This window comes from Pygocentrus nattereri, chromosome 4, assembly GCF_015220715.1.
Source record: "Pygocentrus nattereri isolate fPygNat1 chromosome 4, fPygNat1.pri, whole genome shotgun sequence".
Lineage (NCBI taxonomy): Eukaryota > Metazoa > Chordata > Actinopteri > Characiformes > Serrasalmidae > Pygocentrus > Pygocentrus nattereri.
The window spans coordinates 16083583-16155671 of NC_051214.1; the positions used below are offsets into that span (position 1 = coordinate 16083583).

Sequence of the window (72089 nt, forward strand, 5' to 3'; positions counted from 1 at the left end):
CTCCGGTGGACGAGAGGGTAGCTTCCCTATGCCTTTGGGTTGGGGAACAGGTCCTGACTGTTGTCTGTGCTTATGCACCGAACAGTTCAGAGTACCCAGCCTTCCTAGAGTCCTTGGGAAGGGTGCTTGAAAGTGCTCCTCCTGGAGACTCTACTGTCCTACTGAGGGACTTCAACGCTCACGTGGGCAATGACAGTGAGACCTGGAGTGGTGTGATTGGGAGGAATGGCCTCTCTGATCTGAACCCGAGTGCTCAGTTTTTGGACTTCTGTGCAAACCACAGTTTGTCCATAACGAATACCATGTTTGAACACAAGGATGTCCATAAGTGCACATGGCACCAGGACACCCTAGGCCGCAGTTCAATGATTGACATCGGACATTGTGTCATCGGACATGCAGCCATGTGTTTTGGACACTCGGGTAAAGAGAGGAGCTGAGCTGTCAACTGATCACCACCTGGTGGTGAGTTGGTGGTAGGGGAAGATGCCGGTCAGACCAGGCAAGCCCAAACGTATAGTGAGGGTTTGCTGGGAAAGAACCTGTCAGATTGATCTTCAACTCACACCTCTGTCAGAACTTTGACCAGATATCAGGGGAGGTGAGGGACATTGACTCAGAATGGTCCATGTTCTGCTCCTCCATTGTTGAAGCGGCTGACTGTAGCTGTGGTCGCAAGGTAGTTGGTGCCTGTCGGGGCAGTAATCCTCGAACCCGGTGGTGGACACCCCAGGTGAGAGATGCCGTCAAGCTGAAGAAAGAGTCCTACCGGGCATGGTTGGCCTGTAGGACACCAGAGGCAGCTGGCTGTTATCGACAGGCCAAGTGATCTGCGGCTTCAGTCCTTGCCAAGGCAAAAACCCGGGTGTGGGAAGAGTTTGGTGAGGCCTTGGAAAATGACTTTAAGTCAGCTCCAAAAAGATTCTAGCAAACCGTCAGGTGACTCAGAAGGGAAAGCAGTGTGCCACTAGCACTGTATATAGTGGAGATGGTGTGCTGCTGACTTCGACTGAAGACGTCATTGGGTGGAAGGAATATTTTGAAGACCTTCTCAATCCCACCAACACATTCTCCAGTGAGGAGGCAGAGTCTGGGGACACAGGAATAGGCTTGTCCCATGCTGAGGCCAAAGTCGCTAAGGTAGTTAAAAAGCTCCTTGGTGGCAGGGCTCCAGGGGTGGATGAGATCCGTCCCGTCCTCAAGGCTCTGGATGTTGTGGGGCTGTCTTGGCTGACACGCCTTTTCAACATTGCGTGGACATCGGGGGTGGTGCCACTGGATTAGCAGACTGGGGTGGTGGTGCCTCTTTTTAAAAAGGGGGACCGGAGGGTGTGTTCCAACTACAGGGGAATCACACTCCTCAGCCTCCCTGGTAAGGTGTATGCAGGGGTACTGGTGAAGAGAGTCCAGCTTATAGTCGAACCTCAGATTCAGGAGGAGCAGTGTGGGTTCCGCCCTGGTCGAAAACACTGGACCAACTCTTTACCCTCTCCAGGATTCTGGAGGGTTCATGTTAGTTTGCCTAACCAGTCCACATGTGCTTTGTGGATTTGGAGAAGGCATTCGACTGTGGGTATTCTGTGGGAGGTGTTCGGGAGTATGGGGTACATGGCTCTTTGCTACGAGCCATTCAGGCCCTGTACAAACAAAGCAGGAGTTTGGTTCGCATGGCCGGCAGTAAGCCAGACTCGTTCCCAGTGAGAGTTGGACTCTGTCAGGGCTGCCCTTTATCACAGATTCTATTCATAATTTCTATGGATAGAATTTCTAGGCGCAGTCAGGGGATGAAGGGTGTCGGGTTTGGTGACCTCAAGGTCACATCGCTGTCTGTTGTGGTAAAGAAAGAGCTGAGCCATAAGGCAAGGCTCTTGATTTATTGGTCGATCTACATTCCCACCCTCACCTATGGTCATGAGCTTTGGGTAATGACCGAAAGAACGAGATCGCGAATACAAGCGGCCGAAATGAGTTTTCTCCGCAGGGTGTCTGGACTCTCCCTTAGAGATAGGGTGAGAAGTTCGGTCATCCGGGAGGGACTCGGAGTAGAGCCGCTGCTTCTCCACGTCGAGAGGAGCCAGCTGAGGTTGTTCGGGCATCTTGTTAGGATGCCTCCTGGACGCCTCCCTTGGGAGGTGTCACAGGCAAATACACCCGGGGAAGACCCAGGACACGCTGGCATGACTATATCCCCCCCAGGGAGCTAGTGAAAGTGGCTGGGGAAAGGGAGGTCTGGGCCTCATTGCTGGATGGATGGATGGATGGATGGATGGATGGATGGACTTTCTCATAAACACTATTATCATCCTGGGAAAATTTTTCATCCACAAAGCCAAATATTTTAAAGTTAAGCGAAAGTTCTGTGTTTTTCCCAATTACTTTATTTTGTATTGTAAAGCTGTTAGACCAATGCATAATAGGTACGCCCGCCAACTCTGTTCTTCAATTGAAGATTATGAATTAGAGTCTAAACCCTAGCTCTCTGTTACTTCTAAAGTCTATTTATTTATTTTCTTCTTTGGTTGCACCCATCCTTTTTTCTTCTCCTTTGCTTGAAGTAGTCTTTTAAATTGCACATTTTTGTATGTACGCATGTTCTGTGGACAATTAAGTTTAAAAAAAAAACATGAGGAAGACATGAGTTCTTGTTCTGAAAGTAGGCTCCTAGTCTCGTGAAGCATCAAAGACGCAATATCTTAATTTCTAGCAGTAAACATATTGCACTTCATATATCAGCAATGGTAATGTTAAAAACTATGTTTGTTAAGTTAGTTACAAAAAACTGTTTACAGTTGTGTATGAGCTAATAGATATATTAGCAGCCATGGTAACTTGTTCCTGCCATTCAGAACAGGAATGTATATGGCAATGTTCTCAACTATGCAGAATGTATAATTAAAATCACAGATGCTGAATGAGTTTTGTATTGTTTATTTACAGTTTTCACCTGCATGCCAATGAGAGTGACAGTAAATGGTTAACCTTACTCCAACTCTGTCTTCATTGGATTTGGTTTAGCTTGGTGTTTAGTCAGAGTTTCGACACACTGCACGAGAACACTACAGACATAGTGTTTAAAAACTCCAGGAGCACTGTTGTGACTGATCCACTAGTAGCAGCGCAACACACACTAGCACACCACCACCACATCAGTGTTACTGCAGTGCTGAGAATGATCTACCAGCGAAATAGTACCTACTCTGTGAGGGTTCAAGAGGGTCCTGACCACTGAAGAACAGGGTAAAAGGGGGCTAATCAGAATCAAAATTAGAATCCTTTATTGATCCCAGAGGGAAATTGCAGTTATTACAGTTGCAACCATTTATGTAAAAGAATAAACGCTTTATTTAAAACAAGAGAAAGAGAAATTTGCAATAGGTACATGAGATTTAAGTTCTTATGAACACAGTAAAGTGTCAGTAACTGTCATAATAAATATGAAACATCTTAAATAAAACAGTTAAAATTATTGCACCTCTGAGTTATTGCACACAATTATTATTACTATTACACATATGAACAGTACAGTTTGGTATTGAGTATCGCACTGATGAACCATAGTATCACACATTGAGTGGCCACAGGTAAGAATGAATTCCTGTGCCGCTCTGTGGCACATTTTGGTAGAATGAGTCTTGCACTGAATGTGCTCCTATATCTCATCAGAGCATGCAGAGAAACAGATGGACTATAGTCTAGTCTGTAATTGTAGAATTATAAAGTACACCTCTACAGTAAGTGGAGCTGATAAAATGGACAATGAGCGTAGAAACTAGGAGGTGGTCATAAGGTTATGCCTGATCGGTGTACCATCTATGTAAGTGATCACGAACTGACTAATCATGTCACAGAGTACATCGCTGATGAACAACTGAAAGACAGAAGGAGTTATGAACAGGCCAGACAGCATCACTTGGTGTTCATAGTGCCCCCTAGTGGTGATGAAAGCTGCCCCCCCCCCCCCCCCCCCCCAGCCCCCACACTCCCTCTTTGATGCAGATTAAACTGTAGTCATTTTGGAGATCTCAATTAGTGAAAAACCTTGCCCCACAAAGTTGTTCCAAGGCTACAGGTGTGAGAGGCAGTGGGTAAGCAAATTTATTAGTGATGTTATTGAGAGCTCTATAATTAAAACAAGCTTCAGACCGCTGTCCTTCTTTTTCACAAAGAAAAATTTGGATGCAATTGGGGAAATTGAGGGGCAAATAAAGCCTTGAGTTAGGGCTTCATAAATGTATTCCTCCATAGCTTTCTCCTCCTCTTCAGTCTAGAGACACATAGAACAGTAGATTTAGGGTGAGCTGAACCTTCTTTGATTTCAATTGAGTGATCATATGGGTGATGAGGAGGTTTGGAGGCATTCTTTTTGCTAAACCCTTCAAGCAAATCAGATGTTTCAGAGGTAATTTCAGTGTCTTCTCTGGGTTGGGTTTTAGGTTTTCTGGGTTGGGTTTTGGGTTTTCTACATGGATGGATCTGACTTTAAGTATTGGGGTAGTGAGATAATATGTAAAACAATATTCTGAACATACTATGATGTCTTTTTAGTCTATGTTTTTTAGCCAAGGCAGTCCTAACAAAGTTAATGACTCATCTGAATTTTATCAATGAAAATTGTTGTTTATGAAGAAAGCTGGCCTCTAGCTAAACTGGTTTGGTGACAAAAATGATGGGATCCATGCCAACAGGTCCTCCATCCAGTGCAACAACTTTAAGGGGTGTCTGAAGAGACTCCACAGGGATCTAAAATTCAGTCATTACATTGGAATGCAGGAAAATTTCCTTGTGTTTGAAATTTCCTTCCTGTGTAACACCTGCTAATACTGGTTGGTGATGTCCCTAAAGCTGACCTTGCTTGCTCAAGGCCTTCTGAACAGTGCCAGCGTCTGCCGTCTGCATGCTGACAAAGTCATAGATATACATACCTAGGTGCCGCGGTGTCTGTTGTTCTCTATCTGCGCGCCCCCCATGTTGAAGGGGTCAAGATCCGCTTATGAACAAATTCACTTGTAATGAGAGACGATGAGTTTTCAGGATTAAATTGGCCACAACTTCCTTATTATGCAACTGATTTACTGATTTTAATTTAGGTTGCATGGAATGCTCTCGGTAGCTTTCTATTTTTTCAATAACTTTGGAGCTAATTAGCCATTCAGACCAGCAGAAAAGCAATAAGTCTGCACCTGACATTAAAAACTTAGTTGGGCATGAACTTAGGTAGAAGCACAATCTCACACATATTAGCAAATCCATCAATGTGTGAATCACTTCCAATGTTAATACACATAAAATAAAACTACTTCTATGATTCCAATTGAATGATCCTACAGGTGATGAAGAGGAAGTTTGGTGGCATTCTTTTTGCTAAACCCTTTAAGCAAAACATAAAACTAACCCTCTAAAACACAGTAAGGACAAAGGTAAAGTTGACTTCCTATTCACCAGCTTCTGTTACAAATTATCCTTTTCTACCTTAAATGGTGCAACAGTCACTTTCTGAAGCTGCACCATTTAAGGAATGGGAGAATTTGAACAAGAAGCTGGCCGATGCACCATTTAAGGTGGAATGGAAAAATTTGAGTAAGAAGATGGCAAATAAGAAGCTAAATTCAGGTTTGTATAAGAAGGTGCTAAAATGAACTTCCCTTAATCTATTGAGAATGTCTACACTGCTATAACTTAACTAGCTACAAAGCATTAACCATCATTGTAAATAAATAACAACTACATAAAGTTAAGATCCTCTGAATAAACTATTAAATGAAATAAAACCAGAGGAAAAACATCAACAGGTTCTTTGTGCAGCACTAAGTGTTCCCTCTGCTACATAATCCTATCTTGCTTACTGAGTGCAATATTTTTTAAATAGTATACTTTTGAACAGTAATCTTTCTTAACCTGCCACCCTGTAACGGTACTGAATGCAGTCCTGCAGCAGCATTGACCACCCCAAAATGGTTGCACCATTGGCATACCTGACTGGACCAAGCATGGCATCTAAGTATGTATATCAGTGTGCAAAATATACTATAACATTTTCAAACTGAACCAGATGCTCACAGAGAGCTGAACGGTGACAGGTGGACCTTGGTGGGTCCTGAGTCATGTGAGGAAGCGAGGGCTTCTGCGAAATGCAGTTTGAGGAAGCCAAGTTGGCTATAATCTCTCGCTGTGACCTTTAGGAATGACATCTTGGAATTCTAACCCAGCCCACATCCAACCCGGCCCTCTTATTACAGCAGAGGCCACACACCTATCTCCCATAAGTCATTACTACCATGACATATACGAAACTTCATGGAAGAAGAAGTTTATGGGAGCGAGCAGAAGAAGTTATGTCAGTGCGTAAAAAATATTTAATTTGTATCACAGTATAATTACAAAAAGTTGTTTGTGATATTGTTGTCAGTGTTTTGCTAGATACACAAATGTCCCTCAAAAATACACAAAGATTGTACAGTGGCAACATGTTGTATGTGGTTGTTTTGCTGCTAGTCAAATGCTTCTGTCTAACGTTAGCTAGTTAGTTAGCTAACAATTATTGTTATATCTCGCCTGATAAACTTAGAACCTGAATGTCTGTTGCTTCTGCATGCATCCTATGCATCCACCCTGAAAGTAACATTAAGCTCACATTATATTTTATTTGCTTTATGTTTTACAGCATCCAGCGCACTTTCAGGCCAATCATGAGGCAACAAGGTTTTGCCAGGATAGTGTTTAGGGATATAAAAGAATGTAGCAGCTGTGGTGTTGCACATGTGAATTGGAATATTTCTATTTACAAATGCAGTTTAATAGTAAATAATAAATATAAAGTGTAAAAAAGGACATGAGGTCTGAGCAAAAAACAAGATGAGAGCTGGACATCTACAGAATTAATGCAGAGTTTGCAGAGAGATCAAACATCTATCCTTTTGAGTAATTTAATAATGGGTGAAACAAAATTCAGTGTCATGAAATGCAAGGGTGCCAAAATCAGGGATGTGTTTGTACTGGAGTGAAAAAAATAAAATAAAGATTTAAGAGATCATTTTTGTCTTTGTTTTATGGACTACTTGTTCTTTTTACAAATGTTGTCAATGATTCTGAAGGATAGTATAAAAATAACACAAATAAGTGTAAGATTAGATATGAGAATATTTGTATCTGTATGCTAGAAACAGCATAAAATTAAAGCACTAGAATTACGAATAGTTCACCAGACACAAAATTGACAACCAATCTCTTTTTTATTTTATTAGTAAATTTGAAATGCATTTACAAAATCAAATTTCCACAATCTTTTAACAATACTGTGCAACCGGCGTTTGTCTAGTGCGCATTTTAACTATACAGTCTTCCAACAATCTAAAATGACCTAAACCAAAGACACTGCATACAATTAAAACTTTTTATACAAATAAACATTTGAATAAATCAACCATTTATTAATTTATTTATTACACATTATTTAGTACATACAGTGTCAGACCAAGTAAAGTCTCAGATTCTTTATGGAAATGTTACAAATGTTACAAAAATATACAAGAATGTAGGCTATACTTTGTTGTTTCGTTACAGTAAACAATTTGTCAATTTTAACAGTGTTCTTCATTCATCTTTTGAAAGTCTATCCATTTAAAAACAATTTGGCAGTCATTTTTTCTTTAGTTTCATTTTCAAAGGTGAAGCACCTGAGAATGTAAATCACATTAAGACACACACTAAATACTTCTTCACTCCTTTTCAGACAGACACCGCAAATATGCAAAGTATTGCCTGTAGGTTTCCATGTTAAATTGTATACCTCATTACAAGAGGGATCACATTCTGTACATGTGTAGATCACATAAGAATTAAGCATGGCATGGCAGAGTGTTTCTTGAAACCATTCCAGTCATTCCGATGCAGGGTAAATCGATCTGACGCATCCATGAAACTCTCTGTTGGACTGCTGAAGAGGGTAACAGTGCCATTTTGTTCAGCAAAAATGAACCCAAAGTATATCCTATTCGATAGTCGCCATACATGAAACTTGTCCAACTCATTGATTTGAAAAGTTGATCTAGACAAAGCTGTTGCCATCTTTTTTGGTGCATCTGGGATGTTCACCATTGCTTCTTAGCTTCTTATAGCTTCATCTACATTTCTTAAAAACAATAACTCTTAAATACTCTTACTCACAATGCCATGGATAAAGGGGAGGAATTTGTTAAGAATACAATCACCTGATTGGTCGGCATCTTTTACATTTTGGCGGGAAAATTTTAATATAAACATCATAGCATATGTGTCAGAAAACACTACTTTCTAATTTCTGTGGTATGGAAGGAACCTAGCTCAACACCCCTGTGCTAAGGAGAAGGTTTTTCATTGGTTGTTGAATTCATTCCCTTTCTGTTTTTTCGCAATGTGGCCACTGGGTAAAACGTTTATTCTTTTCAATATTTCTTCTCAGGTGAACGCTAATGTTCGGAAAACCATTCAGAGCAATCATAAGATCATTTTGTGAAATTAGTATGTGTATTATTTTGTGCAATTCCTTTTGTTCATATAATATGAAAGCCTGATTTTCATAACTGACTAGCACATTTTAGACCTAGCGTGCACAACTCCAGTTCTGGATGGGTCCAGCACAGTTTGGTGATTTATCTGCTCAAATATACCTGAATAGACTTATGTCTTGCCAGTTTGAGTGGGAAAACCTCAAAACTGTGCTGGACACCACCCCCCAAGGCTGGAGTTGTGCACCCCTGTTGTACACTATTAAAATAACTATGGCAAAGAGTTTAAAAACACTAATTATGCCTTTTCCATCTTATTGCCACAATACATATATATAACAATTCTACAGAAAAAAAACATTTTCCAGAATGTAATTTTATGTCTAATCAAGGGAATTAATAAGAGCTTGTCAGAGTTCTCTTGAATCTCGATTCCGGTGTGCCGCTGTTACGGTAAATTCAATCCCCCTGATTTAATCACCGTACATGCAGACACGCTCTGTTGTTCAGACTTCGGTGATTTTTAAGGTGTATTCATGGCCCATATCCTCATCAGTCTTGCTAAGTTGTGCAAAAAGATTTGAAACATTTGTTGCTGAAATAAATAAACTGCGTTACACAGCACAATAACTAGTCTGTGTTATTATTGTTAGTCTACTCATCTCAGTGCACCTAGGAAGTTAGATTACCTGTAGTCTATAAGGCTGAAGTCTTAAAGCTGTGGTACTGATGTGACTTGTCTTTACAGTAGCATTTATTCATATTATACCACCTTTAGACCTGAGAATACAGGGGGAACATCTTTAACCAGAGGCTGGGAAAAATGGTTTCCTCTTGTATATTCCAGCTGGAGTGGACTTAAACTACAACAATGATGCTGATAATCTTTATCTGTACATGATCGTTTCACTCAGTAACTTTTATTCATAATGTACCACCTTTAGACCCGAGAATACAGGGGTAACAGTAAAAAACAAAATAGTAGATAATTATTTCTAAATTTTGAGATACAGTTCAGACATAATCTGATCATATTGAATTAGTGCAGTAAATGATGCTTTGAGTAGTATAGTAGACTTGGCAGTGGAACCAAAAACTAAATATTTCATGAGTCTCAGAATAGTTATTTCTGACCCACAAAAACATTACATGTATATGACACTGGGCTAGCATATAGAATGTATGTAATAAGTGTAATATGTTTAAAATTACACAAATAATTGGAAACCATTTTCCCAGCCTCTGGTTAAAGATGTTCCCCCTGTATTCTCAGGTCTAAAGGTGGTATAATATGAATAAAAGCTACTGTAAAGACAAGTCACATCAGTACCACAGCAGTAAGACTTCAGCCTTAAACACTACAGGTAATCTAACTTCCTAGGTGCACTGAGATGAGTAGACTAACAATAATAACACAGACTAGTTATTGTGCTGTGTAACACAGTTTATTTATTTCAGCAACAAATGTTTCAAATCTATTCGCACAACTTAGCGAGACTGATGAGGATATGGGCCATGAATACACCTTAAAAATCACTGAAGTCTGAACAACAGACCGTGTCTGCATGTACGGTGATTAAATCAGAAACGGCGCATTAAATCTTATGTTACTGAGAGGAGCTGAAAACGGAGTCAGAGCTAGCACTAGCAAGAAAGCCCACGTAGTGTTTAAGCATTAAAACATCTGCTAACAGCACATTTCATACTTTAAAACGTGTTTAATTACAAGTCCATTTACCAATAACGTGATAATCGCTTACCGCGAGAAACAGGACCAAATCACGGTACAAACACAAACTAATTAAGCCGATATAAGCCCCACAGCGCAACAGCAACTGAAGACGTCATGATTTCGACATGCGCAATGGGAGGGGGATCAGGGGGAACAGGGGGAACTGAATTTGCCGTAACACCGGTGCCCCACAGAAGTTCGCTTGCTCCCGAGGAGTGAGCTGAGACTCCTCCAGGCTGAGACTCTGCTCGCGCCTGTGACTTCACAGATAGCAGTGAACTATCAGATATGGCCTGTATGGAAGGCTTTTGGGCTCAAAACATGTTCAGACATGCACGTTGACACAATAATAGAAATGATGCGCATTAACACGTAAAATTTTGTCGTGATAACGTAACAATAAAAACACGTTTACATGTTCTAAGTATGGAAAGCCATATTTAAGGTCTCTGCCAATGGGATGCCTCAGTTCCCCACACAGATGCATATACGTAGCCCCTTCATTTCATTTGGGTTATTCATGATTTAGTGAGCTATAGGCTCCAGCACCCCCCCGCGACCCTGACGGAGAAGCGGCTTAGAAAATGGATGGATGGATGGATGATTTAGTGAGCTGAATGTTTAACTATGGCTGTGCTAAGCCTACCTCATCAGACAGGGGGAATGAGACAAGAGGAACGTCCCCTTTAAGGAGGAGCCGATAAACTTAAACCATTAGAGGGAGTGAGCCAGACATTCCTATCATCATCTACAATGTCTGTCATGTGATTTTCTAACAAAACGCTGTCTTTATCAGAGGCTGAGACATGCAAGACAAGAAATGATAACAAAAAATAGATAGGTAGGGCATAAGGTTAGAATGTGCAGAAAGTGTTGAAGTGAGGAAATTTTGAGTACGACTAGACTGGAAATTCCAAAAATGAATAAACAGGGAAAACACCTGAAGGTGGCAGTGATGCAACATATGGCTGCCAACTGCTGCAAAAATCACAGAAGAAGATTTGGGGGCGCACACCATCTTCTGTAAGTATTTCAGTTTAAGATTATGCCTGTTTATACTTGTCTTTACGTGTAGTGTACACGTTAACGTTATGCACGTTTTTCTAATGAGTTTCTATCAAATACTCTCTGCCAAGCGTTAGCAAGGCAAACGTTAATTTGATTGACTTTAGTCTTGTGCATAAAAGCACAAGAAAACTCAAACTATAAATATTACAACCCAATGTATATCGCGTTAACCAAAATGTTAAACCAGCGCCCCCACCTTGTGCTGTGTAGCCCCGGTTTGCTACCGCGGTCACGCCATCTGCACTTGGGAAAAGCTCGGTCGCACTACGCTAAAGGTTTAGGTGCGCGTTTAAACCGTGTTTTACGGTAGCAGCTCGCACTTTCAGTACAGATATTTAAAATGGGGAAAAAAACTTGTCTTACAGCCTGATAAACACAATTAACCAAGTCTAACACACATGTACCAGAAATAAAACATGTGGAGCAGTGAAACACGTTAGAAATGAACGCATTATCTGTTATTAGACAGTCTGTACATTGTATATTTGGTGCTATATAGACCACAATTTGAAGTCCTATAAAACAGACAAATCAGAGTGTTATCAAATCATACCACCGCATTCCTGAAGTGCAGATGGCGTGACCGCGGTGGTTTTGTAACGTTAACTCGTACAGGGGATAGCTATTAGATGAAGTTAACGTTATCTTCCCATCCCACCTTAAATGACGTAGTACTTGCAGGTCCCTTTTGGGCACTATCTTGTTACTTCTGCGCTATTTAAGGTGGAACGGAAATTCCAACAGAAAGCTATAATCTCCCAACGCAGCAAACACAAATCACTGTCACAACGTTGTCAAAGGTCGTGTCGTGTACGTGGTCTAAACAAGATTATCACAGCTTTGTCATAATCTTATTGTTAAGTAACGTTGCCATACGTTGCTACCTGTTGGTAATTTAGCAAAATTCCATGGCGTTCCCTGCACAACATAACGGAACCTATGAGGATTCTAGGAGGTTGTGACAACATACTGACAGCATTGCCAACAGGGCCCTGCAACGTTATCAGTACCTCCTAGAATCCTAATCTGTTCCATTATGTTGTGCATGGAACTTAATGGAATTTTGTAAAGTTGCCAACAGATAGTCATATTACCACCCAGAATCATAGCATTTGCTTCACCTGCTTTGCCCCTTTTCTGTTCTTTAATGTTTTATACTAATAGTGAAATCTTCTTCTCTGTTCTTATTGCTCTTGTGGTATTGTCTTGCTATCTTATGTTGACCAGAGGAGAATGGGTTCCGCTCAAGGTTTCTTCCTTTTGCTCTTAGGTTGTTTTCATTGCCACCATTGCCATTGGCTTGCTCATGAAGGCTTGGACCTGGATTTTCCTGCAAAGCTGATTTGGGATGACACCTGTTATAAAAAGTGATATTTAAATAAAACTTGCACTGGCAATAAAAATATATTTTTGAACAAAACATTAAAAAGTGAATAGATCATGTGTATAGTCTTTCTATATTGATAGTGCCTTTCCAGATGTGTAAGCTGCCCACACCATAGGCACTGATGCAACCATATACCATCAGTGATGCAGGCTTTTGAACTGTGTGCTGATAATAAGCTGGATGGTCCTTCTCCTCTTGAGACCGCAGGAAGCAACGCCCGTGGTTTCCAAAAAAATGTTTAAATTTTAATTAATCTGACCACAACAGTTTTTCCTTTTGCCTCCATTTTAATTAACCCAGAGAAGATGGCAGCGTTTCTGGATCATGTTGACATATGGCTTCTTCTTTGCATGATACAGCTTTAACTTGCATTTGTTGATTGCACAGCAAACTTTTTTTTCCACAGATCATGAATTCTGGAAGTGTTCCTGAGCCCATGCAGTGATTTCCAGTACAGAATCTTACCTGTTTTAAATGCAAAGTATCACAAGCAACCAGTATTGATCGGTGGGCTTGTCCCTTGCGTACAGGGGTTTCTCCAGATTCTCTGAATCTTTTGAGGGTATTATGTGCTGTAGATGGTCAGATATCCAAAGCCTTTGCAATTTTACGTTTAACTTTTTTTTCTGAAATTGTTCCACAATTTTGAGATGCAGTTTTTCACAGATTAGTGAACCTCTGTCCATCATAACTTCTGAGAGGCTTTGCCTCCATAAAATGCTCTTTTTATACCCAGTCATGTGAGTTAGTTGCAAATTGCTCTTCCAGCTATTTTTTTATATACTTACTTTTGCAGCTGTTTGTTACCCCTGCCCCAACTTTATCAAGATGCATTGTTGCCATCAAGTTCTAAATGAGTTCGTTTTTTATGAAATGGTAAAATGTCTCACTTTCAACATCTGTTATGTGTTCTAAGTTATATTGTAAATAAAATATAGGTCCACGAGATCTGCAAATCGCTGCATTCTGTTTTTATTTACTTTTTACACAGTGTCCTGACTTTTTTGGAATTGGGGCTGTGTTTACATTTAAAACAGCTGTTTTGTGTGACTTTGTCTTTTTTAGACCAAAGTCTCTTGAAGATGGGCCAGTCAGAGCCCTGCAGATCAGATGTGCACTTTTTGGCAATTTCCTCAGTACAGCCACACTGCCTTGTCAATATCCAAACCATGGCCTTATGTTGTGGAAGATGCAGCTCTACAAGATGGGAAAAGTTATCCCTCTACATTAAAGCCACTGAAATGGTGGGAAAAATGAGCATCTTTACTCACATTTCTTCAAGCTTTTCAAATGTAGTCTTGCTATACAGGCAACAAGTATGGCAAGTGAGAGAGTGCATTTAATGGCAGGAAACTTTGTGACAGCGTTCATTCCTCAATTAGTGGATGATGGTTCTATGCTGTAACCTGATAAAAAATGAGTGCTGAAAGATTTTTAAGAAAATGTATTAAAAGTAAGAAAGTGTTCTTAACGGCAGGGTTCATTGTGACAACTCAAGGAGTAGCCCTCTCTTCAGTAAATTTGTGCATAGTCACATTAGTAGCTCTTTTTTGTGTTGAACAGTTTGTTCCCAATTGACTGGTAAAATGTTTTTGTTGTTACATTTTAAATATATATTTTTTAGTTTTAACCACCCACCCTTAGTGTGGTGCATAAAAAAGTGGTTGATATTATAGCATCTATTTAAAGAAGATGTAAATGACTTGTCTGAGCATAAAGCCAATGCTCTGTTGATCTTTACAAATAGTCTAAGAATGCCATGGCTGTCAGTGTTGAAAAACATGTTTAATACATAAGTCAAATCGAATTAAGGATTTAGAGGAACGTGACACCCTTACTGAATTTATTAGTAACTTATCTGCCAATTCCCAGTTACAAACATTTATGTCTCACCTGTTTACTCCTTGATTTTATATCATACATATATCATACAGTTGTGTGAGCACAGTTGTATGTTCTTGTTGCATTTTATTTGCCTTTACACATTATGGATGTAAATCATGTCATTTAGGGCAGTCAGTTCTACATGTAACCTGAACTCTCCTGTTCTTTGCATCTGAGGAAAGGGTTTAAAGGGAGGAGATGACAAGGGAAGTGGTAAGAAATGAACATTTTAAGCCATTCTGGCGTGGTCTGAGTGAGATGTGATGGCTGCCATTTGCTCTATTTCACAGAAGAGCTGTAGAGGTATGAAACTACTTGAAGGAACAATTGTTGCTGTTGTTATTTGTTATTTATGGGTGTAAGGTGTGATTGTGTTGTGTGACTGAGGGAAAGTTACTGTGGGTTATGTCTTAACCATATAGAGGCTGCCTGTTATTCTAGGTCCTTTGTGCTTTTTTTCTTTGGTGTTAATAAAGAGCCCTTCTCCTAATTGAAATCTTGTCCTCTCCCGTATCTCCTGCCAAGATGCCACATTATTATTATTATTATTATTATTATTATAAATCATATCATGTTTGCATCTTATGTTAGATGGTCAGTTAAATAAGCTGGGTTGTAATTAATTGCTCTTTTTCTTAGGGTTTCCTCTAATTGACCCTGTACCTGAGCACTGAATGAGAGGTTGATGGGTACAGAACAAGACAAGTGATGTTGCCACCACGTTATAATAATTTATTTATGTACTCTTTATTGCTTTATTTTGTATTTAGTCCAAAACGCAGTGATGAACCTGCCTGGAACAGGATACATATATTTTGCATCCTTGTTTGCATAATTTCTTTGACATTTGCTGGTTGTCTCATAAACAGAGAATGACACGTGCGACTTTTATATCGCCCGCCTGTCTGCGCAGATACATTTTTTTGTATGAATTGCTACGCTGTGGTACGTGGTATATATATGTGAAATAGAGCAAATGGCAGCCATCACATCTCACTCAGACCACGCCAGAATGGCTTAAAATGTTCATTTCTTACCACTTCCCTTGTCATCTCCTCCCTTTAAACCCTTTCCTGGTTTTATGTTTGCTGCACATGGCTCTTTTGTAGTGGTAAGTAGTCGTTTTTGGTATATATATATATATATATATATATATATATATATATATATATATATATATATATATATATATATATATATGTGTGTGTGTGTGTGTGTGTGTGTGTATGTGTCTATAGATAGATAGATAGATAGATAGATAGATAGATAGATAGATAGATAGATAGATTCATCCATTCGTTCATCCATCCTTTAAAAAGTGTCTTTTAATATTTTAACTGCTTTCAGTGTGGATGATTATATATATATAATATTGTGTGTGTGTGTTTGTGTGTAGATAGATAGATAGATAGATAGATAGATAGATAGATAGATAGATAGATAGATTCATCCATTCGTTCATCCATCCAACAACACTTTATTTCAGAGTATGATAATCCGAAGAAAGGAACCATATTACTTATTTTTGTGGCACTGCCAACCTGCACACCCCCACAACTATGACCAATTCCGTCATGTCATTGTGCCTTTCCTCCACCAGCTTCAAAGTCGTCATGAAATCTAAACTAAACTGCGATCTCAGACTGCAACAGGTACTAGCCTAAACCGATTCGTTCAAATGTGAGTACTGTCTGTTCCTGTTGGTTGAGAAGTACACGTCAGCAGCCAAGTTGCACGTCAGGTCAACCTACTTGATGTACTATCGTTTTCCTCTTCCTGGTTTTATGTTTGCTGCACATGGCTCTTTTGTAGTGGTAAGTAGTCGTTTTTGGTAAATTACTCATTTCTAGTAATGGCAGGCCTGCTGCACTAACTACTGGTGCTTATTGCTAACTACTGGTCTTGTGAGATAATTTGTCCCTTTTGTTTTCTCGCTCTCAGGTGTCATTCTAAACACATGTAAACTGAAAAGCAAGTTGCCTTGACAGATTTGAGTGTCAGCAAAACACTTGTCGAGCGACCTGCCTGAACTGCAGTAGAAATAATGCATGACGACTGTGTAAAGGCCGCAGTTTAAGATGAATCAAGTCTACATTTCCCCACGACCAGTTTGACGGAGACTATTATACCACATAGACTCGGCGTTTTAGGCTGCAGAAAGCACAAACTGCAGCTCAGCGCTACTCTCACCTAAGCAAAATGAGACTGAGACTTCTGAAGAAAAATGTGGCTGCTTTGCTAATTATCTCAGTAATTCTGTTTGTATTGTTTTATTCGAAGTTTGTAATAACAAATGAGAGGGTTGTTGGGGAGAATGTTCCCCGCGAAGGGACGCAGGCTGTTGCCATAAATACATTTCAGTACGGGACTTTTTTAAATATGAGGAAGTCCGTATACGACAGCAACTACAGGCAGTTCGTTCAGAACGGGGATAAGTTTCCAGACGAGCCAGAAGTTGTGATTGTTGTACAGGTTCATAACAGACCTGCTTACCTAAAAATGCTAATACAGTCCTTAGAAAAAGCAGCTGAAATACACAAGTTCTTTGTGGTTTTCAGTCATGATTATTTCTCAGAGGAAATTAGTGATCTTGTAAAAGGGATAACATTCTGCAAGGTGCTTCAGATACAATTCCCCTACAGCAAGCAATTATATCCCAACGAATTTCCTGGGCAGGATCCACAAGACTGTCCTAGAGATATATCAAAGGAAAATGCCAAAAAGAGAGGATGCATCAATGCAGAATATCCTGACACTTATGGCCATTATAGGGAGGCCTCCATCACACAAACCAAACACCACTGGTGGTGGAAGCTGCATTTTGTGTTTGAGCGAGTGAAGGTGCTTCAGGGATACAAAGACTTTGCAGTCTTCATTGAAGAAGACAACTACATACTCCCTGACTTCTATCAGTTCTTCAAATCTATGACCAATCATAGAAAAAGCCACTGTGAAGACTGTGATCTCCTTGCGCTTGGCAATCATGATGGTGTGTCTCGTTTTGTAGAACGGTCTGCCAAAACTGAAACTTCAGGGTGGATGTCCACCAAGCACAACATAGGCATGGGCATCTCCAGGGACGTTTACTACAAGTTAATGGGATGTAATAGTGAGTTCTGCACCTATGATGATTACAACTGGGACTGGACACTACAGAACCTTTCTGGCACTTGTATACAAAAACCCTTGAAAGTTCTTGTAGCCTGTGGAACCCGTGTTCTCCACACGGGCGACTGTGGCCTGCATCAGAAGGACACGTGTCATCCCGATTTGGCCCTTCAAAAAGTAGAGACAGACCTAAGGGAGGTAACATCTGCCTTATTCCCACAGACTCTAACCCTGACTGGCCATGGACCAGTGGAGCACAAACCCCATATGAAAAATGGAGGGTGGGGGGATGTACGTGACCACACCCTGTGCATCAACTACGCTGCACGACTCTGAAACAAATGTTTTAATTGTTGTGTTTAGCCAGCACATGCCACCCAAAGTTTAAAGTTCAAGGCAAATGTGAGTGCTAATTTTATATTCCTTTCTTAAAAAAGGAAGACATAAAATCCATCAATATTTGCTTCATCTGGGTTAATGCCACTTGGAAAGCTTAAACATTGTAATTACAATAGTAATTTTATATGGCCATTTTTGTCATGTTTTCATGTTATCCATTATTTACTTGCTTTTAAAAGAAAAAAATATGTTCTTGCCTTAAACATAATATCGTTTGTTTCTGAATATACTGCCCAAACAGGTATATGAAAAGTAAACATGGGAACATGTCATGAAATTCTGCATTTGTGCTGGCATTATCTAGCTAAGGACACTGAGCTATTGCTGTTGTAATTATGCTTTCTATTAATACAAATGCTTTGGCTTTTGTCTTGTCTTGTGTGTCATGGTTCTAATGCATTGTCCATCTGCTTTAAAAGGAAAGATTCCACTTTTATGATATTTGTACCATATTGCTGCTGTCGGAAGGAAACCTTGTATCTCCATTTTTGTCATTTTCCAATTTTTGACATAATTTCAAAGGAACTCTTGCCCTTTACATTGTGTGTAATTTGATGAATAGACCAAAAGAAATGACCCTAAATTACTTGGAAAGGCATCTGGTTCCACTGACTTACATTAAATTTACAGTATGCTTATTCTTTCTCCTGTAAAGTTACCATTTTGGAGATATGAGGTTTTGTTCCGACAACAGCGATATAGTGCATTTAACAGTACAGTAGTACATTTTTGTGTGCTTCTTGTTAATGTTTATGTATCCAAATAGAGCTCAGCCATGCATGTTCCTAGCCATACAGTTTTCAGATGTACTGCTCTTTTGTAGTAGGCACAGAAGTGGCCATGCACTGTCCTACTGTAGCAAAGGTAGAATATTTTTGTTCTTTGTTTTAGGCGCATTGGAAAATGTAACATGCTGCAAAATGCTGCTGTTGTGAGAAAATCTAGGAATCAGTAATCACTCAGATTTTTTGAACCAAATATTAAAGGTTGCATTTTTTACTCAGAAAATATTGAGGTTGCACACTAATTAGGCCAGTGGTGGAAAAATGGAATTTATTTTCCAGATGTCTTCTCTTGTGAATAATTCCGTACATTGTGACTTTATTGTGTACACACTGTTATCTTTACAATATTTCAGTCTTGTAAGAGAGATTTTCTGTTTGTTCATGAAAAAGAAGTGGTGTACTTACAAAAGTAGACATTTTGCTTTTTTCTGGACCTTTGCTCTACAGGAAAGGATGTGTTTCCTCTCTTTTACCATGTTTCCAGACAACATATGTGAAGCAATTGTACTGTTCAGAGGAGCTGTCAAGTATATTGTATCAGAGACTTGTGTATTTGTGTTTATGTATGTCTTGATTCAGGTGATTTTCTATATTACGGGTATGATGTGTAAAAAAACTGATCATTAAAAGCCATATTCAAAAGATTGATTATCTTTTTTTTCTGTTAGCTTTTTGACTTTGTGCAATTTTATCTTGTTTTTGTTCACTTTGAAGCAGTGTCACGTTTGTTATTGTAATGTACCTAAATAATTTAATCACCTGGTGAAATTTTTCAATTATTTTGCAGCCTCTTGTTAACCAAAATTCATTTTGATTAAACTTTTCAGTTAAAATAATCTGCAGTGTTTTTTGGAATGATTTTTGCTACAGCCTTGATAACTTGATAATTCTACACCCAAACTCTGGGAAGTATCTTTCTGAATGAGAAATAAACAAAAGATATTTAAGCTAACATGGTATAGGCCTCAGTTGTAATAAATGTGATTTATGCAATAGACAAAAAAGTTACCTAGGAGTGTGTATTGAGTTATGACCTATTGTTTCTACACTTCTCATGTTCATAGATTACTATGTCAGTTTTCTTGATATGGTAAAGATTAAAAAAAAAATTAAAGTGTTTTTAGACATCTTGTCATAGTTTAAACATGATAGTGTTAGTATAATGTTAAAGTTTATTTTGAATCATCTCATCTTAATAATTGCATTTCTCTCCCCAACAAAACAGCCACCACCAGAGCAGGTTTTATTTGGGTAGGTAATGGATTATTCTTAGCACTGCAGTGACACTGACATGGGGCTGTCATGTCAGTATGTCTTTGTAGGTAAAAGTCAGAGACAAGAGCTCATCTATTGCACAGTTTATATATATATATATAATGATAAACTTAACAAATAAACAGAAATGTTGCATATAAAGTCACAGAAAATTACATTTACAAAGTGGATCAACAAGAGTGGACGGTAAATGTACAGACCGTATCTAATCCATTCATACCATCACAAGACACATTGATTTACAATATTTATATATAGAAAACCAAAGTGTGTGTAGTTACAACAATATGATATATTTTAAAGTCAAATTGAAAAACTGACCCTTGGTTTGGTTCGGACCAATGAAAATGGTTCAAAACTTCCATAACAAGTTGATGCAGATGCTTTATCTCTCTCCAATAAAGTTATTATTTTGGAGATTCAAGGTTCTGTTCTGACAGTGATGATATAATACTTAACAGGTCTTCAAATTGTAGGATTGCAACTGCAATCAAAATCATTATATATTTGTCAGATGCCGTGTGTTACTCAAAAAAGAACATGAATATAAGATAAAAGAATTTACACACTGTTAAAAAATAAGATTTTATAAGTTTGCTCATATTACTTGCTTAATACATACAGACATCCACTTCAGAACATGACTAATTGTGGCTAAGTTGAAGTGATAAATGTTATGGAAGACTTTGTCTTCTGCAATTCTTCATTATACTTCATTTCTCTGTGCCAGTTGGTCTTACTCTGGATGGCCATACTGACAATAGTGTATTGTCCTCTGAGAACAACTGTCTGTTCACAGTGAAATTGCAAATGTAAGTATGTTCACAATGTTGGCACTCTGTGCTGCCTTTTTAAGAGTGTGTGGGGAAAGTATACATTTTTAGTATGAGTCTATGGTTATTACAGTATAACACTATCCAGTTAATAGTGTATTACTTGATGCTGAAATACAGACAGATATTCAGAAATTCAGTATATGCTGAGTCTCTCTCTCATGCTTGAATGCTTGATTGATCAGAATTTGCTTACAGCAGTGACACTGACATGGGGGTGGCGTAAAAGATGCAGTTCTGTCGCTTAGTCTTTATCGGTTTAAATTGCCCACCATGAACATCCTGGTACTATCTGAGGTGTGCCCAGTTCAGGGGCTACAAAGCCATCTACAAAGGTGTGTCCTTCGAAGGCTGTTTAGACCGGCGAAGGCTGAACTGAAATGAGACAGTCTACTCTACGGCATATTTCCTGTTTGTTGCACAGTGCCGCTGTTCCCACACGAAATGCCCACAGACAAATGAAGCTTAGAACTGGAGTTCTTAATGTGGGCATAGGAACATGGCACTGGCTACAAAATGACGACACAACTTAATTTCCCTATGGGCAGAATGAATAGGGTTTTCGAAAAACCGTCTCTGTTGCACTCGGTGTTATATAAAAATGTTCAGAACCTGATACATTTTGTCGTGTGAACATTCTTCTCTCAAATACCACTGGATCCTCTGAATTATGAGGTCATTAAAGAGTTGAAATATGAATATTGCTACGTGAGCTAAAGCTACTGGGCACTTAATTCACGTCATTAGACTGGCAGCCTCCTTAAACGGATTATGAACCCCTGATAAACTGATTTAGGATCTCAGAATATCCTGATTATTATTTTAACCCCAGTAACATTTTTCTAGGACATTTTCTTATGACATTCGTCAGCTGTTTGTTTGGCCTTTCCCATTCCACCATGTATGTATGGAGGATTTCGGGACAAGCAGCCAGTGAAAAAGAAGCTGACTTCGGCTTCATGGGGGGCTGAAAAGCATATGAGGAGGTTTTTCTATTTCCGTGTAACAGCGGAATAACGTTGACTTTTTTTTTGATGTATCACAGAACCGACAGGCAAGTATTTTAACTCAATTGCTAAAGTTAGTGTCTCACAGCTGCTGCACCATTTAATGTATAATGGGAACAATTAAACAATAAGCTTAATTCATAGTTTTGACATGCGTAGTATTTTTGATAAGGAATTTTAGCCTATCAGAATAAACCAGCTAGAGGTTTTATTTACGGGTATACCCATTAATATGCACAACGGTAGAACATTTCAATAAGTTAGCACAGCTTGTCAGAGCACTGCTACAGCCCACCTTAGTTTCGTGTAGCTTAGTGAAACCAAATTTATATGCAGTAGCTTTAGGTCGCATGTAGAAATATTAGTATTATAGTTCTTTAACAACCTTGTAAGTCAGAGGATCCAGAGGTCTTCAGGAGAAAAATGTTCACAGGCCATAACATATCGGGTTCTGAACAATTTTATTTAACATAGTGTGTGATAGAGGTGAATTTTCGAAAACCCTATTCATTCATGGCCATAGAGAAATTAAGCTTAGACTCAGAGTTCCTAATATGGGCATAACAAGGACTACAGAATGACGCATGACTACAGTGGTCAATTGGTGTTTCTGAAATTGCACCATGTTTACTATGTCATGTTCTATTTACGGGCGGCTCTGGATCATGCCGGCAAGCGAACTTTAACGTGGTCCACTCAAAACTGTACTTTTCCCCCCTCTCCATTTATATGTAATCGTTTATGGTGTTCAGTCACCCTAATGACCTATATAGGCAAAAAAACAACTTTTATTCAAAAAGAAAGAAACAGTGAACAAACCTGGAGGCAAAAGAGATTGGAAGCTAACTTTAGCACTCGCAGACCATGTTACACTGCCAAGAGAACAGGAGCAAAACACTCCTGGGACAACAACATGGACTGTGATGGAGATATCCATGAGGAGGAGGCAAGGAATGACATCATTATTTAAGATATGGCTCCTGACATGCCAACAAAGAGCGCTGCCTATAAAAAGACAAAGAAAGACCTTTGCTCCTTGAATTTCAAGTAAATTGAGGCTTTAAGTATGAAAATTGATGAATGAGCTGATACTCTGGAACAGATAACAGATCGTGAGAAACAACTCGACTAACATAGAAGAGCTGAAGACATGAGATTCAAGACATAAAAAAGGAAACAACGCCCTGTCCAAGAAATGTGTAGAGCAAGAGAAAATGAACTCTGAATCGAACAACAGATTCTCAGAAGCAGAGCGGTAACGTTGTCGCTGGGGGCTTTGCCTTTATGGTCTTCCAGAGGTAAGCAACGAGGACATTAAAAGAAAAGTCATAGACATTTGCAGGTCCGTAGCCCCAGAGCTAGAAAATAAATTTGAAGATGCAGGTATCGACATTGCTCATCACCTTGGCAAAGCAGATGCCACAAAACCTTGCAGTGTAATAATGCAATTCGGCTTTCAAAAAGCCAGAGACGTGGTGTGGAATCAAGCCAAGAGCAATGCTCTGCTAAAGATTAAGAAGCTCCATCTCAGTGAGGACCTGACAGCGACCGACAGACAAATTTGTGCAAAACTATGGCTTCTCGTGGAAAAGGCCCACCGCGAAGGCAAGAAGGCATATTTCAGAGGTGCCAGAGCTTGAAATTCACTGCGAAAATTGAAAACCCTTGGATATTCTACATATGCACCTCTGGACAGTAGCCACTACTATCACTTTATGGACATCTAATACTGAAAACGGCTAAGCTGAAAAGCTGTTCCAGACAGTTAGCACACTAAAAATGGTGACTCGTTCTCTGTTATGAGTAAAATATCGTTACAACTGTGCTTAAAGACAAAAAAGTATAGTTTTGAAATGTGTAAGTGAAAAGGTACATCTCTGTTGTTTCACTACGGATTTAAATTTGATTTCAGTTAATGCTAGAGGATTACAATATTTAGTTAAAAGGAAAGCTTGCTTTCTTTTCTGCAAATACAGTGACATAGATTTGATTTTTGTCTAAGAGACTCACTCTTATGGAGTATGGATAATAGTTCTTTCCAGAGAAATCAATGGGGAGAAAAGTTATGGTTAACACATGGTAGTACTCACTCAGCAGGGGTCGCTATTTTATCACACATTTAGAGGTAACATTGTTTCACAAAAGTAGATATAAATGGACACTGGATAATACTTGTGATTGAAATAGTAGCTATGCAACATCTATGGATACTGCTCCAAAACTATGAATGTCACACTACTGGAGGAAATTGAAGGCATTATAAGAAGGACACTCAGTAATTTCCCTACAGCAAAACTCATTATTGGTGGCGATTTTAATGAAGTAATGGACAATACTTTGGATAGACTCCCTTGAAAACCTAAACATAACATAAATAATCTCTTCAAATTTAGCAAAAAGATCTAATAGATATTTGGAGAGCCCAGAAACCACAAAGAAAACACCAAAGATTGTTCTCTTCAATCAAGAATTGACTTATGGCTAATAGCAAATGAATTATTTCTTTTAGTACAGGAGACCGATATATGTTCTGCTGTCCTCACAGACCACAGAGTAATCAGATTGAAAATAACCTCATTAACAAGCAAATCTATTATAGTAGTGGCTACTGGAAGTTGAATAGTAATCTACTTCAAATGATTTAAAAGGAATAATTAGGAAAGTCATTAGCAAACAGTGGAAAATAGCACATAATACCAATGAATTTGGGACACAATGGGAATTACTTGAGGGGCTCACAAGGGGGGACCCATCATCCTCTGGTCAAACTACCTACAAATGATTATGCTACTAATATTAATAGCAGTAGTATTAGTAGTAGTAATAGCTAGGAGTCTATGAAAAAGTCAATGTAGTTTTCCCGGGCAGCTAGTCAAAGGCAGGTGGCGGTAGCTGAGGTGTGGACAGCTGGTCTAAAGCGGGTAGCAGGAGAGCTCGACAGTCAGTCATCCTTCAGTGTCTGGCAGGACACGTGGGCAGTTGTATACTTGGAAAAAAGTATATGTTTGTACATAAAATAGGGAATGTGAACATTTCCTAAGTCTGGCTAATGACTCTGGCAGATCTGATTATGACAGCTTAACTAAAAGGAGAGAACCAGAAGGACACACAGACCCAGGATCACTCTGAAACAGTTTGGCATCCCTAAGTTCCACTGTCCACAAACCTGAGTGACCGCGTGTGAGCAGCGGGACAACAGCACCACTCTGTAAGTCCCTCTGTCCATGGACCCCTGGATCTGTTGCCTTTATCTAAGGGGGAACATTACCTACCAAAAGCTAAACTGAGCAAGTGAGTTTTCAGTCTAGTTTTAAATATTGAGACTGTGTCTGTGTCCCAAATATTTTCTGGAAGATCATTCCAGAGTTTGGGGGCTTTATAAGAAAAGGCTATTCCCCCATCTGCAGCCTTATGAATTCTAGGAGCTATTAATAAGCCAGCACTCTGTGATCTGAGTAGTCGTGATGGCTTGTAATAGGAAATAAGGTCTTGCAGGTACTCAGGAGCGAGCCCATATAGGGCTTTATATGTCAAAAAAAGAATTTTATAATAAATACGGAATTTAACAGGCAGCCAATGAAGTGATCCTCTCCATGGATCACCACCTTATCGTGGTGGAGGGGTTTGTGTGCTTGAATGATCCTAGGAGCTATGTTGTCTGGAGCAAAGCCAGGTGCCAGGTGACAGGTCAGACAAAGAGTGATCCAAAATTCCCCCTATGAAAATAATGAAAGAACGGGACTTGTGTACCCTGCCTGGATCAGGGTTACCGGGGCCCCACCCTGGAGCCAGGCCTGGGGGGGAGGCTCACCAGCGATCGTCTGGTGGCGGGCATTAACTCATGGTCCACCATAGTCCACCCTCCCATTGACCCACCACCAATGGGAAGGGCAGTAGTAGGGGTTCGGTGCTTTGTGGATTGGGCAGTGTCCGAAGGCGTGGGCCTTGGCATTCTGATCCTCAGTTGCTGAAACTGGCTTTTGGAACTTGGAATGTTACCTCATTGGCGGGGAAGGAGCCTGAGTTGGTGCGCGAGGTTGAGAGATACCGGCTAGATATAGTCGGGCTCACCTCAACACACAGCTTGGGCTCTGGGTCCAATCTCCTTGAGAGGGGCTGGACTTTATTCTTTTCTGGGGTTGCCCATGGTGAGAGGCGGCGGGCAGGTGTGGGCTTTCTCATAGCCCCTCGACTCGGTGCCTGTATGTTGAGGTTTTCTCCGGTGGACGAGAGGGTAGCTTCCCTACGCCTTCGGGTTGGGGAACTGGTCCTGACTGCTGTCTGTGCTTATGCAGAATACCCAGCCTTCTTAGAGTCCTTGGGAAGGATGCTTGAAAGTGCTCCTCCTGGAGACTCTATTGTGCTACTGGGGGACTTCAACGCTCACGTGGGCAATGACAGTGTGACCTGGAGGGGTGTGATTGGGAGGAATGGCTTCTCTGATCTGAACTCGAGTGGTGTTCAGTTTTTGCACTTCTGTGCAAACCACAGATTGTCCATCACGAACACCATGTTTGAACACAAGGATGTCCATAAGTGCACATGGCATCAGGACACCCTAGGCTGCAGTTCAATGAGTGACTTTGTAGTCGTGTCATCGGACTTGCGGCCATGTGTTTTGGACACTCGGGTAAAGAGAGGAGCTGAGCTGTCAACTGATCATCACCTGGTGGTGAGTTGGATCAGGTGGTGGGGGAAGATGCCGCTCAGACTGGGCAAACCCAGACGTATAGTGAGGGTTTGCTGGGACCGTCTGGCAGAAGAACCTGTCAGATTGATCTTCAACTCACACCTCCATCAGAACTTTGACCAGATATCGGGGGAGGTGGGGGACATTGACTCAGAATGGGCCATGTTCCGTTCCTCCATTGTTGAAGCGGCTGACTGAAGCTGTGGCCGCAAGATAGTAGGTGCCTGTCAGGGTGGTAATCCTCGAACCCGGTGGTGGACACCCCAGGTGAGAGATGCCGTCAAGCTGAAGGAGGAGTCCTACCGGGCATGGTTGGCCTATGGGACACCAGAGGCATCTGACAGGTATCGACAGGCCAAGCGATCTGCGGCTTCAGTCATCGCCAAGGCAAAAACTCAGGTGTGGGAGGAGTTTGGTGAGGCCTTGGAAAGTGACTTTAAGTCGGCTGCGAAAAGATTCTGGCAAACCGTCAGGTGACTCAGAAGGGGAAAGCAGTGTGCCACTAGCACTGTATATAGTGGAAATGGTGTGCTGCTGACTTCGACTGAAGACCTCATTGGGCGGTGGAAGGAATACTTTGAGGACCTTCTCAATCCCACCGACATGTTCTCCAGTGAGGAGGCAGAGTATGGAGACACGGGAATAGGCTTGTCCATTACTGAGGCCGAAGTCATTAAGGTAGTTAAAAAGCTCCTTGGTGGCAAGGCTCCAGGGCTGGATGAGATCCGTCCCGAGTTCCTCAAGACTCTGGATGTTGTGGGGCTGTCTTGGCTGAAACACCTTTTCAACATTGTGTGGACATTGGGATGCATTGGCAGACTGGGGTGGTGGTGCCTCTTTTTAAAAAGGGGGACTGGAGAATGTGTTCCAACTACAGGGGAATCACACTCCTCAGCCTGCCTGGTAAGGTCTATGCAGGGGTACTGGAGAAGAGAGTCCGGCTTATAGTCGAACCTCGGATTCAGGAGGAGCAGTGCGGGTTCCGCCCTGGTCGTGGAACACCGGACCAACTCTTCATCCTCTCCAGGAGATGCTACGAGCCATTCAGGCCCTGTACAAACAAAGCAGGAGCTTGGTTTGCATGGCCGGCAGTAAGTCAGACTCATTCCCAATGAGAGTTGGACTCCGTCAGGGCTGCCCTTTGTCACCGATCTATTCATAATTTATATAGATAGAATTTCTAAGCGCAGTCAGGGGACGGAGGGTGTCCGGTTTGGTGACATCAAGGTCACATCGCTGCTGTTTGCAGATGATGTGGTCCTATTGGGGACATCAGGCCATGAACTTCAGCTTTCGCTGGATCGGTTTGCAGCCAATTGTGAAGCGGCCGGGATGAGAATCAGTACCTCTAAATCCGAGACCATGGTTCTCAGGCAGAAAAGGGTGTAGAGCCCTCTCTGGGTCTGGGATAAGCTCTTGCCTCAAGTGGAGGAGTTTAAGTATCTCGGGGTCTTGTTCACGAGTGATGGTACAAGGGAGCGGGACATTGACAGGTGGATTGGTGCTGGGTCAGCAGTGATGTGGGCTCTTTACCGGTCTGTTGTGGTAAAGAAAGAGCTGAGCGACAAGGCAAAGCTCTCAATTTACCGGTTGATCTATGTTCCTACCCTCACCTATGGTCATGAGCTTTGGGTAATGACCGAAAGAATAAGATCGCAAATGCAAGTGGCCGAAATGAGTTTCCTCTGCAGGGTGTCTGGACCCCCCCTTAGAGATAGGGTGATAAGTTCGGTCATCCGGGAGGGACTCGGTGTAGAGCTGCTGCTTCTTCACGTCGAGAGGAGCCAGTTGAGGTGGTTCGGGCATCTGGTTAGGATGCCTCCATGACGCCTCCCTCGTGAGGTGTCACAGGCAAGTCCACCAGGGAGGAGACCCCGGGGAAGACCCAGGACACGCTGGCGTGACTATATTGCCCAACTGGCCTGGGAGCGCCTCGGAATCCCACCCCGGAGAGCTAGTGGAAGTGGCTGGGGAAAGGGAGGTCTGGGCTTCATTGCTTAAGATGCTGCCCCCGCGACCTCAACCCCGGAGAAGCAGAAGATGATGGATGGATGGATGGATGGATGGATGGATGGATGGATGGATGGATGGAATGAAGTGATGATAGCACTGGACTGATATGATAAAATTTTCTAGCTGAAGTTTGCTCAGATTCCTGCTCGTACATCCTGACAGTAGTGTTACAATAATCTAGCCTAGAAGTGATAAAGGCATGGACTAGTGTTTCTGTGTCACACAGTGATAGGGCATTACTTATCTTGGCAATGTAGCGAAGAAGTAAAAAAGCTGTCCTAGTGATGCGGCCTATGTGTTGATCGAATGATAAATCTGAATCAATTATGACGCGAAGATTTTTTGCCGCTGAACTGGCTGATGACACCGCTGTCTTTCTTGAAAAAGCTAATGAAATTCCCAAGGGCTGAGATACAATAACCAAATTCTCCAGCATATCCGGACTGAAATTAAATGTTAATAAGTTTGAAATACTGGCGTTAAAGTTATGCAGTTCAAAATCTGCAAAATTCCTGTAAAAGACACAATGTCCTGCCATGGCATTAGGATTACAAAGAATTCACAAGAAATTAGTAACCTAAATTTAAATATGATAACTATCACGCATCCCTCTGACTTATTTGAGGACAACATTTCACAGCAGCATTCGAGAGTTTACGTGATTGTTGCAACCGTAGTCCGATTCGCACTCCATTTCCCAGGATACACAAGGAACTCACATGACCTATGACTCTACTACGAGCTCCTATCAGCGCTCACAATCCTTGGAATACTAACACGCAACACCTCTGCACCATGTCCTATTTAGATAGTATATAAGCCCGGGCTTTGAAAAGGATTGTTTCCTGGTAAACTGCTGAGCGGTTGTTTTGATTGTCTTCTCGTGTGTTTTTGACCTTTGCTTTTCTGTTACGATTCTCAATTCTCTGTCTTTGCCCTTTTGCTACGTTGCCTTTCTGGTTGGATTTGTGTTTTGATTTCTTGGACTGTATTATGACTTTGATTCTGGATTTTTCTCCACTTGAAATTAAATCTCTCTTTTTAAGTATCTGCACGCATCTGAATTCTGCTTGCTTGTAACAATAACTGAGACCATCAAAAATACATTTAAGTCATGGCTAACAAGAGATCTCAGTCTCCGTGGAAAGTTTTATTAACTAAAGCAGAGGGCCTTTCTCATGCCTCATACTTTATGTAGCCTTCTTGATAGACTAATATTTAATTTCATTTGGAAGCAGAAGCCTCACAAAATTAAAAAAGTTGTCAAAAATAAAATAAAGGATGGTGGACGGTGGATTGAGTGTGCTTGACTTTACAACATTTAATAAAATAATGAAAGTAAATTCGATTAAATGATACTTTTTTAAAAATCCTCATAGCCAATGGATTATTCTACCCAATTTTTTATTTCATAAACTTGGTTGTCAGAAATTTTTGCTGCAGTGTCCATATGCGAAATTACCAATCAAACTTGCTAACTTCCATAAGCAGTCACTACTACATTTACATTTATGGCATTTGGCTGACGCTCTTATCCAGAGCAACTTACAATTTGATCATTTTTTTTTACATAGGTAGGCCAAGGCGGTGTAAGGATTCTTGCTCAAGGACTCTTATTGGTATAGTGTACTCTTCTGGTCTCTTATATACAAACACAACTACTCTCCTCAGCATTGCTTAATTTGAAATAACTAAGACATCTGTCACAAAAGAAAAAGTTTATTCTTTGAAAACTGGTGCAGGAGTAATTTTCTACTGGTAAGTCAACTGCTAAATGAAAGTGGTCAATTTAATCAATACTCCAATTTTCAATATAACATTGAGCACATGAAATTAGCACAAAATAATATATCATAGTAACAGAAGCTATTCCTAAAGGTATACTCACTCTCCTAAGAAACACGACAATAAAAATATCAGCATTAACAATTCATAACCATGAAACAGCTTCAGTTGATGGAATTAATATAAGTGAAGAACAATTTAATAATAGATTTCTTAGAGATTTATACATCCCAAGAAGGATTCCCATGGCACTGGCTCAATGGGCATCAAAATTTGTCATTGATTGGAACATAGTATGGACCCTCTCTAACAAGTATGTATTAAATAACAAAGTCAAAGAAGTAACATACAAAATCCTTCATAAATATTACCTTTACAACAGTATAGTATTCAAAATATAAATAGAAAAATAAAACTATAACAAGTAGAGAATATATGTAACCATTTTTTGGTGAAAAAATGAATGTATTGAGCACATCTTCTTCAACTGTATTCATTCTAAGACTTTTTGTTATGATGCAATGAAGGATATTGGAAAAAATGTATGTTATATTAAAAATAGATATAATTGGTATTTTATTTAATTACAAAAACTCCAGTAAGGACATTTGCTTTTTGCTTACAATATTCATTCTACTTGGTAAATACTTTGGTAAATACTAAGTGTCAGTTCCTGGGTTTTTGCAATTCTTTACCTGTTCCTTATTTTTAATAAACAAAACATTAAGCTTCCCAGTGGTGTGGCTTTTGTTCACTTTTTCTGTTATTCCTTATTTTATTAATTTAATTTATATTTTAAAGTCAAATTCGCTACTACTTGAGGACTAAACAGCTATCGTTACTTGCCTTGTTGACATGTTGTGTTAATGTCAACATGGCTTCAAAGTGTGCTGTTGATGTTTTTGTTTTTAATATTATAGATATTATGTTCTTAAACATGAATGGTAGTTAAGATGAGCCATAGTTTAAAAATTGAGATCAGATTAATTTTCTAACATTAATACATCTTTAATTAATAGTTATTTCAGTAATCCCAAGGCCTAAATAATCTTAATGAATTAATGACTACTGTAAACTCTGTAATGTTAAAGTCTGCAATTAAAAAGCGTACATTATAACACATCACATCCAGACAAGACAGGACATCATAAACACATCTATTTATGTTTCTTTGTACACAAATAAACATATTTTATGTATATTGTCTTTTTATTATGCTGATATTTACTGAAATAGATTAATTAAATAAAGCTATAACTTTAACATGAATAGCCTGGTAGGCAGATTATCTGTGCCTGTGTCCTTGCATATAGTCCCCAGCATGGTTTGCTCTGCTGCATGGAGATGCTTCAATCGCTCAAAGACAGGAGTAAAAATGTTTGGTTTCTCCACTGACATAGACAGAAGAAAAAATCACTGGTTCAAGTCAGCAGGAGCAATTATTAAATTACTTACCATCACAAAAGATTACAACTATAACAATGTGACATTGCATACATTTCAGCCAAAACAAAAGCCACACCACGGGGAAGCTGAATGTTTTGTTTATTAAAAATAAGGAACAGGTAAAGAATTGCAAAACCCATCGAGTTGACCAGAGAAGGTTTTTTTTAATTTTTTAATTTACTTTATTTTATTGCTTCTATTTGTGCATTCTTGGTTATAAATTTTGACTGGAAAAAAACATTGAAGTTTTATTTATCTTTTGTATTAGCTGGAAAGTTCATCAAAACAGAAATTTCTTGAATGTTATCCATCTTTATTCTCCTCATTGTTAGTAAATGCATAAAACAACATCAAGCTAAATTTAAAAACTAAAATCTGCATAAAAGTTATTTTGTAATGTAGTGATTCATAATAATCCAGTAATCGATTATTCATATCAGTAATCAATCGATTATTTGACTATGAAATTAGTCGTTTGTTGCAGCCCTACAATCAAGTAAGAGCGGCCTTCACAGTCAAAGATGTCAGCGCCCACCTTAACCCATGGCGCCTCAGGGTTGTCTAGAGTGGTTCTCTTTGGTCACGTGGGAGTAACTGCTACATGGTTCCACCATCATCTTAACATCCTTACCAAGACTACGCCAATACATCAGCTGTCTTGCATGAGCTAATGATCTCTGAATACCTTGATGTGCTATATGAAGCACTTTTCAGCATCTCTGCTCTGAGCCCCGTTGGAACAATGATGCATTTGTTGACCATCCCTAGGTCATCTATGGCCAGTAATGACTGGATCTGATGTGCTGTGCCGTTCTTTTCTTTTTGGCCATCTAGTGTAGTGCATTTACTTCAACAGGGATGACTCAGCATCTGCCTTGGTGGCTTGCTGCAGCAGAGAGATGGCATCACCATCTAATATATTCTGTGCAATACAAGGGTAGTGTGTACTACCCTTTCAGCACCGAGATCAGTAGCTTCAGCTGTAGGCACACCTGACACAGCCCTAGAGAGTGCATCAGCTACTTTCATGTCTTTGCCTGGTGTGGCTGCCAGACTGTGTCATTGAGTCTTTTTCATTGAGGATATACTGGGACAGATAAGGGGTCGTCCCTAATAGATGCTGCAGTGCTTTCTTGTCAGTAGGGGCAGGCGTGTCTTGAATGGCAGAGACTTTGGATGGGTCTGGGCAAACTGCATCACCACTGATGATATGCCCAATTTATGCGACCTCAGGCACCATATATTGAATTTCTTCACTGTTGAACGTGATGTTGAGTTGAAGTGCACTCTCTGTTACTCTCTTTAGTATGTGGTCATGCTGTCTTTGTTGGAAGCTGCAATTATCATGTCATCTGTGATCACATAAACTCCTGCAGCCACGAACCACTGGAGTTAGACTGTCTAATTGAAACAATGGCCCAAAAGCAGTTCAGCTTGAAGACTACTAAAAATTTAATGAGCAAGAAATCCCAGTCGCTACTTACAAAAAAAAAAAAGAAATTAAGAGAGCGGGGGTTATACTATTTGAAGTTGTTGTCATAGCTTTTTTGTATTCCTAAAGGATGGGGTTGTCAGTAAACAATCAGTAGGTGGTATGCTGTACACGGCATCATACTATGGTCCAGTGTGAGTAGCTATGAAGATTTTGATGAATTCAAATGGAGGGGAATGTAACAGGTTTTATTTTCTTTCATTACGTTTTCCTCAAATCTTCAATCTTCATGCCTTCTCTGTTTGCATGTATTTTAATAATATAGTAAGAAAAAATTGCATTATTTTTTTATTTTCATATTTTTTTTTTTTTTGTATTTTTTCCGTTGGCGTCATTGTGATGTCATCTTGTGTGTCACACACACTCTCTTCAGTCCATTTTAAGCACTGATGGAAAGAAGTTGGTGTAGCTTCAGCTCTAACAGTGTGAGGCTTGGTCAGGGATTATATTAAAGACTCACAGTAGATGGAGAAATCACGCTTTAAGCCTAACCTTTACTTTGAGATAAAAAATATCTGCAATTCAAACATTTCCACTGAGTTTTGATAATGTGGTGGTATACTTTAAATGGCCAATATTGGTAACTAGCCCTAACCAATGCCTTTATGGGGCTGAGAACCCTTAGGCTTGGCTGAGCTATGTATCTAAGGAAGAGTGGTGCTGGTCAGTGAATGGATGTTAGACCATGCTGCATTGACAGCATTTCAAAGCTTTTCAACCAAAAAATTTATTTTAAAACTATATTTTGGATAGATTGAAAAGTAATTTATATTGTGGGCTTAAGCAGAAGAATTAAGACAGAAAATATGAACTCTGCATGTATTCTGTTATATATTCTACCGAATTTCTTTAGAAGGCCTGTTTTTGCTACCAGCTCTGATCAGTGTATACAAACATATGAGTACCCTTGATCAGGTTTTATGTCAGAAACTAAGCAGTATGGGGCTTGATCAGAGCTTGTATTGAAAATTAACTCACAATAAAGAGTTGAAATCAGGTTTTGCGGACTTGTGCCGTATTTGGTCCAAGTAACTGTTAATAGCACTAGACACACTGCCGGTCAGCCTCCTCACAGCGCATTTGGGCAGCACCTCGTTTAAAATTTGCCCCTCACCTTTTCCTGCTCAGTACTCTGCAGTCATCAATTAACTTTGACTGTAAAGCTCGCTGCTGCTTTTGAGGCAATGTGTATTTTGTATTTTAAACATTGCACATTTATTAGAATTACGATCAGGTATCATGGATTTTAGCATTTAGCTTTTGATATGTTATACAATTTGACAAGCAAATAAGTTGGAGTTTCTAGAGGGGAGGACATCAGTGCTAGCTGAAATTTCTCTTTAATTATGTTTAATAACGACATACTCTTAATCTTGCATTATCTCTCTCACCTGGCTGTGTAACTAGCTAGCTAGGGTTGTACTATGAGAGGCAACTGTTAGCATTCATTGGAAAAAGATCAGCTTTAATATTTCTGAAAAAAACAAGTCAAAAGAAAACAGAGAAGTGAATTTGTGACCAATATAAGAAACATCCATTAGCCACAATTTATACAACAGTTAATTCTGGCCAGCTGGTTGGTTGAGAAGTGTTCTAATTCTGCTGTTATTTTTGCCATAACATCATGTTTTTTTCACAAACACTGTATCATTTCATTAAGATGCTGTTGCTATGCAATGACTTTGACAGCTGTAGGAGATGCTCACACCATTTGAACATTTGAATTTCTTTGAGCACAAACAGAAAATGGATACTTTAAGATACTTTTAAAATAAGATTACATTTTACCTTCAGCGGATTTGGTCAGATGAGACTGTCATTACCACTGAGCAGCTTTTCAGTTGGCAGCTGTGACAGAGGAACACCTAAATAACCTGGAATTAGCCAGAAATTAATTAAATACTATTCGCCAAACAAAAAGGGGCTGTAAGATGCTTTACTGGCTGAAACAAAACAACTTACTTTGTACGCAAAGTAAGAAGTAAAGACATTCAATGGCTTGAGCTTAGCAACGGGATCTTAGCAGAGTGATATAATGTTTGTGAAAAACCTGTGAAAGCTGCAAATACTGGCTGATTTGGGCCAACCAATTAATCGGTCAGACTCTTAATTGGACAGTAGTGCCATTTTTATCATGTATTTTCAGTGTTATAATTTTAATGACTGTTACAATTTCAGTGTACATCAAGAAATCTAAATAATCACTAGATTATTCAATTATTAATATAACTGATTGAGTGACAGCCCTGTTTTAAATAACGTTATTAATGTGTTGGAACATAGATTTGTTTTCTGCTTTCCTGCTGCAGCACCAGCCATTGCATGGATTTGTTCAGTTTCATCAGCAGCACACCTGATTCAGTTTGATGTAGGGTTGGCTAAAGCAGGTACTGGATGGTAATTGTAGACTTAGACTTAGACAGACTTTATTGTCATTCAAATTAACACTGTACAGTGTGCATTACAACGAAATTTCATTGACTTGGCTCAAAGTAGACTCGGGAGAAAAAAAAAATATAAGTAATACAATGTAGTGCAAAGTGTAGTGCATATGTAAACTTATGTATATCAGCAGATAAATACATTTTAAATAACTATATGTACAATCCTAAACCAGCCATTAGGGGTGTACTTTGTGTACTTCTGGTGCCGGTCCCAAGCCTGGATAAATGGTGAGGGTTGCGTCAGGAAGGGCATCCGGTGTAAAACTTGTGCCAAAACTATCATGCGAATCAAAAATATGATTGCCATACCGGATCGGTCGAGGCCCGGGTTAACAACGACCGCCTCTGGTGCTGTTGACCAGTAGGGTGCCGGTGGAAATTGGACTATTGTAGGTCAAAGGCCATCAAAGAGGAGAGGAGGAAGGTGGGTTAGAAGGCAGCGAGAGAGAAGGAAAGGCAGGAGTGTGGAGGTTGGAGTAGGGACTCTGAACATAGGGACAATAACTGGTAAAGGCAGAGAGCTTGCAGACATGATGGAGAGAAGGAAGGTAGATATTCTGTGTGTCCAGGAGACCAGATGGAAAGGAAGCAAGGCCAGGAACATCAACATCAAACAGATGGTTGTAGATTTTACAAAGAGAATGGAAATGGCTGTGGTGAACACATATTTTCAGAAGAGGGAAGAACACAGGGTGACATACAAGAGTGGAGGGAGGTGCACACAGGTGGATTATATCCTTAGCAGGAGATGCCACCTAAAGGAGATTGGAGATTGTAAAGTGGTACCAGGGGAAAGTGTAGCAAGGCAGCATAGGGTGGTTGTCTGTAGAATGAGATTAGAAACAAAGAAGAGGAAGAGAGTGAAGACAGAACCAAAGATTAGATGGTGGAAGCTGAAGGAGGAGGATGGTTGCAGGCAGTTCAGGGAAAAATTGCAACAGGCCCGTGGGGCAGTGATGAGCTACCTGAGGTGGTGAGAGAAACTGGCAAAAATGTGTTGGGTGTTTCGTCTGGTCAGAGGAAAGAAGACAAGGAAAGTTGGTGGTGGAATGAGGACGTCCAGGAGAGTATTGAGAAGAAGAAGGCAGCTAAGAAAAAGTGGGATAACCAGAGAGATGAAGGAAGTAGGCAGGAGTACCGTGAGGCTAGTCGCATAGCGAAAAGAATGGTGGCAAAGGCAAAGGCTCAGGCCTATGATGAGCTCTATGTGAGGCTGGACAGTAAAGAAGGATTAAAGGACTTGTATCATTTGGCTAAACAGAGAGATAGAACTGGAAAGGATGTACAGCAGGTTAGGCTGATAAAGGATAGAGAGGGAAATGTACTAGTGAGTGAACAGAGAGTGTTGAGTAGATGGAAGGAGTACTTTGAAGAACTAATGAATGAGGAAAACGAGAGAGAGGAGGACAACGGGGGGAGAGATAGTGGATCAGGAAGTGCAGAGAATTAGTAAGGTGGAAGTGAGGGCAGCTTTAAAAAGGATGAAGAATGCAAAGGCAGTTGGTCCAGACGACATACCTGTGGAGGTATGGAGATGTTTAGGAGAGAAGGCAGTGGACTTTTTAACCAGGTTGTTTAACAAAATCCTGGAGAGTGAGAGGATGCCTGATGAGTGGAGAAGTAGTGTACTGGTCCCCATTTTTAAGAACAAGGGTGATGTGCAGAGCTGCAGTAACTACAGAGGTATAAAGTTGATGAGCCACACCATGAAGGTATGGGAAAGAGTTGTTGAAGCAAGGCTAAGGCGAGAGGTTCAAATTAGTGAGCAGCAGTTTGGTTTCATGCCCAGAAAGAGTACCACAGATGCAATTTTTGTGATGAGAAGTACAGAGAAGGTCAGAAGGAGCTACATTGTGTCTTTGTGGAGCTAGAGAAGGCATATGATAGGGTGCCAAGAGAGGAACTGTGGTACTGTATGAGGAAGTCAGGTGTAGCTGAAAAGTATGTTAGGGTGGTGCAGGACATGTATGAGGATAGTGAGACAGTGGTGAGGTGTGCAGCTGGAGTGACAAATGGTTTCAAGGTGAAGGTAGGGTTACATCAGGGATCAGCTTTGATCCCCTTCTTGTTTGCAATGGTGATGGAAAGGTTGACAGATGAGGTCAGGCAGGAGGCTCCATGGACCATGATGTTTGCAGATGACATTGTAATTTGTGGTGAGAGTAGAGAGCAGGTGGAAGAGAATCTGGAGAGGTGGAGGTTTGCAATGGAGAGGAGAGGAATGAAGGTCAGTAGAGACAAGACGGAATACATGTGTGTGAATGAGAGGGAGGCAGGTGGAAAGGTGAAGATGCAAGGAGTAGAGGTCGTAAAGGTGGATGACTTCAAATATCTTGGGTCAACCATCCAGAGCAATGGACAGTGTAGAAAAGAGGTGAAGAAGAGGGTGCAGGCAGGATGGAGTGGGTGGAGACGGGTGTCAGGGCTGATGTGTGACAGAAGGATAGCAGCAAGAGTGAAAGGGAAGGTTTACAAGACAGTAGTGCGTCCTGCTATGATGTATGGTCTGGAGACTGTGGCTCTGTCTAAAAGACAGGAGGCTGAGCTGGAGGTGGCGGAGATGAAGATGCTGAGATTTTCGTTGGGAATGACAAGGATGGACAACATTAGAAATGAGCAGAACAGAGGGACAGTGAAGGTAGAGCAGTTTGGAGATAAAGCCAGAGAGGCCAGGTTGAGATGGTTTTGACATGTGTTGAGGAGGAATAGAGGATATATTGGTCAAAGAATGTTGGAGATGGAGCTGCCGGGTAGAAGGAGAAGAGGTAGACCTCAGAGAAGGTTTATGGATGTAGTGAAGGTGGACATGGAGATGGTTGCTGTAAAAGTAGAGGCAGTAGACAGGGCAAGATGGAGGCAGATGATCCGCTGTGGCGACCCCTAAAGGGAGCAGCCCAAAGAAGAAGAAGATATGTACAATCCTGCCTTTCACCTGATGACCGCTGGGATAGGTGTGTGTGTGTGTGTGTGTGTATGTACAAGAGAGTGTATTGCAGTGGAGTTCCCATGTGTGAAGTAATCAAAAAAATAATTGGAGCAACATGTGGCATGTGGGAAGAAGCTGTTTTGAACCTAGCTGTTCTGCTTCAAAGACTTCGGAACCTCCTTCCAGAGGCCAGCAGCAAGAACAGTCCATGGGGAGGTGGGAGGGGTCTCTGTTTATGTTCTGAGCTCTGGTCAGACAGCGACTTGTCGCAATGTCCTGTATTGGAAGAAGTGAAGTCCGAATAATTTTCTCTGCTGTCCTTACCACCCTCTGCAGGGACTTCCAGTCAGAAGAGCAGCAGGCTCCTGCTCAGACAGAAATGCAACTGGTCAGTATGCATTCTACAGTGCCTCTGTAGAAGGTGGCAAGAATCGGAGGGGGGAGGTATGCTCTTTTCATACATCTCAGGAAGTGCATGCGCTGCTGAGGTCTTTTGAGTGTGAGTGGACCAGGTCAAAGTGTCTGTCAGTTTTACCCCCAAGAACTGCTGTATCCTTGATGAAGAGTGGTGAGTGGTTGGGTTGGCTTCTCTTGAAGTTGACAATGATCTCTTTGGTTTTCTCGACATTCAGGACCAGGTTGTTGGTTTTACACCAGTCAACTAGATGGTTCACCTCCTCTCTGTAGTGCAGGTCATTGTCATCCTGGATTAGGCCCACTACTATCATGTCGTCTGCAAACTTCACAATGTGGTTGGTGGTGCACCTGGTGCTGCAGTCGTGGGTAATCAGGGTGAACAGCAGCAGGCTCAGGACACAGTCCTGAGGGGAGACGGTGCTCAAAGAGATGATGCTGGAGACATTGTTGGCCACCCACACAGAGTGAGGTCTATTTGTTAAAAAGTCCAGCAGCCAGTTACACAGGTGGGTGCTGCAGCCAAGGGGCCAGTTTGCTTACCAGAAGTTGTGGGATGCACACATGTGTATTCTTTCCTTCCAGGTGTTCTAAGCTCAGGTGAAGTGAATTGGTAAGGGTTGAATATGGAAGGGAGTCTGGAGGTAATGTGGTCCTTTACCAGCCTCTCGAAACACTTCATCATGATGGGGTTGAGTGCTACAGGGCGGTAATCATTGAGAGAGGAGATTGTGGGTTTTTTGAGCACTGGTATGATTGTGGCAGTCTTTAGGTACAACAGCCTGGTACGACACCCTGTTTCAGTGAGGTGTTGAAGATGTCTGTGAGAAACCCGGCCAGCTGATCAGCCTCTGCATTTAACCCATCCGTGCAGTGAAACACCCACATACATGCACACACACACTAGGGGGCAGTGTGCACACTTGCCCGGAGCAGTGGGCAGCCCTATCCACGGGACCCAGGGAGCAATTGGGGGTACGTGCCTTGCTCAAGGGTACTTCAGTCATGGACTGTCAGCCAAGGATCGAACCGGCAACCTTCCGGTCACAGGGCTTGTTCCCTAACCTCCAGCCCACGACTGCCCCTGTGTTTTGTGCTTTCAGCCTCACAAGTACCTCACTGGTCATCCAAGGTTTCTTGTTGGCCCGTGTACAGATGTTTTTATTCACACTCATGTCCTCCATTCACTTCTGGATGTATGCAGACACAGATTTAGTATACTTATCCACCCACGTGTGATGATTTTTGGTGGCTGCTGCCTTGAACATGTCCTAGTCTGTGCACTCGAGGCAATCTTGTAGTTTTTCCATAGTTCCTGCAGGCCAGACCCTCACCTGCCTCATGGTGGCTTTTTTCCTGATCAGCAGGGTCTTGTATGCTGAAATTAGCATCAAAGAGAGATGGTCTGAGGAGTCAACTTGGGGGCGGGGTGCATTGATGAACTGTAAGAATTTTAAGTGATTTGAATTCCTGCACACTGCGATCCTATCTGGACTAAGCGGTTAACAACGATGATGGTGATGATGATGATGATAAATTCCTGCACATGAATTAGAACCCAACCGATATGAAAACTGTGACTGATATCAGAAATTAATGTTGATAGGCTCAAAATTATGTTAACACTTAACAATAATGGCTGGTATTCTTTTATATTGTAGTATTTTATATAGTATTGATATATTCTCCAATTAATTTCATTTGAGCAGGGCATCACTGATACAATTGTCACTTTTTATGTTTTCGTAAAACTCAGCATGGTAGTATTTTGTGTATAAATTGCCACTTAACATGTATTATTGTGATGACACGATCAGAGTTTAGCAGTCTCTGTCAGTGTTGATAAGTTAGTGTTTTTTTATGTCAGTTAATTACAATTTAAAACAAAACAGCTAATTATTGCTTGTTTAATGGCAGGATTTTTTTGATGCTAAGTCTACAGCACGGTGCAGCCATTGCATTGTTTTCTTGTTTGAATTGATTTTAAAAAAATAATAAAAATAAAATAAAGCTGTGTTGAAAACACAGTGACATTCACTAAACCTTTTTAGGGTATTTGGTTTCATGTTTCCCTTTCTGAATTTGCCTTTTTGAAAACATTCATAATTAATGATTTGTGCATAATTATATGAAATATGGAGCTGTTGCTGACTTTAGAACGGATGCACCAAATCAGGCGCAGTGTACATTTGTTCTAATAGACCACTGTTGTCCTGTGTCATTCTGTAAAAGAGCCTTTTTCCATGGAGCGTGGGCTTTTATCGAGGGTCGAGAGATCAAATGCATTGGTTACAACTAAAAGGCTGGTAATTCCCCTGAGAGGGGTTGTATTCTAACTTGATGACTGAAAAAATCTCACAGCCTCTATAATTAAGTTTGCTTACCATATGGGGCAGATTGTTATGAAAGTTATGGCGAGTGATGTTCAAATAAGATGTTCAGTACAGAGTTATTCAGAATTAGTTTTCATTTCACTGAATGTTAGAGGGTTACGGGATTCAATAAAAAGAAAAGCTATTTTTTGTGGTGTGAAGAAAGCAAATGTGATTTCATTTTTTTATAAGAATCTCATTCATCTCCTAATGATGTATCTTTTTGGAAAGCACAATGGGGTAATGAAATTTGGTTTTCTCATGGATCTAATCATTCAGGCAGAGTAGCTGTCCTTTGGGGTAAAAATAATGGAAAAGTGTTACACTTCAAATGTGATCTTAATGGTCATTGGCTAATTTTAGTAATTGAGTGTGATGAACACCAATTTATTTTTTGCAATATTTATGGGCATAATGGGAACAGGGATAATGATAGGTTGTTTGTGGATGTTGAAATATATATAGGTAATTTTCTTGGACAACATAAAGGTTAGATATCCAGACCTCGCTCCCATACCAATTGTCTACAGTTATTTTGTCTTAACTTAGACGTGTTAGACATCTGGAGGGCAAAAAATCCAGATTTACAGTTATTTACCTGGAATAATAAAGATTTAAGTCTTCAGTCTATAATTGATATGTGGCTTGTTTCAAGCGATTTAGAATGCAAAATTAAGACTGTTGATATAAATCCTGCCATATTGTCAGACCATAAGATGATAAAGATTCACCTAGTTTTAGAAGACAAACCATCTAGATTAAAATATGGAACATACTGGAAATTCAATCATTTTTTTATTAAATAATGATGAGTTGGTAAGGGTCTTAAGTAGTCTCATTGATAAATAATGGAAAATTGCTTTTGACAGTAAGGAATATGGGAAAAATTGGGAGTTGTTAAAATATGAAATTAGATGTTTATCAATAACTAAAGGGAAGGAGCTTGCTGTTAAAAAAGAGTAAGAATACAAAATATAATACAGAGAATATCAGCTATGTACAACAACCAAGGGGAAAATGTAGTTAATTTTAAAGAACTTGAGCTAGATGATTTTTATAAAGAGAAAGCTAGAGGTGCTTTTATATGTTCTAGACAGAAATGGATGGAAGAAGGAGAAAAAAACTGTAGGTATTTTTTTGGCCTTGAGAAAAGAAAAGTGCAAAAGACTTTATTGAAAAAACTGAAGATTGAGGAAAAAATATGTAACTGGAGTTTCTGATTTTGTTGCCGATTTTTATAAAAACCTGTATAAAGCTTCACATCACCCAGACAGTACGCAATTATTTAACTCACTTAGGAACCCTATAATTGCTGGTGAAGAATTTAAAACAATTTGCTCAGAAAAAATAACCTTAGATGAAATTAATAGTATTCTTAGACTGAAAAATAATAAATCACCGCGTAATGATGGACTGACTTCTGAATTTTTAAAGTTATTTGTTGATAAAATCTCAGTTTTCCTTCTTGCAGTCTATGAAGAATCATTCATTAAGGGAGAGTTACCCCCTAGTTTGAAACAAGGGATTATTACTCTAATTCCAAAACCTAATAAGGACATATTGTTAATTGATAATTGGTGACCTATTACTCTCCTAAATAATGATTACAAAATTATTGCATCTGTTTTGGCTGCACATCTTAAATCAGGTGTACACTCTATTATTAGTCAAAACCAATCTGGTTTTATAAAAGGTCTCCATATCTCAAATAATATCCAATTAATAATGGACCTAATTGATTATAGTGATCTCTTGGAAGGTAACCCTTTTATTTTATTTCTTGATTTTCATAAGGCATTTGACACAATAAGCCATACATTTTTTTTTGATACTCTGCTTTTTTTCCAGTCTGGGCGACCCTTTTGTCCATGTGATTAAAACCTTATATAATGATATAAATAGTTCAGTCAAACTGGCTTATGGAATGTCACCCAGGTTTTGTGTAAAAAGAGGCATTCATCAGGGATGCCCTATCAGCCCTTTACTTTTCCTTCTTTTCACTCAAACTCTTTGCCTTTTAATTGAACAAAACTCTTTTAAGGGCATTAATATTGGGAATATGGAAATCAAAATCTCACAATTAGCTGATGACACAGCATTATTTCTCAACAATAAAAAGGAAGTCTCTAAAGCTCTTGGCGTAGTTCAGTTTTTTCCAAAATTTTCGGGTCTAAATCTTAATCTTAATAAATGTGAGCTACTTCCCTTAAATAAATGCGATGTCAACCCTATATGTAATATTCCAGTCAAAGATGTTGTCACTTACCTTGGTACAGAAGAAGTTTAATATTTGGTTGGCCAGAGACTTATCTATACATGGTCGTGTCCTATTAAGCAAAGCAGATGGGCTCTCCAGAGCTGCTTATGTATTTTCTGCTTTAGAAACTCCTAAATTTGCTATGAGGCAATTAGACAAAAGTAGGTTCAATTTCATTTGGAGAAACAAATCTCACAAAGTAAAGAAAAGTGTCCTAAAAAATAATATAGCAGACAGGGGTCTTAATGTTTTGGACTTAACATTAACTGGCTTAAAGGATTCTTTAAAAATCCTACAAATATATGGAATTCTATACCAAACCTACTTTTTGAAAAAAATTGGTGGATTAAAATTTTTACTCATGTGCCCTTACAATATAAATAAACTACCTATAAAATTATCAGCCTTTCACAGACAAGCACTGTTAAACTGGTCAATGATTTACAAACATAATTTCTCACGTCATCAGATGTTACTTTGGAACAATAAATACATTATCAATAAGGGAAAATCACCGTTCTTACATATGTGGTTTAAAAATAACATTTTGTTCATTCACCAGTTACTCAACGATAATCATAATTTTATCTCATACCCTGAATTCTGCAACAAATTTGGAACTATTGGTTCAAAAATGTATTTTAAAAGGGTATGTGAATCTATTCCTGATGGTCTTCTTTGCTTACTTAAAGGGAATTACAAGATGCCAGATGTATTCTCCTTACATAATTACATTATTTCTTTAAATGGAGTAGATATAGTAGACAAGAAGTGTAATAATGATTTTATTAGGAAGCTTTTATCTCATAAATCTATTCCCTCAGTAACCTTTAGGTGGTCAGCTCAACAAAGAAGAAACAGCCGTTTAATTTGGACTCTTCCTTACAAATATGTGCTCAATAACAAAATAAAAGAGATGCTTTATAAAATTTTGCATAGGTGTTACCCGGTTAATGCAATCCTGAGTACATTTTTTGATGCTTGTGTTTTCTGTAAAGGAGCTACTGAATCCATTGAACACTTTTTTTTTACTGTGTTTTTTCCTGTTCTTTTTGGATTGATCTTTTTTTAGATTTGAAGAGAAGATTTGGTAAGGAAATTCCTTTCGAGGGCCAATATATATTATATATTTTTAATGACCCCTTATTTAACCCTAAAGAAACATTTATAATAAATTTAATTATAATTTTAGGTAAATATTATATACACAAAATGAAATTTCCTAAAAATATACCATCATACCAAACATTTATTCACTCAGATCTTTACACTTATATACATAGCTTGATAAATTCTCAGCAGATAAAAAATAAGAAAGTTTCTAAATCCATTGATACTTTGAAGCTTTTTAATTTTATTTGAATCCCAATGTGTATGTATGTATGTATATGTATGTATGTATGTATGTATGTATATATATATATATATATATATAAATATGTATATGTGCATATATATGTGTATATATATATATATATATATATATATATATATATATATATATATATATATATATATGCACATATACATATATATATATATTTTTTTTTTTTGCTTTTCTGTTTTTAGTTTATTGTTGTTGGTTTCCTTGATATATGAATCGTGAAATTGATGTATGGCTGTTTTTGTCTATAGTTGTTAAATTGTCATTCTGTAGTCCTCATTATGCCCATATAAGTAACTTCAGGTCTAAGCCCTATTTCCCTATGGCCGGAAGGAATAGTGTTTTCGAAAAAGTCGTCTCTATCACACCCTGTGTTAAATAAAAATTCTGAAATAAAAAGTTCAGAACCCGATATGTTTTGTCCTGTGAACATATTTCTCTCGAATACCACTGGATCCTCTGAATTATGAGGTCGTTAAAGAGTTGAAATATGAATATTGCTACATGTGAGCTAAAGCTACTGCGCACTTAAGACGGTTTTGGCAGTAAACATTTCCATGTTCAGACTGAGGGCAGATGAAAAGGAGTCAGAGCAAAATCACCAGGTTTCCCTGCAGTTCTCTGTTCTTCATCTGATCCTCACTGAAAGACGATAGATCTTTCCTTTCAGCTTGATTTGAAAAGATCTCCAAACATACCTGCACTCAGGCTAATCAAGTACAGACAGTTTAATATCACTGCTAACCCCCTGATAAACTGATTTAGGCTCTCACGATTATTATTTTAATGGAAGTAACATTTTACTGAGGACATTTTCCTGTTCCACCTTAAATGGTGCAGCAGTGACATTTTGAACTATGAATTTTGTTAAGGTGGAACGAGAAATTTTGAACAAGCAGCCGGCGAAAAAGAAGCTGACTTCATGGAGGGTTGAAGCGAACGATATTATGATGTTTCACTATTTCCACTTAACAGCTGAGCAACAGTAACTTATTCTGCTGTTGAACAGAGCCGATGAGTGAGTATTTTGTCTAGTTTGCTATACATCTGTTTGTAATGGCTAGTCACAGCTGCTGCACCATTTAAGGTTGCCATTTCTTTTTCCAAACATCTGTGCAAATATCCTGCCAAAATTGAAAATGAAATGAAACGCCTTCATTTGCAATTTCATTGTTCACATGAGAACGAGCCGTTTGTGACAAAAATAAAAATAAATTGAAAACGCCTAGTTGTCATTTCATTTTAGTTGTTAGTCGTTTAGGCCAAATCTAAAATGAAAAAGCTAAAAGACAAAAGAAAACACAAACTTTTTTTTCTTCATAAAACGCAGAATACTTGTCAAAACTAAAATCAAAATGTAAAGTTTACTTTCTTATTTCTTTTTCATAGCAATCGGCTGCAAATCTGACAAAATTTAAATGAAAATGTAAAATGAATAAATCAACAGCAAAGTGACCGTCTGTGATTGCGTTTTTGTCGCTGATGCGCTTTAACTGTCAGAATGAAAAGGAAAATGAAAACGAACATCAGCGCCACCTGCTGGAGATTCACTTTTCATTTTCTTTTTCAAAGTGTCCAACATGCAAATATATGTTAATTAGCACTAGGCGGAGCTACGGGGTACATTTTAGGACATCCCCAGCCGTCTGATAAAAAACACCGTCATGTCTCAGATCTGGTGACCAAACGGCCCCAGAGAAATGGTATCATACCAAACGCCCTCAGAAAAAACTGAAAATGTTACATTGGCATTTATATCGAGATACACCATAGTTTTCTAAGTCATATGAACCAGTCTTTGCTCAAACAGGCTTTTGTTTGGTCTGATAACTTTTCTCTGAGGCCGTTTAGTCTGACAGCATTTGGTCTGTTCAGTTTCACCAGATCTCAGGTCATGAGGATGAGGACGCCCTAACATGTACCCTGTAGCCCCGCCCAGTGCTAATGAACATATATTTGCATGTTGGACACTTTGAAAAAGAAAATGAAAAGTGGAAAATGAAAAGTGAATCTCCAGCAGGTGGCGCTAATTCTCGAAAACGCAATCACAGACGATCACTTTGCTGTTGATTTATTCATTTTAGATTTTCATTTTAATTTAGTCAGATTTGCAGCCGATCGCTATAAAAAATGAAATAAGTAAACTTTGCATTTTGATTTTAGTTTTGACACGTATTCTGTGTTTCATGAAGAAAAGCCAAAGCCAAAGAGAAGTTTGTGGTTTTTTTTTTGTCTTTTAGCTTTTTTGTTTTAGATTTGGCCATGAAAAAACAGAATAACGACTAAAATAAAATGACAAATAGGCGTTTTCAATTTATTTTCATTTTTGTCACAAACGGCTTGTGCTCATGTGAAAAATTAAATTGTAAATGAAGGCGTTTCATTTCATTTTCAATTTTGGCAGGATATTTGCACAGATGTTTGGAAAAAGAAATGACAGAAAGAGGTTTGCATTTACATTTTATTGTTTTCATTTTCATTTCCTTTTTGGCAGGATTTGCCTCTCATAACGTTGGTCCGACTGCCAACTCTTTTCTACCTTCCTCTCGCACCTGCAACCGGCTGACCGAGGAGGCGCAGTTCATCTCGAGCAAGTCTAATACTTCACAAGGAACTAACAAACTGAGGGAGTTGAAGTAGCGTGTTAAACAGATGACCTGATAAATAATCAGGAGGGCGAGAGTCACGTGAGGGAGGTCTAGGGTCATGTGATCTGGAGGGGCATTCTTGGAAATGGAGTGTGACAACGGAGCCGGAGGAAGCCATGACACTGTTATTTAATTTAAAAAATAAAGTAATGTTGACAAATTGTTTTGGTGAATACATACACAGGTCACAAGGGGTACATTTTCTGATTTCTCAACACTGAACTAAACTTTCAAAGTAAACTGGCTCAAAACAATTTCTTGAGAGTCCCATTTCTATTTGGAATTTCATCCTTCATCTTATTTTCACCAAATAAAGTGATGTTGGTTTTCTCTTGATGTGTAATTAAGACATTAATAAAATCCTTGTGAAATTATCAAGGCTTCATAAACAGATGCGTGTAGAATGGTGTATGCTTTATAAGCACAACTTCTCTCCACAGAAATTGGAAAAAAGACACTTTGTACATAAACAAATCAATATTTTCTAAATGTTTGATTAAGAAAAACATCCTCTTGATATGTCAACCTTTCAGAACAAATGACTTTCTTATAATTTAGTGAATTTTTGGGAAAATACAAAATACCTATTGATCCAAAAATGTTTGCCATGGTCTTTGATGCCATATATTCAGGTTATATTCAAAGTTGCTCCACAGCAACTTTGTCCTGTTGCTGTGGAACTTGCTTCAGAGGAATAAGGTTGCAATGCAATAGGTGTCTCGTATTGGAATAGGTTTGAATAAAATGTATCTTGAAGGAAAGTTTGGACTTTGCCATTAAATAATTTTACCAATGAAGTGAGACAACATTAATTCTATAAGTTAATTCATATATTTTACATAGATTATTGTACTTTTTGTGAAAGTCCATAAGAAATGGTCCTTCGTTTATTTTGGTGCTGCAGCCAAGGAGAAATTTTGTTCTGATCTTCCATACACAATTAAAACTAGCATTTGTGCAGATTTCACACTTGTTTTCAAACATTTATTGTTTGGATTTCTTGATTACGAAATGGAAGGTTGACCACGTGTTATGCAGTTTTTTTAGCAAAGTATATACACAAAAGCAAATTTAGAAATATAAAGTCGCATTTCCCATGCGATGGACTGGCGACCTGTCCAGAGTGTATCCTGCCTTCTGCCCAGTGATTGCTGGGATAGGCTCCAGTAGCCCCCCGCGACCCTGAGGGAGAAGCAGCTTGGAAAATGAATGAATGAATGAATGAATGAAAGTCACATTTCCCCTTATTTATTAATCAATCAATCAATCAATCAATCAACCTTTATTTTGACTCGGAAGTACTTTGAGGGCAACCCTCATTTTCAGTGTAGCCGAGCATTTTCAAAAACAGGGATTGACATGATAAAGAAAATAATATCTATATTTAATCATTTTTAATTAAAAGAAAATTTAAAAATAACAGTGAAAAAAAAAAGATAAAAATAGATAAAAGTAAAACTTGAGGTTTCATTGAAAAGAGATTAAGATCAGAAGAAGATAAGTGATTAATAAAATAAAAAGTATAATAATAATAATAATAAACAAATTAAAATAAGCTAAAAAGTGATAAAGAACTAAGAGAAGAATTAAAACAAGAAATAAAAGTTAAGAATAAATAAGATTAAATAAAACAGGTACAGGCTGTCTGAAGATGGCTCGATATTAAAAGTTTAAAATGCCTGAGTGACACCAGTGAGCTGAGTTGTAATGTTTCCTGTAGTGAAATCCAGCTCGCTGGTGCACTGTAACTAAAAGCAGATTTTCCCAGTTCAGTAAAAACTCTTGGTACCTGGCAGCTGATCCAATTACTAGAGCCAGTCTGATAATTACTGTTATTTGTATTCATCAATGAAGTGATATATTCTGGCAAATGACCGGAGAATGTCTTATAAATAAAAATCGACCAGTGTCTTTCCCTTCGTACCGTTAAAGAGGGCCACCCAACTTTTGCATACAGCTCACAGTGGTGAGTTCTGTATGGATCTCCAGTGATGAACCTCAGGGCAGAGTGATACACTGGGTCCAGTAATTTGAGAGAGCTGGTGGGAGCATATTTATAGATAACGTTGCCATAGTCCAACACTGATAGTAAAGTTGTTCAACTAATCTTTTTCTGGCGTGCATGGGGAAACAGGACTTATGTCTATAAAAATAACCCAGCTTCTGTCTGCGTGTCTGTGTATTTATGTGTGGTTTAAAACTGAGTTTATCGTCCAGCCATATGCCAAGGTATTTATATTTTGTGACTCTATCAATAGTGGATCCTGCCAGGGTATTAATATTTACAGTACTAAAATCAGTATTAAGAGATCTGTAAAACAGCATGAACTTAGTTTTCATGGCATTTAAAACTAGTTTGTGCTTATATAATGCCACCTGTAGAGCATTAAATAAACCCTGAAATTTTCTTGTTGCAGCATGAATAGAATCAGCTGACCAATATAAAATCATGTCATCTGCATAAAGGTGAATTTTGCAGTCTGAGGTAGAAGCAGAGGCAGCAATATCATTTATGTATATATTAAATAAAACTGGACCCAAAATTGAACCTTGTGGTACGCCTTTAGATACAGATCCCAAATCTGATTTATAATTATTCAATGCCATGCATTGATTTCTGTCAGTGAGGTAATTTTGGGTCCATTCCAGAGCAGTTGCATCAAAGCCAATCTTTTCTAAATTCCATAAAAGAAGAGTTTGGTCAACTGTGTCGAATGCTTTTGTTAAGTCAATAAAAACATCTGCACAATGTTTCTTCTTGTCCATGTCTGAATAAAGATCATTTAAAAGCAGTGTCATGTCAGAGACAGTGCTGTGACCTTCTCTGAAACCAGACTGATATTTAGATAAAACAGAATTTTCGTGAAGAAATTATTTCAATTTCTGGTTCACTAGAGATTCTAACATTTTTGCTAAACACAACAGTTTTGAGATTGGCCTATACTTATTCAGATCTGTTGTCTCACCACCTTTATGCAGAGGAATTACATGAGCTGTTTTCCAGACCCTGGGAATTCTGCAAGATAAAACTGAAAAATATAAAATCTATTCTAAAATAATCGGGGCTGCGAGATGCAATAAAAAGGGGTCCAGCCTATATTCTCCAGTGGCTTTTTGTGGATTAATATTAGCTAGGGCATTAGCAACTAAGTATGGAGAAAATGGCTGGAGTGAGAAGAGACCACGTGTTTTAGAAACAGTAGAGTTGAGATCAGTTTTATTCAATAGGTTTTTGCTTTTTCTATCAAAGATGTGACTTTTTGAATGGGGCATGTTTGTTTACCACTGTTAGGAAAGTTTTACTAAAATGGTTTAGTGCCCCATCAATATCTGAGATTTCTAGGGTAAGGTGTATTTCACTCATTGCTAAGTCAGAATATAAATCATTTATAAATGAGCTAAAGCTATATAAAATAATATTGTGACATCTCAAAGCCCCAAAACTGCAAAAAATTGTCCTTTCGCTGGTAAATAAGATATTATTTTATAAGATTATTCCTTTTTTTTTTATAATGGAGCCTTTAAGGGTGCTTCTGTATCCAGCTTGATGTTTTGCGTCCCATCTTTGATCTATCAGTTGTGTGATGGAGGTGTGACGTGATATCCGTCCGTTTAATTCAATATCAAAATTTCCCTGAGGAGAAATGAATTTTCGAGCGCCACCAGCAGATGGCGTGGGGCTGCAATCTCATACGGGTTCCTGTTGCCAGGGCAACTTTCAACAACAGTAACACAGATTCTTCAAGTGGCAACAGAAGTTTTATTCTCTGCTGTTTTACTTTTTATGATTTAAATAATACATTTTCAGTGTGCGAAAATGACTTCGACGTTACAGCCTTATAGTGAGACTCCGAATGAAACTTACACATTTTCTAGTCGTCCACGACCTGTTCCACCTCGGCTCAAATACAAGGAGCACTCGATTTCACAGTAAGTAAGAACCCTTTTTCTAGCTAACTAAGCTAACTAACTAGCTGTATTATCTGTTTTTTGCCTGATATGGTAAAGTTTGCATTGACAGCTAGCCAGCTAATTAACGATACCTGCATTAAGCTGATGGTTAGTAGTTGGTTAGCTAGAGAGACTGAAGAGTCTGGCGATAGGAACGTTTTTCTGCCGTCATTGTTTGGTTATATTTACATGTCGTTCATCGTTATGGAAGGTTAGGTTGGCTAACTTCGTTTTTTTCGTGGGGTGCAGAAACGAAGGACAAGGAATCTATGGAAACATTATGTATGATCGCCGTGTCGTTAGAGGAAATACCTATGCCCAACACGTTCTACCAGGTGTAAGTGTTTATGTATTCGAGAAATGCCGAAGGCCTAATTACCTTGACAATTTCTAGCTAAAATGCAAGGAGACTCACTTGAACATTTTCTTGTCACAAGATTTATAGATTTATTATGTTGAAGATGATATATTACTTATTAAACGGAATTGTTTAATGAATCATTTGTGTATAATCACTACTTTTGCAATATGTTGCAATATGTCATCAGCCCGACCTTGTCGAGATTCAAAGGCAGCAAGAGGCTAGAAAAAGAGCCATCGCGAAAAACCGGGCAAAAGAGCAGTTTCGCTCAAGAACCCCAGACGCACTTCAGGGGAGAAAACACACAGATATGCAGACTGGTAAGTAAGGTTGAAATATCTTGTTGCTATTTCCTATTGTAATGGTTTTATAAAAACAAATTTAAAGTGATAAGAATTGGTGACAAGTCAGAAAGCTGTAACTAACTTCTTTCTTTTTGAATAAAGAGTGGTAGTCAGCAAATAGCCTTCAGTGTTTTCCTAATGACACCTGTTTTTGTCGTATTTCCATGTAGTACTCAATAAATGTTTTTTGCAGTTCTCGGAAACTCCAGTTAGAAAGGACAGAGATCTGAATTATGCAAGATTAAACAAGAATTATATAACACCAATTTTACAAGAAATATAGCTTTGGAGGCAACAGATCTACTGAGCATAGGCCTTTCCTGTATTTGATCTTGTTGGTCTTTCACATTGAGTAACCTTGAGAAGAGAGAGCATGAAATGTTGGCATAGTGCATTCTGTAGTGTACTCATGTTGACATTTACCATCTGTGTGATGTAGTGGTCATAAAGTTTTTACAAGCACAGTAGCTCATGAGCCAAAAAATATATCTAAGAGATCAGGAAAAAAGCTATTAAAATCAGCCTGGAACGAGTTCCATTTCTAAATTACTAGAGCATCGCTGACCCATAGTGATAGTCATGAACTATGAGCAGGGAACCCTAGGAATACTGATGAATCTTCCCATGATAAGCTAGCCTGTGAAAACATTCCTGTAGGCACAGGGCAAATAATAAAGTTACCAAGTAACAGTAAGTTACCATGTCATTTTGAGAATATAATGCTTTGCAATGCATAACATTCAAAAGAAAAAAAGCTAATTTTATGTTTTGGTGTGGTCTAGTAAAAGTTCTGACTTGAAACCAACATAGACGCTGTAATAGGGCCTATAATGAGCAGCTCATGCATTAAAACATTCCAATATATCGGAATTAAAACAGTTCTGCAAAGAAGACTGGGCTCACATTGTTCTACAATGATGTGAATGTCTGATATCAAATTACTGAAAATGTCTAATGTCTAGTATTAAATTTTATTTTAAGACCTAAAAACATTCCTTATTGTTTGCAGAGAAGGCGGCAGTGTCGTAGACCTGATGCAGTTCAGTTATCTTATGAGTCTAACACTTCAAAAGGATTCTTGCATTGTGTTATGAAATTTGATTTGTATCTCAGAGTTATACTTGGAAGAGTTGAGTGATCTTACTGAGGATACCAGCGTGGGATGTCAAACAGATGCATTCCTGGACAAACCAATCACTCCTCTCTTCATTCCTGCCAAATCTGGAAAAGATGTAGCCACACAAATAGAGAAAAGCGAGGTACAGGTAGAACTTTTTCTTCATTTTTGATCCTGATTTTACACTTCTGTTTAATATTTATGTCTTCTTCTAAAGCTCTTTTAATAATTAAAGCTGTACTTTGTCTGTAATCACATATTACAAGAGTATCAACATTAGAATTAAGTAGTAGTTTGTTCAAATTCAAATGTATGCAATTTTTTATTTACTACAAATGATGTTTATTAGCGAAGACATGTTTGGTATCTGAATTCTGCTAATTCAGCTAGCAAAAAACTTGCATCCTACCAGTTCGCACTGTGAAAACTGCATGCCTAATAAATCACTTGTAAAGGTACCTTAAATAGACTTGCCTATGTCTGAAATTCTGTTATCTGTGAAAGTGGACAAAAAAAACGAAAGCCAGTAGAATCTTGAACAGCCAGCTTGAAGCTATAATTGTGCGCTAACAATTTTGTCCTCCATGTTCTCAGTATTGTCTAAAACATAATGAAAAAAAAAAAAAAAAAAAAAAAAAATATATATATATATATATAAATATAAATATAAATAAGGGATGCATCGATCCAATATTAGGATCGGATATCGGTCCCGATATTAACAAAATTAGCTGGATTGGGTATCGGATAATTAGGCCGAACCATGGGACCGATCCTGTCACTTTAATTTGTTTGTGACGCATGCTACACCATATGTTACCAGCACGTGTGCAGCGTGCCGGTAGACTTGACTTACAAACAGGAACAACATGGAGCGAGCCAAAGAGTCAGCTGTGTGGAGGTATTTCATGCTTGCATCACCAACAAGTTTGACGGTGATGTGCAATATCTGCAAAACAAATGTCTCAAGGGGTGGTGGTAGTGCTGCAAAATACAATACAACAAATTTAATTAAGCACCTCCAAAAGTACCATAGTAAAGAGCACGCCAAGAAGCAGGAGACAATATGATGAAACAATTAACTTTGGCGGACGCACTGCAAAGACATGAAAATTTCCAGCTGACAGAGTGAAAGTGACGGCGTGAAATTTATTGTTTTGGATGCACAACCCATGTCGGTGGTCTAAGATGAAGGCTTTTGCCGTCTGCTTGAACACCTGGAACCAAGGTTTAATTTACCATCACGAAAATATTTTTCTGAGACCACTCTGCCAGAACTGTATAAAAAAGCGTGTGGCCACATATCAGAACAGTTAAAAGATGTCACAGTAATGAGCTTCACAAACGGATATCTGGAGCTCAAACATGTGCCCTATGTCACTTTTAAGCTTAACCGTCCACTGGTTAGACACAAGTTTTACGCCTCACAGTGCAATGCTCCAAGCTAAAAACTTTAATGGATCACACACCAGTGACTCGATTTCGCCTGCCATCAGGGAAATGTGTGATCAGTGGTGAATTCCCTTGAACAAAGTGCACGTCATTCTGAAGGACAATGCTAGCAACGTGAAAAAGGCAATGGACAAAATGGGAGTGCATAGCTTAGGCTGCTTTGCTTATACATTGCAGCTCGTAATTAACGAGGGACTGTTGTCACAATGCAGTGTGAGTGATGCCATTGCAATCGGCAGGAAGATTGTGGGACGTTTTAAACATTCTCCACTCACATATTCACACATGATATCCAGCTCCAGAAATACAACCCCACACCATGATCCCCCCTCCACCGAACTTTATACTTGGAACAATGTCGTCAAACAAGTACTGTTCTCCTGGCAACCGCCAAACCCAGACGCATCCATCAGATTGCCAGATGGAGAAGCGTGATTTGTCACTCCAGAGAACACGTCTCCACTGCTGTAGAGTCCAGTGGCAGCGCTTTACACTACTGCATTCGACGCTTTGCATTGTGCTTTGTGATGTAAGGCTTGGATGCAGCTGCTCGGCTGTGGAAACCCATTCCAAGAAGCTCTCTATGCATTTCCACTTAGTTATAATACCACTGACAGTTGATTGTGGAATATTTAGTAGTGTATATGATTGGACTTGTTGCACAAGAATGTGTACTCAAGACACATTTTCAAAGTCTATTTATTTTTGTAGTATTTTTTTTATTTATTTTTAGTGTATTTTTAATCATTTATTCAAATATTATAGACAATTTATTTATATATATATATATATATATATATATATATATATATATATATATATATATATATACTGATTTTATGGATGTTAGTGTGTTTAACCATTTTCAAACCTCTCCTCGAGGAAGCCCAGTATTATATGTAGTTAAAAAGCAACTCCTGGTTTGATCAATCAGTGCTTCATTAAATTGTGAACTCATGATGTAATTGATGATATTAACAAGTCTCTGTGGTGGCTGTGAAGGTGTCAAGGAAAAATATGGACCCAAGAAATTCTTGTTACTTTTTATTGTTTTTAGGCTTATTTGAATTATGAATATGACTTTATTCTAATGTATATTGTGATAAGCTCACTGCTGAGGTAAATTGTATAAAATTTGCTTAGATGTCTAAAACCTTTGCACAGTATTGTATACATGCATATATACATGCATATCTCACAGGAGCACAGTGAATTCCAGCGTGGAACCGTGATAGGACGGTAGACAGTGTAAAGCACACCGCTACCGGACTCTAGAAGCAGTGGAAACATGTTCTCTGGAGTGATGAATCACACTTCTCCATCTGGGAATTCGATGGATAAGTCTGGGTTTGGCGGTTGCCAGGAGAACGGTACTTATCTGACTGCATTGTGCCAAGTGTAAAGTTTGGTGGAGGGGGTTTATGGTGTATTTCAGGAGTTGGGCTCGGTCCCTTAGTTCCAGTGAAAGGAACTCTAATACTTCAGCAGACCAAGAGATTTTGGACAATTCGTGCTCCCAACTTTGTGGGAACAGTTTGGGATGGCCACTTTCTGTTCCATCATGACCGTACACCAGTGCACAAAGCAAGGTCCATAAAGACATGGATGAGCGAGATTGGTGTAGAAGAACTTGACAGGCCTGCACAGAGTCTTGACCTCAACCCGATAGAACACCTTTGGGATGAATTAGAGCGGAGACTGCGATCCAGGCCTTCTCGTCCAACATCAGTGACTGATCTCATAAATGCGCTTTATTCAAGATTTATTCATAACAGTTTATGCAAGTTTTAGGTAAACATGTACCTAGAGATATATAAAAACAGCAACATTTAATAAAAAAAATTATTACATTCTAAAGAAAGATAGGGCACCTTTGCTGAAAAGTAAAAATAAAATGAATTAACTTAATAAATCAGAATCCTGGGCTCTGGGAATTAGTCATGAGAGGCAAAAGTAGTTACTTTTTTAAGCAATACTACACATGCCAGTGTGTTGGGACCCAAACTTAAGTGACAGTTGTATTTCATGGAACATACGCAATCTGACATGCATACAGACACAGAGGTTCTCAGCTCCAGTTCTGGAGACCTACTGCCTCCACAGTTTCACATATTCCCTGCTCCAGCACACTTGATGCTGAACTCAAGGAGGGATTATTATTTAGTTTGGGCCACAGAATACTCCGGATTTTTCATGATTTTTTCACAGTGATTACACAGCTTAAAGCTGTCTCTTCATATGACTAAGTATATTGATATCATCTCTTCCATTTCTTGTTACAGCTTTTTGACTTTGATGTGGAAGCGCAGCCTGTGTTAGAGGTGCTAGTAGGAAAGATCATGGAGCAGGCTTTGCTGGAGGTTTTAGAGGAGGAAGAGCTACATGCCTTGAGGACACAACAACGCGCCTTCCAGGATCTACATGACGCTGAAATGGTGGAAGTTGAGCGCCTGGAGGAGCAGGAGAGGCGTCGCCATGAGGAGAAGGTACTATTATCATGAACCTAGGGTGGTCTTACAGTATACATTATATGTATAGCATGCCAGCATTAATATTAAATGGCTAGTTCCAGTGTTGGCATTTGCCCCAAATGTGATCACTCAATATCCTCTGCCTGGAGCATGGGCTTCTAACATTATCTTGGCTGTTTCCTGTTTTTTGTTTTTGCGATAATGCAATAAATCAATCAATCAGCGTAAACATATATTCTATTTTTCTGCGGACGGACGGATGGACGGACGGACGGACGGACGGACATTTATACATTGCATTATTGCAATATTTCCACTAAATTTACATATAAAGCAGTATGTTAAAAGGCAGCATATGTTGCTCCAAAATGTGTTCAGCATTAATGGTACCTTCCCAGATGTGCAGGTAACCCACTAATACATCCCCAATATGACAAATCCTGGCTTTTGAACTTTATGCTCTTACAATCTGGATGATCCTTTCTCTGTGGGCTCAGAGAACATAATCTCCATTGTTTCCATAAACAGTAATACGACTAAGAGCTGTATCTTCTCTGCCCAGGGTCTAGACATATATGAATATCTCTAATATGTTCTATGCTATTGCCCTAATAATCTGTAGTCTAACTTCATTAATTAAAAAGAATTAAAGGAATTAAAAGAATATCAACAAAAAGTAAAAAAGGAATAAAAAAGACTTCCGCCACTTAGTTCTTGTGGAAGAAAGGAAAAGGCCTTTTCTTTATTAAGCTTTAAGTGGCAAGGTGGTTGCCGATCAAACCACAATGAAAATATCATCACAAGCCATCCTTTTTTATTGTCCTTTGAGGTGATGAAGTAATCACCACACCCCTTTTCACACAATTCTATACCATCTTAGTCCCCATTGTATCCAAACCCTGCATCCTTTTTGGCACACCTTAAAAACAAATGCTCATGATGTATGTTTCTATGAATAATACAAGATAATCTACTATAAATGTCAAAATAACGTTAACATAAGATTAAACTTACATAAACTGATATGTAAGATTAGGGAATAAATTTAAAATGTAAAAAAATCAAATTATAAGGCACAATAAACCATAAAACAAATCAGGACATCTAAAAGTGAAAGGTCTATTGATTAAATGAAAATCAAATCGAGATTAAGTCAGGAATAATTGTAATTGAATCAAAACTCAATCCACCATTGTTTCCCCACAGAAGTGATGAATATATGTGCACCAGGCCCTACAGTCAGCAATAATCATATTACAATGTCCTTAAATGTTTTTGGACCAAATTAGTAATCTGGTGAACTTTTGAAATAAGGGTGAGAAATTATTAGCAGGTACAGTTAGATCAGTCATGCCTACTTATAAACTCATATGACTAATTTTTAAGGCATCTATGCCCATATACCAGGTGTTCCAAAGAAATCTTTTAGCCCAGGGTGGACCATTCCAGTCCCAGCTCAACCCCAAGGGCATCAGTCAGTGTCCAAACCCCAATTCCTTGAAGTTGGACAACTGGTGTTAGCCAAAAAGTAAACCAGACTCATGATAGATCGTCAGAATGTTAAGGAAAACTACAGCTTTCATACTTCTTTAGTCCCTTTCTTTGTTATAAAAGTCTTTTATTATGCAGCTTGTCGTAGTGGTAGCTGTCTTCACTTCCTCAATATAGGGAGACAGTGCAGATGTGTCCAAACAGGCCAGATTGGTTGAATTGTTGTGTCCCTTTTGTCACTGCCCATTCGTACAACACCAGGAGATCTTCTTCCTTGACAGACTTTTTGACTAGAAAATGGACAATAATGTTCACACTGCACACCATCAGTCAAATTCCAGGTTTGTTGGATGAACGAGTACTCCAGTTCTGCTCTTTTTACTCACTCAGATTGTGTTTGCTGCAACTTTCCATAGCTCTTCAGCATAGTATAAATCGTTGCTGGGCTGACTACAAGTACACATTTGCTCATGAAAATAAAAACAATATACAGTTTAGAAACCTGGGTTAGACTGGATGAATATTCAGCACTAAATGAAGCCACCCCTGTAGGCTATAATTATGTACACAGCCCAAAATTATCAGGCAAAGGAGGTGGGTTATGTGTAATCTACCAAAACATCAGTCAGAAACAATGTGACACCTTCACTTCTTTTGAGGTTCTATCCATCCACATTACAAATCCGGTCACAAAAAAGAACACATTTTCATAATTTTACCTTTACAGACCACCAGGGAGCTACTCAGAATTTTAAATTAGATATTTAATATTAAATGTTAAAAATTTAGCACAATTATTTCTCAGTAAGTGTGTATCTTAATGGACATACAATGTTTATTTCCTTTTGTGCTCTGGAACAGATTGTGCCAGTGTGTTTATCCATGTTTATATTGTATCTTATATACAACAAGTATCTTCTTTTTATAGTCTTTTTTCTACTGTAAGGCCAAATTATTCTGAGCACAGAGAGAAGATTTTTTGGATGGACATGTGGTTTGGCATGAAATGCTTAAAGGTTTTTCCAGCAGGGTTTCCTGAGGATGATTAGCTAACTGTGTACAGTGTTGTAGAACCATTCAGGGGATATGATTTAATGAAGTTTTTCACTGAATGGCTTTACATCACTTTTGTGATGCCTCATCATTAAAAAAAAATCTCAGAACAGCACAATGTGGCCATGGCAGCTGTTCAGCCCTGCAGGTAAATTATTAGTATGCATGTTATCTAATCTGATCGTCTTTTCATGTTTGCTGTTTTTCTAATGCAGGACTGCAGAATTAAGCAGAAAAGAGTAGTTCTGGAGAAGGAGAAAGAGACAGCAGAAAAAATTGCTGCTAGAGTGTTTGCTCAGCATTATCTGGCTGACCTGCTTCCCTCAGTCTACACCACTCTGAAGGACCATGGCTATTTCTCAGACCTAGTGCAGAGAGGTATGCTTCCCTGCCTCTAGTTCTTTGTACTTCAATTAGTGAATATAGAAATATAGAAAAATTTTTAAAAAATTTCTTGATTGGAGAGTATAATATATACATTGATCAGGTATAACATTATGACCAACTCCTTGTTTCTATGCACATTGTCCATTTTATCAGCTCCACTTAATATATAGGTGCACTTTGTAGTTCTACAGTTACAGACTTTAGTCCATCTGTTTCGTTGCATTCTTTGTTAAACCCCATTTACCCTTTTCTTCAGTGGTCAAGGACCCTCATAGATCCTCAGAGAAGGTACTATTTGGGTGGTGGTTCATTCTCAGCACTGTAGTAACACTGATGTGATGGTGATGTGTTTGTGTGTGTTGCACTGGTCTAAGTGGAACAGACACAGCAGTGCTGCAGAAGTTTTTAAACACCTCACTGTCACTGCTGGACTGAGAATAGTCCACCAACTAAAAATATCCAGTCAACAGCGTCCTTCTGTAGGCAGCGTCCTGTGACCACTGATTAAGGACTGGAGGATGACCAATGCAAATTGTGCAGCAGCAGATGAGCTATTGTCTCTGACTTAACATCTCCAAGGTGGACTGACAAGGTAGGAGTGTCTAATAGAGTGGACAGTGAGTGGACATAGTGTTTAGAAAGTCCATCAGCACTGCTGTGTCTGATCCACTCATACCAGCACAACACACACTAACACACCACCACCACATCAGTGTTACTGCAGTGCTGAGAATGATCCACCACCCAAATAGCACCTGCTCTGTGAAAGTCCATAGGGGTCCTGACCACTGAATAACAGGGTAAAAGGGGGATAACAAAGTATGCAGAGAAACAGATGGACTACAGTCTATAGTTATAGAGTCACAAAGTGCACATATATAGGAAGTGGAACTGATAAAATGGACAGTGAGCGTAGAAACAAGGAGGTGGTCATAATGTTATGCATGATCGGTGTGTGTGTGTGTATAATATATGTCTCTGTGTGTGTATAATATATGTTTGTGTGTGTGTGTGTGTGTGTGTGTGTGTGTGTGTGTGTGTGTGTGTATATATATATATATATATATATATATATATATATATATACACACACACACACACACACACACACACACACATATATATATATTACACACACACACACCGATCATTTACATATATATATATATATATATATATATATATATATATATATATATATATATATATATATATATATATATATATATAAAATTTTCTCACTTTTTGTCATAAATTGAAAATGCCTTTTGCCCTTTACATTGTGTGTTCATGATGACAGGACCAAAATTAAATGGCCCAAAGTTTGGTTCCATGCCATTAACTTACAATAAAAAGTCATTTTGGAGATATAAGGTTTTCTTCTGACAAGATATTTATGTATATGTGTGTGTGTGTGTGTGTGTGTGTGTGTGTGTGTGTGTGTGTATGTATGTATGTGTGTGTGTGTGTGTATGTATATATGTTGAAATGTTGAACCCAATGTTGAAAAGGCGTGTCAGCCAAGACAGCCCCACAACATCCAGAGCCCTGAGGAACTCGGGACGGATCTCATCCACCCCTGGAGCCTTGACACCAAGGAGCTTTTTAACTACCTTAATGACTTCGGCCTCAGTAATGGACAAGCCTATTCCCGTGTCTCCAGACTCTGCCTCCTCACTGGAGAACGTGTCGGTGGGATTGAGAAGGTCCTCAAAATATTCCTTCCACCACCCAATGAGGTCTTCAGTCGAAGTCAGCAGCACACCATCTCCACTATATACAGTGCTAGTGGCACACTGCTTTCCCCTTCTGAGTCACCTGACGGTTTGCCAGAATCTTTTCAGAGCCGACTGAAAGTCACTTTCCAAGGCCTCACCAAACTCCTCCCACACACGGGTTTTTGCCTTGGCGACGACTGAAGCCGCAGATTGCTTGGCCTGTCGATACCTTTCAGCTGCCTCTGGTGTCCCATAGGCCAGCCATGCCCGGTAGGACTCCTCCTTCAGCTTGACGGCGTCTCTCACCTGGGGTGTCCACGACCGGTTTCGAGGATTACCGGCCCGACAGGCACCAACTACCTTGCGGCCACAGCTACAGTCAGCCGCTTTAACAATGGAGGAGCGGAACATGGCCCATTCTGAGTCAATGTCCCCCACCTTCCCCGATATCTGCTCAAAGTTCTGATGGAGGTGTGAGTTGAAGATCAATCTGACAGGTTCTTCTGCCAGACGTTCCCAGCAAATCCTCACTGTACGTTTGGGTTTGCCCGGTTTGACCGCCATCTTTCCCCACCACCTGATCCAACTCACCACCAAGTGGTGATCAGTTGACAGCTCAGCTCTTCTTTACCCGAGTGTCCAAAACACATGGCCGCAGGTCCGATGACACGACTACAAAGTCAGTCATTGAACTGCGGCCTAGGGTGTCCTGGTGCCATGTGCACTTTTGGACATCCTTGTGTTCAAACATGGTGTTCGTGATGGACAAACTGTGGTTTGCACAGAAGTCCAAAAACTGAACGCCACTTGGGTTCAGATCAGAGAGGCCATTCCTCCCAATCACACCCCTCCAGGTCACACTGTCATTGCCCACGTGAGCGTTGAAGTCCCCCAGTAGGACAATAGAGTCTCCAGGAGGAGCACTTTCAAGCATCCTTCCCAAGGACTCTAAGAAGGCTTGGTACTCTGAACTACTGTTCGGTGCATAAGCACAGACAGCAGTCAGGACCCGTTCCCCCACCTGAAGGCGTAGGGAAGCTACCCTCTCGTCCACCGGAGAAAACCCCTTAGTTTAACATGTCCATGTGGTCAAATTATTTTCAGTCTTTTCTACGGGTACCATCATTTTTGTCCAGGCCAGTTTCATTAGGTTGTTTTTGAAAATTATTCTGTTGAACCACAATTTAAAAGCAATGTCTGATTTTCATTATTTAATTTTCAGTGAATTTTTATTCATTGTTACTTTTATCAGTTTATCAAGTTATTTCAGTGACCGTTGCAGGTTTTTCTTTCTTTATATATCTCATATTTTCTTTCTTTCTTTCTTTGTTTCTTTCTATCTTTTAATCTATATCCTTAAATTTGTTTATATTATTTATAAATCTATTTATTATTTATACATTTGTTTATTCACCCTCTGTACTTCAGATATAGAGACAGGATTCCTTCCCTGGCTGGTGGCAGAAGTAAACAGTGCTTTGGAGAAGCGCCAAATTGCACTTACAGTGTTTGACAGTGAGTTCATGATTTTTTTGTAATCTTATATATTTATTCCAAATGTGTTCCTTCAGATAGATACAGCTTCTATTTGTATATAGAAAAAAATGAGTGTCAGGTCAATCAGCTGCACAACAATCCACATTAATAGATGTATCATGAAGTAGACTTTATATGGTACTTCCATTAAGCATACCCATGACCATACCCAATGCCTAACTCTCACTCTAGCCCTAATCCTAACCTTGAGGTGGTCTGTATTATACCTGCTACATGTTTAGTGACCTCTCGGGTTAACATCTACAGATATGAATATGGACACCGAATAAAGTGAAAAACAACTGAATTCCGCAAGTTATACATTTTTTTTATCTATGCAGGAAATTAAATTGATTAAGTTGTTGATGTGTTACTGAGTGCCTGATGAGTGGAGAAGCAGTGTACTGGTCCCCATTTTTAAGAACAAGGGTGATGTGCAGAGCTGCAGTAACTACAGAGGTATAAAGTTGATGAGCCACACCATGAGTTGTTGAAGCAAGGCTAAGGTGAGAGGTTCAGATCAGTGAGCAGCAGTTTGGTTTCATGCCCCACAGATGCAATTTTTGCATTCAGAGTGTTGGTAGAGAAGTACAGAGAAGGTCAGAAGGAGCTACATTGGCATATGATAGGGTGCCAAGAGAGGAACTGTGGTACTGTATGAGGAAGTCAGGTGTAGCTGAAAGGTATGTTAGGGTGGTGCAGGACATGTATGAGGATAGTAAGACAGTGGTGAGGTGTGCAGTTGGAGTGACAGATGGTTTCAAGGTGAAGGTAGGGTTACATCAGGGATCAGCTTTGAGACCCTTCTTGTTTGCAATGGTGATGGAAAGGTTGACAGATGAGGTCAGGCAGGAGGCTCCATGGACCATGATGTTTGCAGATGAGATTGTAATCTGTGGTGAGGGTAGAGAGCAGGTGGAAGAGATTCTGGAGAGGTGGAGGTTTGCACTGGAGAGGAGAGGAATGAAGGTCAGTAGAGACAAGACGGAATACATGTTGTGAATGAGAGGGAGGCAGGTGGAAAGGTGAAGATGCAAGGAGTAGAGGTCGTAAAGGTGGATGACTTCAAATATCTTGGGTCAACCATCCAGAGCAATGGACAGTGTAGAAAAGAGGTGAAGAAGAGGGTGCAGGCAGGATGGAGTGGGTGGAGACGGGTGTCAGGGCTGATGTGTGACAGAAGGATAGCAGTAAGAGTGAAAGGGAAGGTTTACAAGACAGTAGTGTGTCCTGCTATGATGTATGGTTTGGAGACTGTGGCTCTGTCTAAAAGACAGGAGGCTGAGCTGGAGGTGGCGGAGATGAAGATGCTGAGATTTTCGTTGGGAGTGACAAGGCTGGACAAGATTAGAAATGAGCAGATCAGAGGGACAGTGAAGGTGGAGCAGTTGGAGATAAAGCCAGAGAGGCCAGGTTGAGATGGTTTGGACATGTGTTGAGGAGGAATAGTGGATATATTGGTCAAAGAATGTTGGAGATGGAGCTGCCGAGCAGAAGGAGAAGAGGTAGACTTCAGAGAAGGTTTATGGATGTAGTGAAGGTGGACATGGAGATGGTTGCTGTAAAAGTAGACGAGGCAGTGGATAGGGCAAGATGGAGGCAGATGATCTGCTGTGGCGACCCCTAAAGGGAACATCGGAAAAAGAAATTGATGTGTTACTGAGGGTCTGTTGAGTGTTTATTTAATCTAAAAAAAGGACCTCTCAAAATAAAGTGTCACCCAGGTACTCAGTGCAGTTTTTTGATACATGTGGAAACTTAGTGTTGACATGCTCATTAGTTGCTTCATTTGGAAGCCTCTAAATTTCTGTTCCACTGCCTCCACTCCATTCTTAGAATCGTAAATGAAAAATAATGCAATATGTTAAACACATTAAAGCATTGCCATTGTTGTTTAGCAGTGGCACAAGTACACTTTCCTCTCTTTGATTGTAAGAAAATCTCGTTCTACTAAGTCCTCTAGGGTGGTCATTCCTTGACAGCATTGTTTTGTAGTTTTCATTTGATCTTCAAAAGAATGAAATAATTAGGTGATTAGTATTTGGATCTTTAAGTCAAATTTTTTAAAAGCTTAGCATATAAAATACATTGTAGAACAAGCTATATCTTTGGGGTCACTGGTAACTTTGTAACTGATATTTAATGTGCAAATAGATTCTCAAACATGAAAAATATACAAAGTTCTGCTTAACTTGCTCTGTTCACTTTCACCAAAGATAATATTACAAAACTTTAGGACTTGAAGACACTAAGCAGAATCACCAGCCTGAAAAAGTTTGTTAAACAGAAAGTTCTGTTGACTGAGGTTGAGGCATCATGATGTTGATTTGTGTTCATTGCATCTGGATGGAAAAAAAACACAATTTTTATATTTATTTTTTTAAATATCTTTTTTAATAATTCGTCCAACCATCAAATAGGGTATTTCTTGTATAAGTTTTAAAATCATTTCCATTTTGAAATGTTTCTAATCATCTAAGATACTGTTGAAATAATTAGTTGACAACATTTTTGATATTTGTGTGGTAAGGTCAGTCATATTTTCAGATGTGTCGTAGAAACTGGTGTTTAAATAGTTTTAGTTGTTGAGTACTACATTGCCATGTTCTGGATCCAAGTTTCAAGTTTGTTTGTCATTTGCGCAACATGTCAGGACACTTATGCGTTGAAATGCTTGTGGTGAGGCTCGGATAATTCAATCTACAGAAAGTAAATAAGTAAACTATAAGAAAACAAATTGTAATATATTAAACACAAAATATAGATAAATATACACAAAATATAGAGACAATATACATTTTAAAGTGACTTAAGTGGCTCTGTGTTATTGTTATTTAAAATGACTTGGTTTTAAAGTGTTATTGTCCATAGCAGAGATGATATGATACAATAATAATAATAATAATAATAATAATAATGCTGACCAAGTAACTGAGTGCAGTGGTAACTGGGGAAGGACCTGCAGCTTCACAGCTTGTTCAGATAGCATATAATATTTAACCTCACTATAATCAGGAATTCCTTACCTAAAACCATGTCCAGCAAGGTGAACTGTAACATATTCTGAGTGAATCCACACTCCAACTGACTCTTCATTGTTCTATTATAGTTCTCATCCAAAATGTGACCAACTGGAGAAGAGAGACGTTTCAGATTGTCAACCCTGAGTGAGATTTCCTTCCTCTATTGGTAAATCTATGCAAGTTACAAAATATTTCTTTTGTCATTTATTCATAAAATAATAAAGTCTAGAAGTTATAAGCATGTTAACAAATGAGTCCTACAGTGAATCATTGTCACCATAATATAATATGCTTTTGTCATACTGGTTCCTTTGCTGCTAATACATGTTGGTGATCATGTTCTACACCTAAAATCGCTGTCATTATTAGATCATTTGTAATACTATTTGTAATACTTTTTCATGCATAGCTTTTACAGACAGGCAGTTCACCGTTGCTTCAGCAGAGTATAGAATTTCAAAGAGCGAAGATTATAAATAAACACTAGTAGCACAAGCAACGTTTGTTTTAATCATGATTACATTTGGTTAGCAAATGTTTGATGTAAACATTTTGTTAGGTTTCGTGTAATGGCAGTTGCAAAAGTTAAACATTTACAGATGTAGACTAACATAATGAATGAAATGACTGAATGAATGTAGACTAACATAATGAATGAATGAATGAATGAAAATGATTTTTAACCCTTTCCAAATGCAATTGAGTATAAGATTAGATTTAAACGGATTGAATACACTACAAAGACAAAATATTTTATATGTTCAAACAGATAAACTATTGTTTTTTTGCAAATATTCACTTATTTTGAATTTGATGCTTGCAACATGTTCCAAAGAAGTTGGGACAGGGGCAACAAAAGACTGGGAAAGTTGAGGAATGCTCAAAAAACACCTGTTTGGAACATTCCACAGGTGAACATTGGAATCATTGGAAACAGGTGAGTGTCATGATTGGGTATAAAGGGAGCATCCCTAAAAGACTTGTGAGCAAATAGCCCAACAGTTTAAGAACAACGTTTCTCAACGTGCAATCGCATGGAATTTAGGGATTTCATCATCTACAATCCATAATATCATCAAAAGATTCAGAGAATCTGTAGAAATCTCTGCAAGTAAGCGGCAAGGCAGAAAACCAACATTGAATGCCCGTGACCTTCAATCCCACTGCATTAAAAACCGACATCATTCTGTAACGGATATTACCACATGGGCTCAGGAACACCTCAGAAAACCATTGTCAGTGAACACAGTTCGTCGCTCCATCTACAAGTGCAAGTTAAAACTCTGCCATGCAAAGCGAAAGCCATATATCAACAACACCCAGAAACGCCGCCGGCTTCTCTGGGCCCGAGCTCACCTGAGATTAACTGACGCAAAGTGGAAAAGTGTCCTGTGGTCTGACGAGTCCACATTTCAAATTGTTTTTGGAAATCATGAACGTCGTGTCCTCCGGGCCAAAGAGGAAAAGGACTGTCCGGATTGTTATCAGCGCAAAGTTCAAAAGCAAGCATCTCTGATGGTATGCTTTGTAGTATATTCAATTGAATATAGATTGAAAATGATTTGCAAATCATCTTCTTCTGTTTTTATTTATATTTTACACAACATCCCAACTTCATTGGAATTGGGGTTGTATATGCAGATAGCTAAATTTGCTGCTAGGAGCAAAACATCCTATTGCAGCTGTTTATCGTTCAGCCTTTATTTAAATACTGAGGACATTGAGGGTGACCCTCATTTGCAATGTAGCCAAGCCAATACTGAAATAAGGGGATGAAAAAAATTGATTGTAAAAACATATACACATAAATGATAAATACTAAGTACAAAATAATCAGAATGAACTATAGAAATTATAAAAATTAAATAACTATGTCAGACTAACTAGGAATAAAATAATATAAAAAACATAAAAGTGCATAAAATACATAAAAGAATAGAAAATGTAAAACTGTGTAACAAGGCAGAATAACTCAGATGCTCACAGGCAAAGGTCAAATCCAGCAAAGTCAAGAGACACAAAAAGACAAACATAACAAGGCAAACAATGTCCAAAGGCAAAAGGAAAAACCGGACAAACCACAATAGACAGAAGAAAAAACACTCAGTAGCTCTTCAACAAGAAGCAGTGCTTTGCACTGACTAAAGCCTGGGCTTTATACTAAGCTAATATTACCAGAAATGGTGTAAACAGTCAATACTCAGGTGACAGAGAGCAGTGATTGGAGCAAAATGGAGGGCTGAGGATCATGTGACCCCTGGAGTCCCTAGAGAGGGATGCATGACAAACTATAACTTAGCAATAACAAAAAAATAAAAGTGTAGTAAAATAAATAAAAAGAATTGATACATGTGAAACAGAATTTTTAAAAATATTATAACATAATAATAGATAACTGAAACATACCAAAAGCATATTGAAAATGAATGAATATCAAATAAAAACAATTGCAGGCTGAGTGGAATTGGTTAGAGACTAAAAGATTAAAATGTTCGCATGACACCAGCAAGCGACGATTTCTGTAATGAATGCCACCTCAATGATGTCTGAACATTGAACTTTGATGTACACTTTAGTGATTGGTAGTAGTTCAGATTTACCTTGTCCCAGGGCCACATATTGCTGACTATCCAAATGATAATTTCTAATCCAGTTGACAGCACTGTGGATAAAAATGATATTTATAGATTTTTCAAAAGTATGGAATGGTCAACTGTATCAAAGGCTTTGGAGAGATCAATAAGATCTTTCTATCAATGGCAGTAAAAGAGAACTGTCTAAGAGAACAGTAGTAGCTGAGAATCTTTTTTTTTTTGCATTAGCATGAAAATATCGAGATGATCTGTAGTTATTAAGAACTACGACTACGAGCCAATACTTTTGGCAATATAGTGTATCTGCTTAATACAATAAATTCATTACTAAATCCTTTTCCATTCCACGGCCCAGAAGTGTCTCTAAATAACTGTAATGCTTTTCTGGATTTCTTTGTGGCCAGGGTTAGGTCTATTATATTAGGTCTAATATCACAATTTCTGTGATTAGGCCCTTTGCCTTTCAGCCAAGTATTTAAAATTCTCAACATTTGAGAATTTTAAACCGGTTTCTCAGATGAAGTACTCTATGTCTGCTATGGAAGTTTTTGACACAATTGAACCTGATGTTTTATCAACTATAAATGCATTCTTGCATCTTTTAAGCATACCATTGTTCAGCCCCTCCTAAAAAAGCGTAATCTGGATGTAGGAGTTTTGAGTAATTACCACCCTTTATCAAAACTATCATTTTTTTGCTGAAGTTCTTGAAAAAGTTGTTTTTACTAAGCTTGAATCCTTTTCAGAAAACAACACAATTTATTAGATGTTTCTCTCAGGTTTTAGGGCATTTCACAGTACTGATTCTGCTCTTTGAAAAATGACTTTTACTTAATGCTGATTCTGGTGACTGTTCTGTCCTCGTCTTGCTGAACTTGAATGCTGCGTTCAACACTGTCGACCACGATACTCAGTGAGCATTTGGAACACTGTGTTGCAGACAAGAGTTTGGCTCTTAATTGGTTTATCTCTTATATTAAACATAGAATATTTTCTGTTAACATTGGGAAATACTCTGCTTCATCTGTGGCTGTGACATCTGGGGTTCCACAAGGGTCCATTTAGACCATGTTTCATTATACATGCTCCCCCTAGGCCAAATTATTCATAAATATCATAAAGGTTACACAGGTGATCTACAACTATACTTACCTTTGAACCTTGGTAATCATTACTCCTTTAGAAGACTCAGTGAATGTGTCATGGATATTAAGAATTGGATGACCCAAAGCTTTCTTTGGCTGAATGATAGTAAAATGGAGGTTATTTTCTTTGGTCCCCCCACAGTAACCAAGAGCTTGAGAGAAAATCTTGGTTCTTTTAACCTCTTTTATAAAAGCACAAGTTAAAAGTTTTTGATACTGAATTAAAATTTGATAAGCAAATAAATATAGTGATCAAGGCCAGTTTCTTCCAGCTAAGGACAGTCTCCAGGTTAAAATAATTTCTTAATGCCTCAGATTTTTAAAAAAGTCATTCATGCCTTTGTGACATCTAGATTAGATTACTGTAATGCACAATATTTTGGAATTAATAAAGCATCTCTGGCTCAATTACAACTAGTTCAGAATGCTGCAGCAAGAATGCTAACTGGTACGAACAAAAGAGAGCACGTAACTCCAGTTTGAGCATCTTTACACTGGTACCCAGTGCATTACAGAATCCGATATAAAATAACATTGATGGTTTTTAAAACTTTCAATGGCCAGGCACCTGCGTATGTTGTGGACATGCTTTGTATGTATGCGCCTTCAAGATCTTTTATCTGGTCTATGTCTCAATCACTTTTAACTGTTCCATGGTTTCATCTTACACAAAAAGAGGGTTGTGCTTTTGCTGTCACTGAACCGAAGCTTTGGAATGTTCTTCCAAGTGACATCAGGCATGCTTCATTTGTGACTGCTTCCAAAACAATGCGTAAAACACATTTTTATTGATTAGCATTCAGCAGCTGTTAAACATTTATGTGAATGTATGGTAGGTGGTATTCGGAAGGTAGGAATCCTTTTTGTGTTTTATTGTAAAGTACTTTGGTTTTAAATGTGCTATATAAATAAAATTTACTTACCTTTTTTATATAGCAGTTTGCTTGCTACTTCTGTGGCTAGAGGGAAGGGAACACTAATTTCAGAACTTTCAATAAAAAAACTTTTTGGTTTTCAATAAAAGACATTTTGGTCATGACCTAATCAAATATTAAATTTTCTCATTACAGGTTGTTTCTGAGATGGACTACAGGACTATGGCCTATAGGACATGTCAAAATTCATCAAAAATTCAACATTAAATAACTAATTGAGATGAATAGAATTTAGCCTTTAATTGTATATCAAAACTCAGAATGAAAACATGCTAAGTGCATGCTATGTGTTTCAATTTCACTGTTATATAAGAAATTACTTATAATACTTATAATTACTTATGATAAAGAAAATGTAAAATCTATACAGACATTAAACTTCTCTGACATATTTTCTTTTTTGTTACCTTTTTAGGTCATGTCCCTGGTCATATTAAGCAAGTTTATTTTACTATATTATTTAAAATACAATATTCTTATTTTTATTCCATAATCTTTGATTGAATTGTAATGAAAAAATAATATTAATATTAAGTATGACCTACCCTCCTCTCCCCCCACTCTCATCAAGCAAAATGTTCAGCTACCCCAGAAACCCTCGGAATGGCACATTTCACACAGTATTATGTTAGAGTATGGAAGGAAGATGATGTGGTGTGATTTCTGATTCACATTCACT

At 38.8% G+C, this 72089-nt stretch overlaps 2 protein-coding genes and 1 long non-coding RNA gene across 4 annotated transcripts; all 3 read left to right on the forward strand.

Annotated features, from left to right (window-relative positions):
- The first annotated feature begins 10756 nt into the window (after positions 1 to 10756).
- Positions 10757 to 12709, forward strand: LOC108414342. Its single transcript, XR_001856859.2, has 2 exons — positions 10757 to 11238; positions 12554 to 12709. It is a non-coding gene; the product is annotated as an uncharacterized LOC108414342 (long non-coding RNA).
- A 2933-nt stretch (positions 12710 to 15642) lies between these two features.
- Positions 15643 to 18636, forward strand: LOC108414341 (alpha-1,6-mannosyl-glycoprotein 2-beta-N-acetylglucosaminyltransferase). Of its 2 annotated transcripts, none has more exons than XM_017687194.2 (2): positions 15643 to 15665; positions 16496 to 18636. In XM_017687194.2, exon 2 carries the CDS (start codon positions 16754 to 16756, stop codon positions 17996 to 17998), a length of 1245 nt encoding a protein of 414 aa, XP_017542683.1. In that variant the 5' UTR covers positions 15643 to 15665; positions 16496 to 16753; the 3' UTR covers positions 17999 to 18636. The 2 variants fall into 2 exon arrangements, with proteins under 2 accessions (XP_017542683.1, XP_017542682.1); XM_017687193.2 differs by lacking the exon at positions 15643 to 15665 and adding an exon at positions 16175 to 16368.
- Positions 18637 to 51543: 32907 nt separating this feature from the next.
- On the forward strand, positions 51544 to 71801 carry rsph3 (radial spoke head 3). Its single transcript, XM_017684612.2, has 9 exons — positions 51544 to 51762; positions 52033 to 52120; positions 52332 to 52464; positions 53602 to 53747; positions 57340 to 57543; positions 60288 to 60450; positions 63606 to 63692; positions 66823 to 66902; positions 71546 to 71801. Exons 1-8 carry the CDS (start codon positions 51650 to 51652, stop codon positions 66882 to 66884), a joined length of 996 nt encoding a protein of 331 aa, XP_017540101.2. The 5' UTR covers positions 51544 to 51649; the 3' UTR covers positions 66885 to 66902; positions 71546 to 71801.
- The last annotated feature ends 288 nt before the right edge of the window (positions 71802 to 72089 follow it).

Excerpts from the sequence above, each read along its gene's own strand:
- LOC108414341 (XM_017687194.2), top strand. The coding sequence starts at position 16,754 with ATGAGACTGAGACTTCTGAAGAAAAATGTGGCTGCTTTGCTAATTATC.
- rsph3 (XM_017684612.2), top strand. The coding sequence starts at position 51,650 with ATGACTTCGACGTTACAGCCTTATAGTGAGACTCCGAATGAAACTTAC. Across the intron at positions 51,763-52,032 it reads AAGGAGCACTCGATTTCACA|AAACGAAGGACAAGGAATCT; the intron begins GTAAGTAAGAAC and ends CGTGGGGTGCAG. Across the intron at positions 60,451-63,605 it reads CTCAGACCTAGTGCAGAGAG|ATATAGAGACAGGATTCCTT; the intron begins GTATGCTTCCCT and ends TCTGTACTTCAG.